Source organism: Pinus tabuliformis, chromosome 8, assembly GCF_031772625.1.
Source record: "Pinus tabuliformis cultivar Carrire ecotype Pingquan chromosome 8, CPIR1, whole genome shotgun sequence".
NCBI lineage: Eukaryota > Viridiplantae > Streptophyta > Pinopsida > Pinales > Pinaceae > Pinus > Pinus tabuliformis.
The window spans coordinates 1,833,964,702-1,834,036,790 of record NC_142294.1 but is presented as its reverse complement, the minus strand read 5'-3'; the positions used below and the strand labels follow the sequence as shown (position 1 = coordinate 1,834,036,790).

The 72,089-nt window shown below is 38.3% G+C and overlaps 1 protein-coding gene across 1 annotated transcript; it reads right to left on the bottom strand.

Annotated features, from left to right (window-relative positions):
* Positions 1-30,174: 30,174 nt before the first annotated feature.
* Positions 30,175-69,710, bottom strand: LOC149243603 (defective in cullin neddylation protein (DUF298)). Its single transcript, XM_089374575.1, has 9 exons — positions 69,407-69,710; positions 67,695-67,782; positions 42,880-42,954; positions 42,755-42,791; positions 42,505-42,588; positions 42,266-42,326; positions 42,032-42,138; positions 30,570-30,635; positions 30,175-30,427 (listed from the first exon to the last, which is right to left on the bottom strand). The coding sequence occupies exons 1-9, from the start codon at positions 69,468-69,470 to the stop codon at positions 30,332-30,334; spliced, it is 678 nt and encodes a 225-aa protein (XP_089230701.1). The 5' UTR covers positions 69,471-69,710; the 3' UTR covers positions 30,175-30,331.
* Positions 69,711-72,089: the final 2,379 nt, after the last annotated feature.

The window sequence follows — 72,089 nt, the reverse complement described above, 5'->3', positions numbered from 1 at the left end:
TATAGCGCCTACCCAAGGGCGACGCATCTACTTCCAGCAGCTACTCTGGAAGTGCCACGCCCTTTAAGATACAAGTTAACTTTGACATTCCCATATTTGAGGGTTAGATAGATGCGTACGTCGTAGATGAATGGTTAAATCTGCTAGAAAGATATTTTTATGTTCATGATTTTTTCAGTCGAGAAAAAATTACTTTTTCTCTTCTCAAAGTTGCCCCCCACATCAAGGGCTAGTGGAAAACCTAATGTGAGGAGAAAGATGAAAGTACACCCTCACTATTTTCGGTCGCACCCACTTGGGATTCGTTCTGGGATGCCATCAATGAATAGTACTACCCTGTCGAGAGCTATGAGGATAAATACATAAAGTGGATCACACTGTGATAGGGAAGGGACCAAGATGTGTTGGAGTTTACCAATGTTTTTCATACCCTTCGCATGAAGTTGGGAATCAAGGATTCTGAGAAACATTTGGTACTCAAGTATTGTGGCTACCTACACAAGTACATCTAGGATGAGATGGAGTTCCTAGACATCTCCTCTCTCGACACGGCGTACTGATACATTGTCAAGATCGAGCATAAGCTTAAACATAAAAATTGAGACTTTGGATCTACGAATCCGAAGCAAGGGAAATGCACCCCTAAACCACACAGCAAAGGGCGAGTCCAAGGGGGGGAGAACTAGGAGAACCCATAGAAGCAGCAAAAAAATTATAACACCACGAACACAAAGAAGGACACAGGATAGTGGTGTGAGTTCCATAAGAGCTCCACTCACAACACAAGTGAGTGTCGGGCCAAGTAGTCACTGGTGTCCGAGCTGAAGGCTTCTGAGTCTGACGCACATTCCGACTCTGATTCAGAACTTGGCAAGGGGAATGACAAAGGGAAGAAGATCATTGACACGGAGTCCAATGCCACTGTGGCCACTACCAAGATCTAGAAGATTCATCTCGAAGATCCAAAAGAGGGGGGGTGCCTATTCTACTCACAGATGTGGGTGAAGGGTTATCCGCTGCAGTTCATTGTCGACAGTGGGAGCCAAAAGAACCTCATTCAGCAAAGGTCGTGAAGCAGCTAGGCCTAACGACTACAGCAAATCCGCAGTCGTATACCATCAGGTGGCTTCACCAAGGACGAGATCTTTGCGTCAACCAACAGTGTCGCTTTCCTATAGCATCAAGCCCTTCATGGATGAGGTATTGTGTGATGTTTCTCCTCTTAAAGTTTGTGATGTATTATTAGGACAACCATACTTATGGAAGGGGAATGTTGTATATGAGTCTAAACCTCACTCTGTTATTATTTCTTTGGGTACTAATTTATAAAGGATACTGAAGGTAGCCCCACCTACCACCATCTCTTTGATCTCTGCTAAGTAATGCAGTAAGGTCATCTCCCATACTGGGAAATTTTCTTTCTTTCGGATTTTCTCTCAAAGTAAAGGGAAGGTCATAGCCACATCCATGGCCCCCAGGAAGGGTTCCTCCAAGCAGCAGAAGCAGGTGGATACGGTCATGGAAGAATACAGGGACATCTTCTCCTCACCCACAGGGGCACCCTTGCATTGTCATGTCAAGCATTCAATTGATCTGACTCCCAGAGAACCTCTACCCAACGGACCGATACATCACCGCTCTATTCTGGAAAATGAAGAGATCAAGTTCCTCACCTTGTGGGAGCCTAATTTTACTTGTACAAAAGAAGGATGGGACATGGAGGCTCTGCATTGATTATCGAGCACTAAACAAAATCACTGTTAGGAACAAGTATCCAATCCCATAGATTGATGACCTGTTGGACCAACTCAAGGGAGCCAAGTATTTCAACAAGATCAATCTGAAGTCTGGTTATCATCGGGTTCCAATAGAACCCACAAATGTATGGAAGACCGCCTTTAATTCCAAGGAAGGCCTCTTTGAATGGTTGGTTATGCCCTTCAGGTTGAAAAATGTCCCTGCTACTTTTATGAGGCTAATAGATGACATCTTACGGCCCTTCACCAACTCGTTCGTGGTGGTTTATCTGGACGACATCCTCATCTTCAACAAGAGTTGATAAGAACACTAGCAACACATTCGGCGGGTCCTTCAAACCCTTCGGCAGCACAAACCGTGTGCCAACTTGGATAAATGCACCTTTGGCATGAGCCAGGTCCAATACTTGGGTTACATAATAAATGAATGTGGCATGCATATGGACCCGACCAAGATCCAATTCATTTGGGATTGGCCAGCCCTAACCACTCTAACGGAGCTTCGCAACTTTTTGGGCCTTGCAAATTTCTATCAGAGGTTCGTGTTGGGATTCTCCCATATCACTTGGCCTTTGAGTCAGATTACTAAGGGCAGGGCGAAAGAAAATTTTCGTGGTCCAAGTCCCAATAGAATGTGTTCGCTGAGTTGACGCACCGCCTCTACTCTGCACCGATACTCACACTGCCAGACCTACAGTAGCCATTTGAAATCGAGACAGACGCCTCAGAATATGCTATTGGTGCAGTCCTCACCCAACACGGGCATCCAGTGGCCTATCATAGTGAGACACTTTCTGATACAATTCGAAAGTACCCCACCTATGATAAAGAGATGTATTCCATCATGCAGGCTTGCCGACAATGGAAGCACTACATTCTGGGGAAGGACACAGTCATCCACGCTGATCACCAGCCTCTTCAATTTATACAGACATAAGGGAAGTTACAGAACGATCGCCATCAGAAGTGGTCTACATATATGCAACAATTCCATTTGAACATTAAATACAAAAAAGGGTAGCACCAATCATGTTGCAGACTACCTAAGTCGGCCCCAAGTTGCAACACTGACTATTGTTCTCAACTCTTGTGGTCACGATACCTCTAGATGGTTGCAACTATACAAAAATGATCCATGGTTTACCTCGACATACCAGATGCTAGTAGATGGCAAGCAAGTTCCTGATTTCCACCTCCAGGACGCATTATTATGCTACCTAGGCCACCTTTGTGTTCCTTCAAGCGAGCATGCCAAGATGATTTGGGAGGAGCACTACAATCGGATCACAGGACACTTTGGTGTGGAGAAAATTGTGGTTTCACTACAAAAGTACTTTTATTGGCCCAAACTCCGACTGGATGTTGGGAAATATATCAGATCCTGCACTGCCTACGCCATCGCCAAGCCAACCATCAAGAAACAAGACTTGTACACTCCTCAGCCTACTCCCATCTAGTTGTGGGAATCCATCTCCATGGACTATATGTCTGGCCTCCCTTCTACCAAGCATGGTAATGAGAAGGTGTTGACTTCATGTTCTACTATTGGGGCTAGTGGTTTGTCAATGGTATATGTATGATTGGAACTTTCACTTTAATAAAAACTTAGAGCCGACACATTTTCATGCATATGTTGTGAATATAGTAGGACTATTCTTGTTATGTTTGCAATGTATGTTATTTCATGTATGATTATGCTTATGAACTATTTCGTTCGCATTGGTACAAATCTTGTTGAATGTGTGTTGTTGTATTTTTCCATCACAGTTAACTTGTGAATTATTTTGCAGACTAGCTTGTGATGTCTTTATGCTATCCAGGTGGATATTCGTGTCCACCCTCCTATTCCACTTGGACCCCCAACACTGTCTCTTTTCGTTTTTCAGTTTCCTTAATTGTAGCACAATTTACTATTTTTTGTAGTTTTTCGGGTCCTGAACTTCTGGAGCCGTTTTGAGGCCCTAAACGACATTTTTAGGGAAAACGAAGAGACCAAAACTATCTCAAATGGGGAGTCATGTTTTTTTTCGGCCTACTCTTCAATATTTTTGAAACGATGTATTATGCTAGCCAAATGGAGATCGTATTCCAAACTTACGACTCCGGGAAACTGATGTACCAATTTACCCAAACAGGGCCCACAGTTTTGGTGCTTCATTTCCTAGGGTTAGGTTTCTAGATGTTTAGGGTTTTCCATTGTTTTTCAATAATAAATATGCCTTGGAGCCTCATTGTAACACATTTCAGAGGCATGTAGCCACCACATCTCTTCTCAAAGATAAGCTACCATCGCCCGAGCCAGTCTTATTTCCATTTCATTTGTAAGCATATTTCAATATTTGATATTAATGAAATGAAGTGTTATTTCTGCTGCATATTTGTATTTATGGTTATATCTGTAATTTTTTGCATTCATGTTTAAATTTGGATCATTATGCTCCTTTGTTCCTTTGACATTGTGTATTATTATAGACTTCTAAGGGACTCACTCACTTTCCCTTTGTGTGTTATAACTTTCTTGCATTACACTTGACTTTCCACAGTCACACAGTGGTTCCCACGAAAGTCACCATACACTACTCTATGTGTTATTGCATCCAAGGCGCATCATTAAAATCCACTGCATCGACAATCGAGTCGTATTTCAGATGGGACTCCTACACCAAACGGTGCGAGGTATAATTGGGACTTCATATCAGCGTGATCCACTAAATGTTGGCGGGTACAGCATTGTCACCATTTAAGGTGTTAGAAGGAGGGTCAGATGACAAGTTGAGCCCTTGAAGTCTGTTTGAACTTTTCGTATCTTTAATGGCTTCTTCCCAAATCTTAAGCCCGACATGTTTTTCCAAAACCGCAAATATGGAAGTGCTTGTGGAAATAATCAATGACTTGTCAAATTTGAAATTCAATGACGAGGGTGGAACAACCATTCTTGAGCACACCGCTTGTTTTTTTTCACAAAACATAATATTCACTATGAGGATACTGTGTGCAAGTTGTTTGTCCTCACGTTTGAAGCACGTGTAAAGAAATGGTGTTACATATTTCCTGTCACTTCCATTCACTCTCTTGAACATCTTGTCAAGGAGATTTACCACATCTTTGACAGGTATGATTATAAATATGTTTTAAAGAAAATCATGCGATTGTGAAAAGCCCTTGACGAATCTCTTAACGATTTTCACGATCGTTTCATTCATTTTCATTTTGAATTTTTTGAAGATGATATTGATTGGAATTTGATGAAAGAGAAAAAAAAATTGAATTTGATGATATTGATTGGATAGATTATAAATCCATTACATAGTTCTCCTCCTTAAATTTCTAACAATTCGAATTTCTTATTCATATTTTGATGAATCCACAAGAATATGAGTCTTTCAAAAGTCTCCCAACATACCTCAGTTAAGCCGCTCTTAATTTTGTGATGAACAAAGTTGTTGTTCCAAGTGACTCTTCATATTCTCCTCATCAAACATCTCCATTTCCGCAGGTTGAGGTGGGAGAACTTGAGAACTCATCTGTTGATTTACCACCATCTTCTCCCCCCCCACGTATTCAAGATTTCAGCACAAGTTTGGACTGCGAATCTGATGTTTGTGATGATGTTTTATCTCCTCACCCTCCATCCATTGATTCGTTTGGTCTTCCTGATTATGAGTTGTTTGGTTCACCTCTTCCAATTGTTTCTGTTGATGTTCATGAGGATCAAGTTCAAGATGGAGTTAGTGTTGAGAAGAAAACCTGCAATATCATTTACGATGACTATGTGTGGGAGTATATTTCTGAACAAGAATTTGTGATGAAGGTTTATTTTTCTCCTTCTGCACCTCTCCCTCATTATCCTAACATATTCCGCGATTCTATCATTCTTGTTGAATTTTCAAAAGAATCAGTTTCTGATGATGTCATTTTTAATCACGATCAAAACTCGTGGAATGTCATTTTTACATCCTAATGCAGAGAGGAAAATATTTCTCTTCTTGATCTCTCTAATCCATCATCTGATCATTGTGAAGAATTAGACGGTGAAATTTCTTGTTTCCAATCTTCCCCTCTTTACGATTCATGAGATCATGAGGATGCCTCTATTTTTTATCTTGAACTTTTTGATCATGGATGTCATGATCTTTTCATTGATTCAACTGGTCACAACTCTGATTTTTCCATTGTTGATATTTCTAAGCCACCAGTGTTTTATTATCTACCTTCTAATGTTTTAAAACTTCCGCAATTTTTCAAGGCACTTCAACCCGAACTAATGGTTATGTCCGATTCTCACAGTCTTGAGACCGATTCTAGTCCTGATCAGAATAGCATTGTATCTTTCAAGGCTCCTCAACACTCCTCCGCACAAATTGAAAATCAGTTTTTATCTCAATTTTCGCATCCCCCATCTGTTTTTCATGATCCCATCGCTCAATCATTGGAGGAATCATATATGGCGAGCTATATTGCGAAACGCAAGTTTTCTTCTTTCTTTATGTTCGCCCAGTTTGGAAGTTCAAAAGATTGTTTTTGTATGTCATTTTTAATCGCGATCAAAACTCATGGAATGTCATTTTTACATCCCAATGCCGAGAGGAAAATATTTCTCTTCTTGATCTCTCTAATCCATCATCTGATCATTATGAAGAATTAGAGGGTGAAATTTCTTGTTTCCAATCTTCCCCCCTTTACAACTCATCAGATCATGAGGATGCCTCTATTTTTTATCTTGAACTTTTTTATCATGGATTTCATGATATTTTCATTGATTCAACTAGTCACGACTCTGATTTTTCAATTGTTGATCTTTCTAAGCCACCAATTTTTTATTATCTACCTTATGAGGTTTTGGAACTTCTACGATTTGTCAAGGCACTTCAAACCGAACTGATGGTTATGTCAGGTTCTCACAGTCTTGAGACCAGTTCCAATCTTGATCAAAATAGCATTGTATCTTTCAAGTCTCCTCATCACTCCTCTGCACAAATTGAAAATCAGTTTGTATCTCAATTTTCGCATCCCCCATCTGTTTTGCACGATCCCATCGCTCAATCATTGGAGGTTTCATACATGGCGAGCTCTATTGCGGAACACAATTTTTCTTCTTTATTTATGCTTGCCTAGTTTAGAAGTTCAAAAGATTGTTCTTGTATGTCATATTGTTGAAGTATGTTCAAACACCATAATGTTTCCACAAAGTGTTTTAGATGTGCTTTTATTTTGTATTTATCTGTGTGCAGTTTTAAACTTTGAATTCTATGGTATGTATCGCTTTATCTTTCTTGTTTGTTATTATTTTTTAATATATTTTTTGACATACATTCCCTCGCCTATATAGGTCAGTCGATGTGTTGGTGGTTACACTAGAAGTTTCATTTCACATACACCTGACCTATTCTCGGTTAGTTAGGAGTAGGGGTAGTTTGTTTGTTTGTTTTCTTTGTTTCGTTTTGGCTTTGATTTACCTTCCGCCCTGCTCTTTTTGTTTCTATCCAGTTGTAGATAGCTTCCGCATAAGACTGTGTTTGGTTTTCGAAGCAAGCATGGTGAAGTTTAAGAGGAAGTTGTGCTACTGGCAATGCTTGGTTATTTGTTTATTCCCTCTCTTTGTGTGAATCTTGAATTTTTCTATCGATGATACCCTGATGAAAAAAAAAATTATTTTTTAGAGAAAACCATAGTGGAATCACAATGCTTAAATCTATAACTAACAGCACCTACTCTAATCGATTTTATAATTTTCGGTTCCTTGTCAACTATGTCGAGTAGAGTAAAGAGGGGAGGAAACTTTAACAAGTATGTTAGAGGTGTATAAATATCTCTCTAAAGGGATAACCTCTTTTGCTCTTAATAAGTCGAGATCCCTCTTCTGCCTCATTAAATCAATAAGTACCTATGCACAGTTCAATGAACAAAATGAAAAACAATATAATATAAGGCAAAAGAAGATAAAGGCTTCATGTGCAGAGAGGTGAAGCAAGCAACTCCGTCGGGGTACTCTCCAAGCTCACTGACAGCGAAGCAATGTTTGTGTCCCTGAAGTGACTCCATCAGGGTATTGTTGAGGCTTGTTGGTAACGAAGCAACACTAGAGATGAAAACTAAGTCTCTAACGATCTATTTACTTGTATATTTACATACCCTCGCCCCCCTGCCCGCCCTACCCCCGATCCCCAATCGAAACAATTTAGTTTAACTTGGCTTGGTTAAGTGTACCACCGATGAAGAGAATGGTATGGTTAAGTGTGCCACCGATGAAGAGAATGGTATGGTTAAGTGTGCCACTAATGTACTGATCCCCGTTTGATATCTTTCAAACACAAGCTAAATCTTGAAAAAATGCGCAATCTTGGAAAGCAGAGTAGCCTTGCCCCCAGAAATTGCGCAATTCTTCTTGGCAAACCAACCTTGAGCATGAACACTGCACAATTCCGGATGGCAACCCAGCCTTCATGATGGAAATTGCACAAAGCATCTCATTAGCTCAGAAATTGCACAATGCATTGAGTCAAGAAGTTTCCCAGTCCTCGGGAATTGCGCAATCCTTCTTGGAAAAATGCATGCAAGTTTCCCAAAAAAAAAACATCCTTAAAAAATAAGGAGTCGTTAATTAGTTCCTGAAGGTGACACACTTACTATTTTTGGAACTTTCCTCCAAGTGTCATTTTTTCCTTGATTTTAGGAATGCATCATAAACCCTAATCGGTTTAGATCTATATAATAGATGCCCCTAGAGCTCATTTGCACATTCAATGTTGGATCTCTTTTCTAGGTGAGTATTTCTTTTGTAGTCTTTTGTCATTTTTTCCATTGTTGTTTTTGTCGTTTGGCTTCTGTGAGTTTTGTTTTGTTTATTTCTTTTCATGGTTGTTGGCATTTTAATGTATATTAGCTTGTACAAGTGATGGGTCGGTCCATCATTCACCTTTTAAAAGTGTTGCATTAGTTTTCTTATTTTTGCCGTTAGTGGTCGTCGTTCGGCAACTCTCCATGCATGTTTATTTTTCCTTTTTCATGTTGATATTCCACACTTGTTTTGCATTGATCTATCCATACTTAGTCAGGTCTGCGATTCAACTTGCACCAACATTCATATTTGCTTGTTTCCCACACTCTTACTGGGCAGATCTGCTCATTCCTTGGTCAGTGTTTTCCTTCTCTAGATGGGCATTGCGCAAGTCCAAGACTCAAGCTCTCAGCTTGGCCTCTGAGATAAAGTGATTGCGCTATGCGAAGTACCTACTCATCCAACTACGCATTGCGCAGTTCCAGGGCTCAAGCCCATCCTTTGGCCACTTACACTGCGCAATGAGCAGTCTCCACCTAAGTCTGCTCAAGCAGAACTTCGCATTGTGCAGTCTCTAACCTCAGGCTACACCACTAGCTACTAAGAATGTGCAATGTGCAGTTCAAGCAGCCAGTCTCCCTCCACCTCAAGAATTGTGCAATTTTCCCACTCAAACCATTGGTTGTTGCTATGATCATGCTTTGTAAGTTGATTTGATGAAGCTAATTTGTCTCTGCCATGAGTGCATGTTCCTCCTAGAGGTATTGCAGTTGTTGAGCACTTCTCTTCATCAGTGATTGACATCATGGCACCAAAGAGATCTGCTTCAAAGGATACCACAAACATCAGCACCGGGGAGACAGTTGAGAGTACGCCAATGAACATGCCAATTTACACAGATACTCAATTGTTTATAGAAAAGTAATCAAATATCACATGGTATAAAGTGAATGAAGCATTCTCAACAAGAAACTTCAAAGTGGACCTTGAAGACCGACAAGTGTATGTCAATGTCCAAAAGTCAAAGTTACATAGGGTTGCATGCAGGTATATAGCTTTCCCATGTATAGATGTTGTCAGTTGGATAGCTTCTCATACAGATCCAAAGACTATGACTCTGAACAATGTCAATGGGCAAAGGCTTACTTCTTTTCTAGCAGCAGACTACCATCTCATGTACCATTTGCTTGAGCCAGAATCGCTCATGGATTCTTACTTTTATGTTGCCACCAGCGACTTGACCACCAAGGGTATTGTTAAATGTTGGGTGAAAGAGCCAACAAAGTTTCGTCAAACACCCACCAATACCTACAAGACAAAATCTCTCAGGGGGGCCTATCAGCTCTTGATGATTCTATGTTGCAGAATCTACAAACAACAGAGCACCGAGAGCTTTCCTGAAGGGCAAGCATTTTTGCTTAACTAGGTTGTGAACGAAGGTAAACCATTCAACTTGTCAAATTTGTTGCCTTGACAATTGAACATCCATGTAGCCAACGCTATGAATCCTCCCGAGGGTGGGAAAGCTAGATTTTACCTGTTTGCATATCTATTGGACACCAAGAGACCCTATCGTGCACATTCATTGCACGCTGCTTTCAGAGTGCAGCCATAGAGTAATGAAAAAGTTGACTGATCACTTCCTCATTCTATTTTACAAGTTGATATTTGAGGAAGATCTACCTTGCATGTCACGAAACAGTGTCGACAATAGCAGATTGGTTTGCCTTACGTATAGCACGTTCCTTAGGGTTTTCGACAAACAGAAGCCACATTCCTATGCAAAACGAATTGTACGAGATCAAGAATCTGAAATTCAGATATCGAAGGAAAGTAAATAGAAAATTTTGCATTCGGTACTCTGGAATTCAATTCGTACAATCCCAAGAATGTTTGTAGAGACCACTGTGTGAGGATTCATTTCTAATGGCTAAGCGAGACTTTTCACTGCCCGGAGGAGGAACCATGGAAGAATTGTTACAATGCCTCCAAGTCCCGCAAGCTGATCAGTTTTTCACAAACTTCACAAGTTATTCCGTAGAAATAAATCACTCCAGAGGCAGTACCAACGGAAGGGTGCAGCCCAATGCATGAAAAGGGAAAGAGGAAAGTTATGCACAATCCAGGGGGAGAGTGAAGGCACAAGATGAAAACAGATCCAATCATACTTAAAGCCATCAAAGCGGCAGAGAAGAAGATGAAACAATGGATGCAGGAAGCAGAACAGAAGCAGAGGGAAGAACAAGAGCAGAAGATATTGGACGAAGAAAGGTAGAAGCAGGAAGAAAAAGAAAGGCAAAGAGTAGAAGAAGAAGAAGTCGCGTGAAGACAAACTGAAGAACAAGAACATAACCGATAGCTAGAGGAGGAGAGAAAATAGATGCAGGACAAAGAGCTTGCTCAAGATATTGAGGAGTTGATCAAGATCCAAGACAAAGCCGCAGAATCAAGTTGTCGACCTGATGCCAAGTACACAACAGGTCGCCATTCAATCTCCCCATCCTCCAGCAGATCAAGGTCCAAGCGAGGAAGAGGAAATTGTTCCTCTTGATGACGGTTTGGTTATGGACACGTACAATATGACTTATGATGAGCTTCAAAAAAATATTGTACGAGCAAGGAAGAAACATTTCTAGGATGACCTCGAATCTCCTGCATTGATTAGAGAAAGGGTGATTTTGACAGACACCAAAAGAAATCTAGGAGCCATTGTCGCAGCCAAATTTGTCTTCACGGGTGTTATAAAGTCAAACACGGATTATTTGATGGTTGAGAACAAACAATTGGAAAAAAACTTACAAGTTATTATGCAAGAGGTTGAATAGCTACGAGCAGAGTTACAAAACACAGCTCCCACACAGGTCTATCTAGAAGAATTGAAGGCAACGATACTCGACGAAGTATCGACACTAGGAGAGACCATGCAGAGTCTTTATGAGGAGCTTGTTACTGTGCATAAGGTAGTTGTCCACTTGCATGGGTTGCAGCAGAAGTGTAAATATCATGTCAAAACTCTCAAGGTTGTGCAATCAGCTATTGTTGTCGTGCATGAATGGTCAATGCAATACAAAGGGGCACCACTTGAATTGGGAAAGTAAACGAGGCAAGAGGCAGAGTCAAAGAAGGCAAAAGTTCATATGTTCATCCAGAATAAAAAACAACTTGCCTCGTTCATTACCAACACTCAAGCCTCATATGCACAATTGCACAATAGCATAGAATTCTTGATGAAATCACACATGATCCCATCAGTGGGATCACTCACAGAGACCAAGCGCAAAACTCAGGTCAGGTAGGAGATTAAAGAATACTTGAAACATGTGAGACAGATAGCCATCAAGGAAGATCTTGAACTAAACAGACAGAATATGCAGAAGTACATTGGTGGCCCTGTCCAAATCAACACAATGTTGCTCCTGCTCAAGAAGGAAACACAAACCGGTTCCAAATCAATGTACCTAGATGCCATGGAGGCTAGAGTCTACTTCCAGCCTGACACCATCGCACAATTTGGAGTGGCACCATTACGTAACCAAGAAACATCAAGTGGAAGTTGTTGAGCCAAAGTTTCCCCAAACTTGGGGTTAATTGTTTAGTCTTATTAGGTTGTCTAGTTGGTTCGTAGAAGTGTATTATGATATTCTTTTGTAATTAATTTGTAAGTGGAATTCCAAGTGTCAATATTGGAATGTGAAGAGTCATGATGAAATGAATGTAAAGAGTTATTTTGTATAGAATTTGAAGTGTCATGAAGGAAGTCCAAGAGTTGCAAGGGAAATGAATGGTCACTCTTTCTATTATAAATAGACCGTCATACCTCATGTAAAGGGCTTTCAAGGGAGCCAATCTTTTGGCTAGGCTTAGGCTTAGAATTGAAGGTTGAGAGTTTGTGAGAGTCTTGGCTTCTCCGTAGCATAGAGGAAGTATCTTTATTTGGAGGAGCAGGTGTTGACTTCACATTCCACTATTGGGGCTAGTGGTCCATGTATATGTATGATTGGAACTTTCACTTTAATAAAAGCTCAAAGACGACACATTTTTATGCATATGTTGTGAATATAGTAAGTCTATTCTTGTTATGTTTTCAGTGTATGTTATTTAACTTACTCTTATGCTTATGAACTATTTCAATTGCATTGGTATGAATCTTGTTGAATGTGTGTTGTTGTATTTTTCCATCGCAGTTAACTTGTGAACTATTTTGCACGCCGGCTTGTGATGTCTTTATGCTCGTGTGTTCTGTTGTACCTCTGAAATAGTAGGTCAGCTACCAATGCCAGAGCATCTAAAATAATTGTTTTGGGGTTTTTGGTTTTAGTTTTGAAAGAGCAATGAATGAAGACAGATGTATAATTGAAATACTTAATCCTTTGGCTTATATTAATATCTCAGCAAAGGGCTGCTATAAAGCTTTACACAGTGATATAGATCAAAATAGTGGTGAGAAGAAGACAGAAAATAATATGATTATCACAGTTTCCAGACTGTAAAACAGAACAATCATAAGTTGGAAAACCTTCTAAACTACATTCCAAAGGTTCAAGGCAGTATACTTAAGCTCACACAAGATGTTGATGATTTATTTATTAGAGGGGATTGGCTAAATAGGCAGTTCATTAATCCATTCTCTTAATAGATGATCACTTCAGAAGCTTATAGGAATAAAATGAGACACAATTCTTCCTACCTAGATATATCTATAAGTCATAAGCATATGAAGAAAAACATAATGATTGATAACTGGAAAAACTTACATGATAACACAAACTGTGTAAAACCAAATTCAGAATCTTCTGCTTTGTATAAAGGTTCCAGAAACACTGAGTACATCAAGTGTCTAGAAAAGCTTCCTTCAAAGGTGGCTTCTAGGTTCAAAGTAGAATTAACAGTCAAGACTTAACAAGCAATGAACAATGAATCTTGAACTTCGAACCCATAATAACTCGAGAAGAGAGTTATTTATACAATAATGAAACTAAGGAAATATCCTAAAACTGATTAAGATCTATTCTAGGAAAGGAAAGATCTTCATACAAGAAGATAAGGGCAGCTATTGAACTGCTTCTTATTGTCCCTTTTATTCAATTTGTGTTGGGTTTGTTGTTTGATATTTTTCCCCTTTAAGCTGTTTCATTGTTTGAATCCTTTGCGCTTGGTTGATTTCTTCATTTGATCTTTCATCTGATATTCTTTAAACTTTGTGAATATCCTTTAACCCTACTTAGTAACCTTTACTATGTTCTTTTTTACCTTTACTGTGCATTTCAAGTTTTTGTTGTGTCTTTCAACAGTAAATCCTTTTAGATTTTTATGTCACATGGTAAAATAATTTGATATGATCTTCATATTTGTCTTCAAACTGTATGCAGGCTTTTTCTTTGTAAGTATGGTACAGGAGTCTTTACCTGCAAAACATAGAAACTGTTAAGAAAGACATAGGTGATAGAGAAGGTCCTCAATGGCTTTATAGAGGTTGAAGGGATATTGGAAGGAGTCCAGAGTGTATCAAAAGGTAAAACAATGGCTTAATTTTTTGCAGAGGCTTATGGAGGGTTCACTGTGAAAACAGGCGAAACAAAGGCGAAATGGTGATTTTTGCGTTTAACAGAGGAACAGCTTTCTTTTTGAAATATGGGGCGAAGTAAACAGTGGCTATTTTGTCGTTATGCGGGAGGCGGTTTTGGTTTTCATCGCACCAGTTTATGGAGCGCGGGCGGTTTTGGGAGGGGTCACCCAAAATGATATGAGCCTAACGCGTAGCAAGGGGAGTTCAATGGAATACCACTTTTGGGTGAGTAAAGCTCATACAGAGATCCAACCCAAAATTGTTGAGGGCCGTTAGATTTGAATGCCTTAGATCGGACCGTGATGGAGTAAAAGAGCAGTACGAAGGGGCCAAATGATTAAATATGGCAGTAGGGGCTTAATTATGAGTTAAAAACTGAGATTTATCGGTTAAAATGGAGGTTTAGTTATTTCTTCGTTTAAATCATAAAAACGATTTAACAAATGAATCCTTCGCAAAACACGATAATGTGGATTTGAAAAAATATGAATTGGAGCGGATAAATGATATTGGGTCCGGTTTTCCTATCGCATATCGCAACCGGCGATTAGTGAAGGAAGTCCCATTGCAAAGGAATGCGATTGGGGTCAGACACGATATGGAATTAAAACATGAAATATATTTGTGTCGGGTTCAGGTTCCCATCGCAACGGCGGAGGGTTATTGTTATCGGGACTTGCGATGAGGGCGAATGCAAAGTGGGTATGAAATATGATATATATATATATATATATGTGTGTGTGTGTGTGTGTGTGAGTGTGTTGGGTTCGTCGCGCATCGCATATCGCAATGCGAAGGGTATATGTTACAGTTGGGACTTGCGATATGGCAGTGGATTTTAATATCTATTATGTCGGGTCTGGGCCCATCGCAATTAGAGATCGCAACTGCGGATGGTGCATTCATATGAAAGGCTTGCGAAGCGATATTATTATGAAATACATAGTTTTTATAATAAAGCTAAGGGTTTCAAGGTATTTTAATAAAAGGAGTTAATATATATAGGAAAGGGAACCTTTAAGAGTTTAATACTTTAAGTTAATGTTAGTATAAAATATGAGTGGAAAAGGGGAAATACACGTGAAAAGGGGAATTATAGGCATAAAAGGGAAATACACTAAGTATCATGCTTTTCACGGGTTATTCACTTTTCGCATATATACATCAATACTTAGGCTAAACAACTTTTGTGGGTTTTTTGGGTAAAAGGGGATTTTACATGGGTTTTTCATTTTTCCTAGGCAAAAAGGATTTTGACCTTAGGAAAAGGGGCTTTTTATGGAAAATGAATGGATATGAATGTATGAAGGTGGGAAGGGGAAATTAGTGAATATAGGGATGAATGGAGATGAATGAGAAGTTAATTAATTTATCTTGTAGACCTTCATTTGCTTTGTGTAATTGCATCATGGACATAGAAACATATGGTAAAACAAGATAAATGTACACTTTGCCCATTCAGTGATCATACTTCTGTAACCATATCTCTACTTACCCTTTGCTTATCCTATCATTTTTTTCTTCACTTAATGGGTGCATTTAAGTTAGCAAACCCTTTTCCTTTCTGTTTATTTTACAAAAGCAAACTATATAATTCTAACCTTATAACATCCAAAAGCTCGGATTAAACTGATGAGCACCTTATTATTCTCTACCTAACTACTGATCTGTCAAGATTAAACAGTTTGGCCAGATCTTTATTCTCTAACTATAACATCAAATTTAGAGTATGAAGCAGTCAAGATTAAACAGTTTGACTATCATCTGTTGTGGCATTTAAAGCAAGCTGCACACAACCATTATTTTGCAGAAAAATAGTAGTGGCATTTAGACTTGCTCACTTTCAGAGTTTATTTGTTTTCTTTCCTTTCTAACCTAACATTTTCTTTTTGTCTTTCTTTTTTAAGACATCTAACCTAACATTTTCTTTGATATGGACATCATCATCAAGATATATATAATTTTTTAAAACATTTTATTCACTATTATTATGTCCACATCCTAACTTAACATTTTTTCAAATTTTTTATCTTATCAAAACCAAAAAATGTTACAACATTGGCTCCAACTAGGCACTGCTTTCTCCTGTAGAATGCAGAGAACCTGCAAATCCATGTGCCTTTTCCTCGAGCTATGGAGTCCTTGTTGTAAGAAAATCACACTGACATTTTGAAAGGTAAAGAAAACTAGAGTATTTACAATGAAAACTATTTCAACTTCTTAGTACTAAATGTAATGTTTGAGAAACCTTCCATTTACTGGATAAGTGGAATATAGCCCCTCAAGATTCTGCAGCACAAAAGTGTTGTTACCCTTGACTTCAACGATTGCTAAAGGTCCAAACCATAAATTATCAAATTTTCCATGCTTTCCTTTCTCTTCTCTCCTGGAATCCCATCTTAGAACTAGATCACCTTCCTTAAATTCCCTTTCCCTGGCTCTTCGGTCAAACAGGGTCTTCATCTTATTCTGATATTTATTCAATTTGTATTGAACTTCATCTCTGTTTTCATTAAGTTCAGTAATCTGATTTATTCTTCTTGAAAAATCATCAAGTTCATTTGTTGAATCCTGCAGGAATTTTAAAATAGGGAATGCCAAATTGGTAGGGAAAATTGCATCTTTCCCATAGACTAACTGAAATGGAGATTTGCCAGTTGATCTCTTTGGAGTAATTATGTTTGCCCATACTACATAAATCAGATGTGAATCCTAGCGCTTCTTATGATCAGCTAGAGTTTTTTTTATTACCTTTACCAGACTTTTGTTTGATGACTCTGCAAGGCCATTACCTTGAGGGTAGTATGGAGTTGAATGATGTAATAGAATCTGATATTTCTGGCAAAAGTCAATCATTTTAACACTAGCAAAATTTGTTGCATTATCAGTGACAATTTGAGTTGGGCAACCAAATCTAGATAAGATATTCTCCTCAATAAACTTAATTACTACTGAATCAGTAGCATTTCTGACTGGAATTTCTTCCACCCATTTAGTAAAGTAGTCTGTTGTAGTGAGGATCCATCTATGCTGATTACTTGAAGTGGGGTGAATCTCTCCAACAAAATCTAATCCCCATTGAGAAAAAGGTGTTGAAACTATTGATGGAACAAGTGGAAGAGCTGCTAATTTTTGTTTACCAGCAAACATTTGACAAGGAACACAACCTCTGACCTTTGCCCCTACTTGTAAGAACAATGTGGGCCAATAAAATCCTCCCCTCAGAATCTTGTATGATGTTTCTCTCCAAGCATAATGTCCCCCACAAAATCTTGTATGAAACTGATCAATGATTCCTTCAGTTTTTGATTCTGTTAAACATAATAACAAAATATTCAGTGGATCTTTCCAGTATAAATTTGCATTTATAATGCAGTACTTGACTGATTTTAACTTAAGGGTTTTACACTGGGTTTTGGAGAATGATGCTAGACACTCAAAATGGATCAAGAAAATTACAATATCTTGATCCCAGTTTGACAACAAGAATTTTTCGTCAATGTGTATAGGATTGATATGCTCTGAAGGTAGAGGTTCTTGTGGATTCTCCCCTTCTGGATGAAAGGAAGGTTCTTGTGGATTCTTCCATTTAGGATGAAGGGAAGGTTCTTGTGGATTCTCCCTTTCTGCAAGGACAGAAGGTTCTTGTGTATTCTTCCCTTGTATTTCTAAAATAGAATACTTTGCAGTTGGATTCAACTAGAAGCTTGGCTAATCCTTGACCCTTCACTAGCTTGGTAGTCTTGATAGTTAGATCAAACTCCAGAATTTGAGTGATCCATCTACCTCTTTTCCCATCAGTGTCTGGTTGGGTTAGAACAATTTTCACAGCACTATTAGGGACATAAACAGTAATAGGTGAATGTAATACATACATCCTGAATGATTTCAGAACTTGAATGAGGGCATAAGCTTGCTTCTCAATGATGTCATACTTAAGCTCAGCATTTCTCATAACCTTGCTGAAAAAAGCTATGTGTTGGTCATGGGAATCTTCATTTTTCTGTAATAGAACAGCAGCAAGGGTTGTTTCAGAGGCAAAAGAGAAAATACTAAATGGCTTAGTATAATGAGGGCTGGCTAAGGTGGGAGCTTCAGAGATAGCCCTTTTTATTTGTTCAAATGCATGCCTAGAAGTGGGAGTCCATTTGACTTCATTGTCCTTTCAGAGCATGTTAGTTATATCCTTTACAATCTCTGCATAATTTGGAATAAACCTCCTTAAAAAACTAATCTTGCCTAGAAAAGCTTGAATCTCCTTCTTGTTTCTAGGTAAGGTCAATGTTTCAATGGCAGATACTCATTTGGGATCAATTATTACTCCCTCCTTTGAAATTATATGGCCCAACAGTTTTCCTTTTTTGACAGCAAACAAGGACTTCTTAGGGTTCAATGATATTCCAAATTTTCTACACCTATCAGAAACCTTCATCAAGTGCTTTAGATGTTTCTGATCAGATTTAGAAAAAATAGTTATGTCATTAAGATAAATAACCACAAATTTATTTACCTGACCCACAAAAGTTATGTCCATAGCTCTCTTAAATGTTGCACCAGCATTGGTTAAGCCAAATGGCATCCTAGCGTACATGAATGTATCCTAGAGTGTAGTAAAGGTTGTGTTTTCTCTGTCTGCGGTATCAACATTCACTTGATTGTAACCTGAAAAACCATCAAGCATAGAAAGTCTTTGTGCTCCTGAAACCATTTGAAGTAACTGATCCATTTTGGGCAAAGGATAATTATCTTTTAATGATGCCTTGTTTAGGTTTCTAAAATCCACATAGAGTCTTATTTCTCCATTTTTCTTTCTAACAAAAACTAGATTTGCAACCCAATTAGAATATCTAAGAGGGAGGATGATCTGAGCATCTAGCATTTTCTTAATCTCCCTTTCTACAGTTGGTAGAAGGGCTAGATTTATCCTTCCAAGTCTCTGTTGATAGGGTTTTGCTTCTAGCTTCAGAGGAATCTTATGTTGTATTAATGAAGTATCATAGGTCTTTAGATCAGCACAAGTCCAAGCAAAAACATCCTTGTAATTTTGCAATAACTTAAGATATTGAGCTTTGATCTCAAAAGCTAGAGATGCACATATTTTGATGTTTTTGATATCTTCATTAGTTCCAATGTTAATATCTTCTATGTCATCTTCTGAAGAAATGGACTGAGGGTTTCGAATGACATCATTTTGATCAAACAATTTTTCTAAAGGAATGAGTCCTTTTGGAATAAAATTATTAGATAATTGAATAATGTCATGATTTGCAATTTGGGTTTTAAAATCTGAAGTATCATTTCCATCTGCATTTTCATTTATTTCAGTTCTATCTTCATCAATTTGTAGAAATGAAAAATCATCTATTACCTACATAAATGGTTTCAATTATTCATCATCTTCGAATATTTGTCAATGTTTCAGATTATCTGGGATAGATGGCCTATATTTGACTTGTATCTGATAGAGTACATTAGTATGATCAGGGATTTTAAAAGAGCTAGCAGAAATAGCTAAGGCATCTGCATGAATATTCTGATCTTTGGGAATATGAGTCAAATTAAAAGCATCAAAGAAGTTTTCAACTGAATCCCATACTTCATTTCGGTAGGACCTAAGTCTAGGGTGCTTGGTCTGGCAAGCATTTCTTACTTGCTTAACAATAAGTTCTGAATCGATAAAAACACTTAAGTTTTAAGCTTTTAAGCTTTTAGCTAATTACAATCCTAAAAGAAAAGCTTCATATTCAACCACATTATTTGTAACTTCGAAGTCTAATTTACATGATTGTGTTATATTTTCTTTTTCAGGTGAAATTAAAACTACTTCAACTCCTGCCCCATCTTTTGTGCAAGAGTCATCAAAGAACAGTTTCCAAATATCAGTTTGGTTTGGTTCTGGACTTTCAACCACCTCTTCAATTTTGGCTTGAGTTTTATGTTGTTTTAAAGTGAGTTGAAAACAACCAAAGTCTTGATCTATTGCATAAATTGGATGGTTCCTTGGCTGGTCAGTGTTACAAACAGTATGTACAAATCTTACCTCTCTATACAATCTTAATTGCTCTCCTCCATAAACAGGAATAGTAGCATATGACATATCCATCCGTAGAGTTCCCCCTAATTTGACACAGCAAGACCTAGAAAGGAGCATTCCAAACTTGGGAGGGATATTTGTGACAACAATGTCAAGTACTACACTTTTCACTGGAATTTGGGCAAGGGTAACCACTAGATACTTGATCAATCCTAAATAGAGAACCCTTTTAGAATCAAAGGTGTAGAGGTCATGGTAGGATTTAGTTATGTCAAGTTTCAAATGGACCATGATAGATTTTGGCATAAGGTTGTGTGATGCTCTTGAATCAAGCATATAATTATACAACATGGAATCATTTGTTTTAAGAGTTACATAGAAAGGAGGTACTATCTCATCTATCATGTCTGAACTAGGGCCAAAAAATATTGCTGGTTTTTCATCTTGCAGACTTATGACATCACCTTCAGCATCAACCGAGGTATTTCATATCCATTTTGTGACTTGGCTTTTGTAACCAAGGTTTTTAGAAAGTTCTAACAGTGGAATTTGGATCTTAACCCTCTCTAATTCTTTTTCAACACTGAAGGTAGTCAAAAAAAAATTACCAATTTGGGTAATATCAATTAACTGATCTAAGCGCTGAATAAGAGTTGTTTGAGCTTCAGCAATTTTGGTACGTGGTTCAATCACTGGAGTTTCCTTTGGAGGTCTCCCAGGACCAGGTCTAGGCCTAAAATCATACCTCTTGTTTAACTCTACAATTAGAAATTCAGATAAATCATGATATTTAGAGACTTGTGAAGCTTCCTACTCTTCTTGAATCTAATTCTGTTGTGAGAGAGGAATGATGGCTGTTTGATTGGAAGAAGAATCCATACTATTAATATCTTCAGTGATTGTCATAGTATTATCATCAGGTTGTTGGTCATCTATCAATAGAGGAGTAGGAACCTGTTGATCATTGCTAGGTCTCTGAAGAATTTGTAGTGGTGGATTTCTTTTATACTGACCTTGATTTTGGTTTTGGGATCTAGCAACTATTTGTTGTATTGTCCTAGGTTGGGTCTCAATCTTTGAAATCCTATTTGATAGGTTTCTAAGAAGAGATATTATTTCATCTATTTTTGAGTCTTCTGACTTAGTCTTAGAGGAACTAGAGGCTCCTCGAACAAATTTGAGTTTTCTTTGGGCCTTTTCTTCCTTAAGTTTTAAAGAAGTTGAAGCTGCCCTATTTGCTTCTACTTTTATAGTTTTTGTTTGCATATTTTCAAGAGTTCTTGAAGTTCTCTCTCGTAGCATAATAGCAAAGTCATCATCAAAAGCTTTAGAAAATCTAGACTCAGCCGCTGCTACAGGAGGCTTACAATCAACAGGCATTTTTTGATAGAGTTTATTGAATCTTTTGATCAAATATGACACTGGTTCACCGAAATTCCTTTTAAGCTCTTCAAATTCTGTGAGGAAGTAAAAATGATCCTTTTTCACACCCCATTGATTTTTAAATATGGTTGTAAGCTCTTCCCAATTTCTAATGGTAGCTGCTGGTAACTGCTTAAACCAAATCCTCACGTTTTCTTCAAGTGATTGTTCAAACAATCTCATATAAACATTTTCTTGTTCAATATTCATGTTGTCTACAAAGTCTAGGAAAGCTTGAAGATGGTCCTTAGCTGAGGGACCAGTTTCTTCATTGTACTTGGGCAGGTATTTTAAGTATCCGCTGGTAATGCATCAAAGTTATTAGGTAAGATAAGGCAGCATATCTAGCCTGTACAATAGGTCGAAAAGCCATGACAGCGGGTGGTGTATGAGGTGCTTGAGGTATATGAGGTGCTTGAGGTGTATGAAGTTGTCCAGGTGGAGTATGAGGTGTTTGTGTGGATGTAGAAGATGAAGAAGAAATAGAGGAAGAAGATGGTGATTCAAAGGTTGCTGAACTAGTTGGAGGTAAAGAAGGAGATCTCCTGAAAGGCTTCAAAGGAGTCCTAAGAACTAACTTTGGGACCTGTAAAGGAATACCTTCTTTTGTTTCAAAGAGAGGATTGGAATATATAGAAAATGTCTCCTCAGATTGTTTAGAAGAAGAAGCTTTAGGTCGGTCAAAAATAGAAGGAAAATGATAGGTGGTAGGCGATATGAAATCTGCGGCTTTATATTCTGGTAGATTAACACCCAAATCAGATTCAGTTTTAGGTGATCTTGGTAGTAGTGTAGGTATTGGATAAGATTCTAATGAATGAATAAGGTAGGCTGACTTAAAATCAACTCCTTTATCTAGAAGTTCAGCAACCCTAGGTGATAAATGGGAGTAATCAAGATCAGCGGGGATATTACTATAGGGGTCAAATGATTCTAATTCTTCAGACTGTAAGACTAAAGAGGAAGAAGAAGATGATTGGTGTCCCCTTTTAGAACTGGCTTTTCTCATAAGCCTTTCAGAATCTGACAGAGGTTTAACTATGTCAGCCTCTAAACGAGATCTGGTATGTTTATAAGGTGCCAGCTTGGAAGTGTGGAGTTGCCTAGGTGAATGATTTTAACCTTTCTAAACCCTTCAATCACCTTTAAAGGATAAGAATGAATGAATATCGTTGTCCCAAGGAAAATTTACATGAAATTCGAATCCCCAGCAACAGCGCCAGTCTGATGTTGTACCTCTGAGATAGTAGTAGGCCAGCTACCAATGCCAGAGCATCTAAAATAATTGTTTTGAGGTTTTTGGTTTTAGTTTTGGAAGACCAATGAATGAAGACATATGTAGAATTGAAATACTTAATCCTTTGGGTTATAGATCAAAATAGATCAAAATAGTGGTGAGAATAAGACAAAAAATAATATGATTATCATAGTTTCCAGACTATAAAACAGAACAATCATAAGTTGGAAAACCTTCTAAACTACGTTCCAAAGGTTCAAGGCAGTATAATTAAGCTTACACAAGATGATGATGATTTATTGATTAGAGGAGATTAGCTAAACAGACAGTTCATTAATCCATTCTCTTAATAGATGATCACTTCAGAAACTTATAGGAATAAATTGAGACACAATTCTTCCTACCTAGATATCTCTATAAGTCATAAGCATATGAAGAAAAACATAATGATTGATAACTGGAAAAACTTACAGGATAACACAAACTGTGTAAAACCAAATTCATAATCCTCTGCTTTGTATTAAAGTTCCAGAAAGACTTTGTACATCAAGTGTCTAGAAAAGCTTCCTTCAAAGGTGGCTTCCAGGTTCAAAGTAGAATTAACAATCAAGACTTAACAAGCAATGAACAATGAATCTTGAACTTCAAACCCATAATAACTCGAGAATAGAGTTATTTATATAATAATGAAATTAAAGAAATATTCTAAAACTGATTAAGATCTATTCTAGGAAAGGAAAGATCTTCATACAAGAAGATAAGGGCAGCTATTGAACCGCTTCTTGTTATCCCTTTTATTCAAGTTGTGTTGGCTTTGTTGTTTGATATTTTGCCCCTTTAAGCTACTTGACTGTTTGAATCCTTTACGCTTGGTTGATTTCTTCATTCGATCTTTCATCTAATATTCTTTAAACTTTGTAAATATCCTTTAACCCTGCTTAGTAACCTTTACCGTGTTCCTTTTTACCTTGACTGTGCATTTCAAGTTTTTACTGTGTTTTTCAACAGTAAATCCTTTTAGATTTTATGTCACATGGTAAAATAATTTGATATGATCTTCATATTTGTTTTCAAACTGTACGCAGGCTTTTTCTTTGTAACCCTGGAACAAGAGTCTTTACCTGCAAAACATAGAAACTGTTAAGACATAGGTGACAGAGAAGGTCCTCAATGGTTTTATAGAGGTTGAAGGGATATTGGAAGGAGTCCAGAATGTATCGAAAGGTAAAACAATGGCTTAATTGGTCGCAAAGGCTTATGGAGGGTTCACTGTGAAAATAGGCGAAATGGTGATTTTTGCGTTTGACGGAAAAACAACGTTCTTTTTGAAATATGGGGCAAAGTGAACAGTTCCTATTTTGTTGTTATGCGGGGGGTAGTTTTGGTTTTCATCGCACCGCTTTATGGAGCACGGGCAGTTTTGGGAGGGGTCACCCGAAATGATATGAGCTTGACACATAGCAAGGGGAGTTCAATGGAATACCACTTTTCGGGCGGGTAAAGCTTGTACAGAGAGCCAACCTGAAATTACCGAGGACCGTTGGATTTGAATGCCTTAGATCGGACGGTGATTAAGTGAAAGAGCAGTACGGAGGGGCCAAACGATTAAATATGGCGATAGGGGCTTAATTATGAGTTAAACACTGAGATTTAACAGTTATAATGGAGGTTTAATTATTTCTTCGTTTAAATCATAAAAACGATTTAACAAAGAAATCCTTCACAAAACACGATAACGCAAATTTGAAAAAATATGAATTAGGGCGGATAAATGATATCGGGTCCCGTTTTCCTATCGCATATCACAATCGAGGTTTAGCGGAGGAAGGTCCATCGCAAAGGAATGCGATTGGGGCCAAACACGATATGGAAATAAAACATGAAATATATTTGTGTCAGGTCCGGGTTCCCATCACAATCGAGGATCGCAACGGTGGAGGGTTATTGTTATCGGGACTTGCGATGAGGGCGGATGCTAAGTGGGTATGATATATATATATATATATATATATATATATATATATATATATATATGCATCGGGTGCGTTGCGCATCGCATATCGCAATGCGGAGGGTATATGTTACAGCTGGGACTTGCAATAAGGGGCGGATGCGATATGGTAATGGATTTTAATATATATTGCGTCAGGTCCGGGCCCATCACAATCGGAGATCGCAACGGCGGAGAGTGCATTCATATGAAAGGCTTGCGAAGCGATATTATTATGAAATACATAGTTTTTATAGTAAAACTAAGGGTTTCGGGGTATTTTAATAAAAGGGGTTAATATATACGGAAAAGTGAACCTTTAAGGGTTTAATACGTTAAGTTAATGTTAATATAAAATATGAGCGGAAAATGGGAAATACACGCGAAAAGGGGAAATATAGGGGGAGAAGGGAATTATAGGCAGAAAAGGGAAATACACTAAGTATTATGCTTTTCACGAGGTATTCACTTTTCGCATATATACATCAATACTTATGCTAAACAACTTTTGTGGATTTTTTAGGTAAAAGGGGATTTTACAAGGGTTTTTCACTTTTTCTAGGCAAAAAAAGTTTTGACCTTAGGAAAAAGAGTTTTTTTTATGGAAAATGAATGGATATGAATGTATGAAGGTGGAAGGGGAAATTAGTGAATATAGAGATGAATGGAGATGAATGAGAAGTTAATTAATTTATCTTGTAGACCTTCATTTGTTTTGTGTAATTACATCATGGACATAGAAACATATGGTAAAACATGATAAATGTACACTTTGCCAATCAGTCATCATACTTCTGCAACCATATCTCTACTTACCCTTTGCTTATCCTATCATTTTTTTCTTCACTTAATGGGTGCATTTAAGCTAGCAAACCCTTTTCTTTTATGTTTATTTTACAAAAACAAACTATCTAATTCTAACCTTATAACATCCAAGGGCTCAAATTACACTGATGAGCACCTTCTTATTTTCTACCTAACCACTGCTCTGCCAAGATTAAACAGTTTGGCCAAATCTTTATTCTCTAACTATAACATCAAATTTAAAGTATGAAACAGTCAAGATTAAACAGTTTGACTGTCATGGGTTGTGGCATTGAAACACACAACCATTATTTTGCAGAAAAATAGTAGTGGCATTTAGACTTGCTCACTTTCAGAGTTTAATTGTTTTATTTTCTTTCTAACCTAACATTTTCTTTTTTTCTTTATTTTTTAGAACATCCAATCTAACATTTTCTTTGATGTAGACATCATCATCAAGATATATATATATATATATATATATATATATATATAACATTTTATTCACTATTATTATGTCCATATCCTAACTTAACATTTTTTCAAAATTTCTATCTTATCAAAACCAAAAAAAGTTACATGTTCATTTCAAGTTGCGTAGTATTACAGGCTTCTAAGGGACTCACTCATTTTCCCTTCATGTGTTAGAACCTTCATGCATTACACTTTACTTTACGCAAAGTCACACACTTGTTCCCACTGAAGTCACCATACACCAATTTATGTGTTGTTGCAGCCAAGGCACATCATTAAACCCACTACATCAACAAGCAGTCATATTCCGAATGGAACTCCTACACCAAACGGTGTGGAGGTCTAATTGGGATTTCATATTGGGGAGATCCCCTGAATATTGGTGATTCCAACACTGTCAACACAATAGAAAATCGTTCAAGAACTTACACCCAACTTAGATTATAGAACATACCAAGGTCATTTTTCGTGCAAAATAAAAACCATTTCTAAATTTCCAACAAGAACTCGATCACACATTTAACATTTAAACAAGGAAATTTAATTTTACTAAAAATGTAAAAAGGGAAGAAAAAAAATAAAAATTTGTATCTTCATACAAACTCATCAATGCATGTTATTTAACTTAATAATTGAATAAACTCATATCAATGCATGTTATTTAACTTACTCTTATGCTTATGAATTATTTCAATTGCATAGATATGAATCTTGTTGAATGCATATTGATATATTTTTCCATCATGGTTAACTTGTGAACTATTTTGCATGCTAGCTTGTGATGCCTTTATGCTCGTGTGTTCCTTTCAAGTTGCATACTATTACAGGCTTCTAAGGGACTCACTCATGTTCCCTTCATGTTTTAGAACCTTCATGCATTACACTTTACTTTCTGCAGAGTCAAGAGTCACACACTTGTTCCCACCAAAGTCACCATACACCACTCTATATGTTGTTGCAGCGAAGGCACATCATTAAACCCATTGTATCGGCAACTGAGTCATACTCTGAATGGAACTCCTACACCAAACGGTGTGAAGTCTAATTGGGAGACTTCATATCAGGGAGATCCCCTTAATATTGGCGATTCCAGCACCGTCAACACAACGAAAACTCCACCAATTGAACTAACACCCAACCTATATTATATAACATACCAAGGTCATTTTTTTTTGTACAAAATAAAAACCATTTCTGAATTTCCAACAAGAACATGATCACACATTTAAAATTTAAACATAAACCTGAGGATCCATCAAGGAAAGGAATATTTGCAGCATGCAAATTTAATTTTACTAAAAATGGAAAAAGGGAAGAAAAAAATATAAAATTGTATCTTCATACAATTTATTTCGAAATAATTGAACAAACTCGTATCAATGCAAAGGAGGCACACAACCACAACCACAACCTTGTAATCTTCATACAACAAACATATAAAATTAAAAAACCTCAAAACAATCAGCCAACAAGTTAAACAGAAGCTCTAGTTTAACATTAGTTAATTTACAACTACAAAATAATTGAATAAACTAATATCAATGCAAAGGAGGCACGCAACCACAACCTTGTAATCTTCCGACAACAAACATATAAAATTAAAAAAACCTCAAAACAATCAACCAACATGTTAAACAGAAGCCCCAGTGTCATTTTAGTTAATTTACAACTACAAAACAATTGAATAAACTCATATCAATGCAAAGGAGGCACACAACCACAACCACAACCTTGTAATCTTCAGACAACAAACATATAAAATTAGAAAATCTCAAAACAATCAACCAACAAGTTAAATAGAGGCCCCAATGTTATTTTAGTTAATTTACAACTACGCAATATTTCTACATTGCTTACAGTGGACACTTGAGAATAAAGGATCTTGCACCAATCCACTGACAAAATAAATGGAAGCCCATTGTGATTTCCACATTTCAACATCTAGTGATAACATTATAGATCTGATGACAAGATAAATGGAACCCATTGTAATTTCCACATTTCAACATCTAGTGATAACATTATTATTATAAATCTGATAAAAGAGTTATTTTACTTATTTTAAAATCTCAAAACAATCAGCCAACAAGTTAAACAGAAGTCACAGCCAACAAGTTAAACAAAAGTCCCGATTTAATTTTAGTTAATTTACAACTACACCCGATTTAATTTTAGTTAATTTACAACTACATAATATTTCTACAATGCAAACAGAAGTCACAGCCAACAAGTTAAACAAAAGTCCCAGTTTAATTTTAGTTAATTACAACTACACAATATTTTTACAATGCAAACAGAAGTCATAGCCAACAAGTTAAACAAAAGTCCCAGTTTAATTTTAGTTAATTTACAACTACACAATATTTCTACATTGCTTGCATTGGACACTTTAGAATAAAAGAGCTTGCACCAATCCCATTGTAATCTCCACATTTCATCATCTAACAATAACATTATAAATTTGACAGAAGACTTATTTTACTTTAAATTAATTTTAAAACAATAACAAAATAATTTCAACTAAAAAAATTAATAAATTCAATTAAGGAATTAAGGAAGCGCTTTCTACACAAAACCAATTCTCATCCTCATATGAGAATGAGTATGAGTCTTATTTTTACTTGAAAATAAATAAATAAAAGATAAAACAAAATACAAAAACCAAACCGAGGTAACTTTTACTACTTCGTAATGAGGCAAGTAAGCTACAAACATAAACTTAATTACCGAAGTCGTAAAAAGCAACTAAGTAGAAACCGATAACAGTAGAATTGGCAACATCCACAACGGCCTGCAATAATCCCAGAAGAGGAGTAAGCTATTACGTTTGACTTGTTCCTATTCCCTCGTCCTTGTAACTTCAAATGATTCAGGCTTCGTTATATCTTTAGTATAAAACTTATTGTAGTTCCCAAATCTTCTCACCTAAGTAGGATTTTTAACTTCAAATGATTTAGGCTTCGTTATATCTTTAGTATAAAACTTATTGTAGTTCCCAAATCCTCTCGCCTATGTCCTATGTAGGATTTTAGATTGTTAGTGATTTGTATATTGCAGTTGCTCTTACAACATGAAAGATATTGTTGTATGATATTGCAAGCCGCAATGCCAAAAGAAAAACTAGTAGAGGCCTAGATATCGTAAGATATTGTGGCCAAGGCCAAAGGCACTTACCAAAGAGCATTATTCAAAGCAAAACATGCTTGCAATGTATGTTTAAATAATCTTCGTAAAGTAACCCGTTATTATCTCCATGGAGTATCCCGTGTTAATAATCATGATAAATCCCCAAATGCACAACTAACCTTAGTTATTTCAAATAACATGGCTCATCGAACAATTGATCTTAGTTATTCAAAATAACATGTTTTTAAATAGATCCACGTCAAATCTTGTTTTTGTGACATGTTTGTGTTATGAATCAATTGTTGATGCGCTCTATATGATATATTCATGAGCTTTTATGAGTTACTCGACCTATAGCCTTTACCCTGAAGAGTCTGAAATTTATATTGTATACTATTCTCAATATATATACTTGAGAAACAAAAAAATTAGATTACTTATAATCTCTCAAATTTGGATGAAACAAAATGTGCTAAGAAGATTTCTGCCCAGGTATATGACTTAAACAAAAAGATAGATTACTTATAATTTCAATCAAATTTGTCCAACAAAATGCATATAAAGTGATCCTCTTTTTAAAACCAGTTAAATTTACCTTTAATGACCTTGTGGATGACTCCCCAAGTTTGAGCCACATATAATTTGAAATTTATAAGCACTTCTATCCATAGTTTGCCTCTTGCAATTGTAATCAGGATCATTTCGACAATCACATGGTAAGTAGCCCTTACAATGTTGATCTAAGTAATCTTTTGTCTTCACTGTTCTTTTATGAAAGTTATTTGGTGGTATGTAAGATTTACAACGCAAGCCCCTCGTATCAAATGTTTTTAAAGGTTAGTTACAAGGGTCGAACGCAACAACGCGACCATTATTATTATCTGATCGTCCCAACCAATTCTGAAATTCAGGTAACTTTATAAACAACGAAATTGAATTAAGGGCACCCAACCTCAACCAAACAAAAGATAAATAAACCAACCACAGACAAAAAAATCCAAAATGATTTTATTGCCCTTGGAAGCAATTTCCGTAGATATACAAATCCAAAACGATTTTATTTCCCTCATAAGCAATTTGTACAGTTTAAAGTTCAGAAGTAACAACAATAGATGCATTCTATTATCAAGAGCGAGACGTGCTTCAACTTTGGCTTTCTCGCACCCACTCAACATAATGGTCCAAAATCAAGGGCCAGGCAAGTGTTGAATCGTAATTCTCGAAGTCTGGGTAATGGATCTGTAATGAAATGACTTAAGATGTTAGGTGCAAATCAATTTCTCTAAAAGTGCAAATTGACAGTCAGTTCGGATTTAACAAAAGGAAATATCAAAAAATAATGAAGGCTTTTGCATTCAGAAAGGTGTTATAAATCATATACCTCGTCACAAAATCGTAGAAAACACGACCATTGATCAAGATTAATTGCTTTGTACTCCTTTTGATTCTGCGCTCAATAAGGAAAATAAAGGTACATAAACAAAACAGACTACAGACAAGCGCGCAAAATCCAAATAAACTTCAAAATATCAAAACAAGAGTACGTGACATCAAATGCTTCAATTTGGGGGTGAGGCGGGACATCAGAGTATCTGGCATATAAAATCTCAAACAATAACAATACATCATTGTGTAATCTAAATTATTAAATAGTAAAATAGTACTACATTCAAATTTGTAAATGATAGAAACATGATTTAAATTCAGATTCAGTAATGAAATACATTGATTCATAAACCACAACAAAACAAAAATAGTAAAACAAAAATATTTAAGTCTGAAATAGTACATTGAATTATTCATCCGAGGTCATCAGCATCTAGAATTGAGGCTCAAAAACCTGAGGTCATAAGAATCTAGAGTTGAGACTGAAAAAGCTGAGGTCATCAGTATCAAAAGGAGACTCAAGAGTCAAAAGTGAAAATAAACATTGGACAATGGACATTGAAAATAAAACGAGCAGAGAAAGTGAATAAAAGGTAAATAAAAGTAACAGTGAAGTAAGGTGTTGAATTTAGGCTTCTGTGATCCATTTCAAGTATTGAGAAGATTTTTCGGCGTAAATCACATCATAATTCATTTGTCGACGTGTTTCAAAGTAAGATTTTTTTATATATTGTTTTATTACCTTTTTTATTTTATTTTTCATTTTTTAAGCATTTATAAGCAAAAAAGCTTAAAAATGTGGAGGTGGGGGGATGCCCAGATGTCCATCTTACGTGGAGGAATGCTGAATAGCACCCCTTTTTGGGTAAACTACAATGACATGCAGACTAGTATCCTGGAGCTTGATTCGTTATTGTTATCAGATTCACAAGATATGCATTCCAAGCATAATCCACCATATTATATGCCAATTTAAGGATTTGTCATATTATATAGTAGATCTACAACATGAAAGAGCACAGATCTGCAACCTAGATCAAGAATTCAACAAGTAAACCCTAGGTTGTGCAAACAAAACAAAACAAAAACGAAGAGAATTTTCTTTTGGTCTAATTGCAGAAGAGTAAAAACCAACGTCTATGGGTTATCAGGTCACTTCACCTTCAAAGTGATATTAGAACTTGAAGGTAATTGACAACACCCGAACCCGGAGGATTGCCCTTCAAGCATTACACACAATGGATAAGGTTCCCTGGACATCCAACCTCAATGCAGTACTACCTTCTTTTGATGGTCAAAGGAGAAACAATAGAAACCTCACCTGGAATGTCTCTTCCATGGAATAAGATGCCCTACTTCAACCTTAGTTGCAACCATGTCCTCCAACAAACTTGTAACAAAGACCTAACATAGCCCTTAAAACATTACCATTGATCACAAATAAAAAGATGATTGCGCTCTAAATGTCTCAACCAAGCTCTTCATTATTCTCCGTGAATTGCAATGAAGAAGGCTCCCTCCTCATATAGAATCCTCAAGATACACAAAGAGGGGTTTTTACAAAACAATATTTCAAATGGCCATTAAAAGGGGCACACTACAAATCAACAATGCATGCAGTGTGCCTTTCCTCTAATTAAGCATTTATTCAACCATGTGTACAAGTAAATGTCCCAATAAATCTCAAGTTCTGAGTGATATCTTCAACAATATTGGTGAGTTGAGTTGAGGTGTCGAAGACAAGAAGTTGATGATGTGGCCACCTTCTTTACAATTGAGTTCATTTGGAATAATGGATATGAACCTCTCCATGAGTTGTTAGGTGGTGCAGACCTAACAAGACCACCCAACGCAACATAATAAGGGTCAATTGTTTTTATTTTCCTAAGCATAATATGGAAGACAATCATAAACCCTTATACATGTAACCAACTCTTGGGACAATATGTGTTTCCCAAGGAGCTAGACAAAGACATGCTATATGGTGAACAACTATGGTTAGGGTGGAAAGGCGTGACATGACCATCAAGGTCAATTGATGTGTTGGCCTTTTTCTTTCCTTTTTGTCCAACTTTTTAAAGCTAGGACTTATTTTTCAATAGCCTTTAAAAGGGAGTTTTAGGCATTGAGTTGTCATTCCTCTACTTCATTACCCCTTTTATTTATTTCATTGTGTTCAATTGATCGAACACATCCCTTTTATTTAGATATTCTTTAGGCAACCTATGGACAAGGGAGATAGCCTCATAATGAGGTGGCATTACCTCTAAAGATATACTAAATTTCAACTTACTCTCCTCTTTTTCAAACATGGGTTTTTCATTTCAAATAAGGCTCTCATATTCATTTTCAAATATACCTTTTAATAATGACCTTTGAGAAGCTAGGCATGAAGGTGACCAATTTATTTTTCATGAATGGAATAGAAGTTAAGGGGAAGTGGCGGAAAATGTTATGTATAGACTCTAGAGGATACGGAGTGCTACCTTAACTAGTTACCACGCTTCTATGAACAAATTGTCATACCATAATATGACAAGGCAAACAAATAAAATATAGGACCATGAGGTTTTATCAAATAATACTTCAATAGATCCTACTTCGATAAACATCATTGTCACAACCCACTCAAAGCCATAAAATCATCCAATCAATACATGTGTACATTAAATAATCATGGGAACATAATTGCATCTACCATTTGAGAGTTGAGGACGACTTTTGATACAACATTGTTGATCAAACATAGGTGTCTCGATGAGAAGATCAAGATTTTGGATGAGTGAAGATCAAGTGTCAACAAAGGGCTCCAAGGTCAATAACATACAACCCTGGGATGCCTCTTCAACAAGTTGCCCCTTGAGGGGTAACATTGTTGAGCCATTTTCATAGCAATTCGTGGGAAAATAATGAAGAGGTCATTTGAAATATTTTGACCACGTCAATCTTTTTCTTTGTGATTATTAGTATTGTTCCAAGAGTTAGATTAGGTCTTTCTTACAAGTTTGTTGAATAACAAAGCTACAACTAAGGTCAAAGAAGGTCATCTTGCTCCAAGGTAAATAACATTCAAGGTGAGGTTTCAACCTATTTATCCTTTAATCACTGAAAAAAGGACACTGCATTTAGGTTTGACATCCAAAGACTCTTCCCTCATACCTTGCAAATCCTTTGAGATCACCCTATTGCACTTGAATGTGATCCTAGTCAAGACCATCCCAAGGGAAATCCTCTAGTTGTCGACAACATTATCCTATCTTAATCTCTAATCACTCCAAAGTGGGTGAAGTGACCCCATAACACTCATACACAACAATTAAAAAAAATATCTTCATTTCTTTTGTTTTTGTTTGTGTTTGCAAAACATAGGCCTTACCTATTGAATTATAAAGTTAGGTTGAAATTCTATGTTCTTTCACGTCATATCATTGTAACTTTTATTAATACTAATCAATACTCTTGACAAATCCTTAAATTAGCGGTAATAAGATCTACAAAAGATACAACATGAAAGAATACATATCTAAAACCTAGATCAAGAGTTCAACAAATAAGCCCTAGGTTGTGCAAACAAAACAAAACAAAAAATGAAGAGAATTTCTTTTTTTGGTTTTTGGTTGGAGAACAGTAAGAGAACAATGCCCAAGGGTTATAAGGTCACTTCACCTACTTTAGAGTGATATTAGGATTTAAGTTATGGTAATGTTGACAACACCCTAAAGATTGGGCTTTGAGAATTGCCTTAAGTAGCTAGGGTTCTTAAGATCTAGTTAGGGGGATGGCCTTCACTAATATCACATCCAAGGGCAACAAGATGATCTCGAAGGGGTTGGAAAGCAAGAGGAATGAGTACCTAGACATCCGAGTCCATGCAGTGCTACCTCTCCTTCAATGGTCAAAAAATAAACAAGTGGAAACATCACTTTGAATGTCCTTCTGATGGAGCAAGATGCCCTTCTTCAAGCTTAGTTGCAGCTCTATCCTCCAATGAACTTGGAAGACCTAATCTAACCCTTGAAAAAATAATAATACTAACAAAGAAAGATGGATGTATTGAAAATGTCCCAAACAAGCTCTTCATTATTCACCCATGAATTGCAATGAAGGCGGCCTAGCAATATCACCCCCAATGGATGAACCAATTGAAAAGGCACCCCAAAGGTATATGTTGTTGACCCGCCTAAGCTCTTTACTCACACTTCATCATCACTCATCCACATGGCGTGTTCATGTTGTCATGCATACACCTATGCTAGATTAACCATGATGTGTCAAAAGTCTTCCTCGCCTCTCAAATGGAAAATCAATGTGTTTTCATGATTATTTAATGTATATATGTAGTGATCGGATGGCGTTATTTCTTTGAGTGGGTCATGACATTAGTGCTCACTGTAGTAGGACCTAACAACACTTCATTGTCTTATTTGTTTACCTCATAACAACAATTCAACATCTTAATATTTATTTGGTTGCCTCATCATATTGTGGTAGGGCACAATTTACTCAGAGAAGTGTGTCATCTCACATGGTCAAGTTGTACTACTTGGTGACTAGCTAAGATAGCATATCCTCCGTACATAACATTTTCCACCATATCCCCTTCACCTCCATCCCATTCATGGAAAAAGAAATTGACTCCATGCTTGGATTCTCAAACGTCGATATTAAAAGGTTTATTTTATCTCAAAAAGGAGGCATATGTGATTCATGATTAAAGCAAAACTCTTCCGAATAAATCACATCGTTGTTTTAGGATCGACATGTTTTGAACCCCTACTGAGGTTTATCATCAAGAAAGCATGCATATGAATGTCTGAATTAAAATGAAAATCCCATAGTTGTCTACTGAACATCTAAAGGGGCAATGAATGTATAAATAAAAAGGGTGTGTTCAATGAACTAAACACTCAACAAAATAAATAAAGGGTAATGAAAACCTCAAGAAGAAATTCTCCTTTTAGAAACAAAAGCTCCCTCTTAAGGGCTAAAAAAGAACTCCTAGGTCTAGAAAGTTAAACAAAAAGAAAAACCAACACATCAACTGACCTTTGGGGTCATGCCATGAAGGATCCTCCTTTCATCCCCATCTATAATTGTTCACCATATAACATGCCTTTGTCTAGCCCCCGGGAAACACACCTTGTCTTAAAAGTCAATTACATGTGAATATTTATGATTCTCTTTCATAGCATACTTAGCCAATAATTAAATTAACCGTTATTATGTGGTGTTCAAAGTGCTTTTTAGGTTTTGGGGAGGCAGGAGCAGGAAGGATTATCTTTCTTTCGGATGAAGAAAGGGAGATTCAATATGCTCAGGGATTAGGCACATCAACTAATAACCAAGCTGAATATTTGGCTTTGTGGCAAGGATTGGAGTTGGCTCTTTCAAAGGAAATTCGTCATCTAATGGTTTTTGGTGATTCGGTGATTGTAATCCAACAAGTGAGCAAATTCAAGCCCCCATTCTGCATTGAATAAGTCTCCAAATTGCACAATTTGAAATGATTCACTTATTTCATGTTAAAAGGCGTCTCAATAATAAAACCATTACCATGACATGTATAATCATAGCTCGAATGTTGAAGACAATATTTGAAATTCATGTTCAAATAAATGGACAGGATGCAATTTGCCCCCACTATCAGATCATATTTAATGTTCAAATAAATGGACGAGATGCAATTTGCCCCACTATTAGATCATATTTCAAATATTTGTTAATTTTTATATCATTCCTCATGTATTGGCAGTTGCTACCTCACGCTGAGGGATCATGCAATCACTTGGTCAGCATATGTAATACAACCTTTGTCAGTGCACAAATGGAGGGTGGTCTCCATGGTTAAGAAATTGATCAAACACACATAGATAGCATTTACTCATTCAAAGTACAACACACATGCTTGTGATCTCAATTTTCAATGGAGTTGGTTTCTAATTGTAGAGTTTCCATTATAGTGATGGACCTTATTGTCTAGCAATCACATGTGATCCAATTTGGCATTGAAGGTCGACAAGGAGTGAAAATTTAGGGAAGCTTGGACTACAAGATTAGAAGAAGAGGTAGAGCAGTCATATTGTCTCATGGTGGCCAATTAGTTTCACAGTTTACAAGGAAGAAAGAAGGCTTGGTAGGAGGAATTTCCAATGGAGAGACATTCCAGCAACAAATGACGATAACAACTTTCATTTAGCACAAATGACAGGGTCTATGGAGTTTATAATAACTCTGATTTCCACGTACAAGGAAATGATTTTAACAGTCTCAAGCCCATTTCGAGCTCTGGAATCAGAAATTCAGTACCATGCAAATAAAGCTAGATAGGCTACAGCTGGCAACAGAAATGTTGAAATTCATGATGGACAATCCGATCTCCATGTCAGATGTAAAGGAAATTGGGGTTTGCGGCAACAAGTCCAAGGAATTTATGATGCAGTGGGAGGTGGACTCCAAATTCTTAAGACACCACTGTCGTTGAAGTAATAGCAAGCTCATTTCCATCTCCTTCTTGGTCGGATTCAAAACCTCATGAAAAACAAGTTAATACTACTCCCGAGGAGAATGTAGAAGGCTAGTTTTACTTTGGTTAGTTTCCTCCATGTTATGTAAATACCTAGTAATATTAGTAGTTTTTTGGAAGTTGTATAAGGAAAGCCAGTTTAGACTAGTTGAAAGTAGTCAGGGTGTTAAAATTTTAAATGCCTCAACCTCTTGTGGAGCTTTTTGATCTCAGTAGGAGAAGTTTTGGTTAAAGATGTACAAGGTTCTAGCCTTCAAACAATTGATATTTTAATGCACATAGATAATCGTTTCTTTAAAAAAAAGTGCTTGTTAGGTTTTACTCCACCTAACTAACAAAAAGGTTCATATCCACCATATTCCAAATTAAGATTCAATTGCAAAGAAGACCACCACACCATAAACTACCTAACTTTGACACCCCCAACTCAACCCTCCAACATTGTTGAGGATGTCACACACAGCGCATTATTTGCCTTGGCAGTTACTTGTCCACATTGTTAGTTGAATCCCTAATTTGAGGAAAAGTGAACTTCATAGCCATATTGATTTATAATGTAATCCCTTTTATGGGTCATTTGAAAAAATGTTTTGTAAAAGCCCCTCCTTACATATTTTGAGGATGGTGTATTCATATAATGTTTCTCATGGCCTTGAGAAAGAAAATTTGAGTGCTCATGGTTTGAGTCAACACATTATAATTTATTGTAACAATGAAGAACTCCATTCTATATAAAAAGTAAGTCTTCATTACATTGCATGGAAGAATAATGAAAAGCTCAAATCAAACATTTTGAGCACATCCATCTTCTTTATGACCCTTAGTATCATTTCAAAGGCTTGTTGGAGGAAAAAACTACAATTAAGGTCCAAAGGGCATCTTGCTCCACTAGAAGGGCATTTCAAGGTGAGGTTTCCACTTGTTTCTCCTCTAACCATCAAAAGAAAAGCAATACTACATTGAGGTCATACATACATGGACTTTGCTCTTGATTCGCACCCCCTTTGAGATCATTGTGTTGCAATTAGATATATCCTAATCAATACCATTCCCTAACTAGATCCTAAGAACCCTAGCCACATCAGGCTACAATTGAAGGGAAATCCTTCAGTTGTCATTTGCATTACCCTATTTTAAACCCTAATATCACTTTGAAGCAAGAGAAGTGCGTTGTAACCCTCAAGCACTAATATTTTACTTTTGTTTAACCAAAAACCAAAAAAGAAAATGTTCTCTTCATTTCTTTTCTTCTTTGTTTTGTTTTATTTGCACCATCTAAGGCTCACCTATTGAATTCTTGACCTAGGTTGCAGAGTTGTGTTCTTTCATGTCATCATTTGCAAATCTTATTAATGTTAATCTATATTCTCATGACAAATCCTTAAATTAGCATATGCTATAGTGGATCATGCTTAAATTGCCTATCTCGTGGATCTAATCACAATAACAATCAAGCTTCAAGATACCATCCTGCATATATGTCATTAGAGCTTACTTGCATTTGAAATATGATATTGCTAAAGTTCCCTTTCACAGTCACATTGCAAGAGTTTGCACCCAATTTATGTTAGAGTCTGCTTTCAATACTTGTATATTAAACCATCTAAGAGTTGCATTGGACATCCATATTTAAGTTCAATTTGAACTATTCAATTATTCTTTGGTTGAAGCACATCATTTCTTTGAGTTTATTACTACTCGAGATAACATTTGCACCTTGAAAGCTAGTGAAAATGTTGATAATTTCACATTGGTAAATACAATGGCTTCAAGTTTTAAATCTTAATGCAAATAGATCACTTTTCATGGTGCGTGCACGTTCAAAGTATACATTGAAACCTAAATCACTTGCCTATCATGCAAAGGTGTCAAACTTCAAAGCATTGGTGAACTCAACAAACAAAGGTAAATTTTTCATGATATCATTTTCAAGATCTCTCAAATCTTAAACTAGTCATTGTGCTCAATTCACGTTTACCACGAGACTCAATTGATTATAAGCGTTAGCTTATTAACCTAAATTTTGTTCTTGTAATTGAATAATATAGTTGCTTACTAACTTTGTTGGTTGCAACATATTAACAAGATTTGTAATGAAAGCCAAACTAGCATTACTCTAGCTAGCCCAAACCAAGCACATATCACCATCATCTTCTCTTAGTATCTCTATCCACCGCTGAGAGGGTGGTAAATAGCTTACTTTCATCAAAGCAAGTCTTATGGCATTCCTATGTCTTCCCTGACAACTTGGACTAAGCTTTATCCATAGGGATGCCCCCCTAAAGCTTAAGATACCTTCATATAACCACCAAGGTGACATTGGGTGCCTTGGCTAACAATTGCCCCTAGACTCCCGCAAGTAAGACCAAGCCTTTCCTTCACCAAAGGTTAGAGTTGCAACACCACTCACCCAATAACCAATTTACCAACTCTTAACAAACAAAAAAAATTGACAATTATTTATCAGTGTTCCACAAGGACGCATCCCCCAGGGTTGGGTGCACGCACCCCACGCACCCAAGACAGGAGGGGACGTTTGCGGGTGTGTCTCCCCACGCAACCCTTTTAGGGAGTTGTGGGGAGAATTTGGAATCACAAATGTAAAGCAGCATCAAGCTGTATTACATTTTGTTGCTGTCCTCTCCTACAGTATTTTTGTTGCTGTCCTCTCCTACAGTAATTTTGTTGCTGTCCTCTCCTACAGTATTTTTCTTTTGGAAAACTCAGACCATTTCACATGATTCATGGGAAATCCAGGTCATTATTGTTAGAACAGGTTACATTTCAAGAACTTAAATTTTGGGCTTAACCGGTGACAAGGCACATAGAAAAGAATAATCAATCGCCAGCAGATTGAGATGTCAAAGGTGGCCCACAAAATTCAATATGCTGCCACCACTTTTTAACATTTCTATTGATAATATACAAGGATAATGATATGAGAGGATAATGACATGAGAGGAAGTACGAGACTCAATTATACCCACAATGGCTGCACTCAACAGAATAGCTCTCCACCTTAAGTACAGACATATGCAAAGAAAGAAAATGGAGACCACTAGCATGGCTATAAGACTAATCTCAACACCGCTGCTGCTGCAAGGATGTTTCGTGTTGCCCCCAAACCCAAGGAACCCACACACGGTTCAGAGGAGGGCAAGATGATTCTGCATGTATACAAGAGTCGTGATCTGCCTCCCAAAAACCAGGGGAAAGGAAGCAACTCAGCCCTGTGCAAGAGGCAAAAAAATCAGAAGCTGTACATATTGCTGAAGGTTTGCTGAACAGCACAAATTGTCATCTCTGCAGAAGTTACATGCCTTTAAAGAGAGTCTGTCACTAGAGGTGTCTCACTCACAGCCAGACAGTGGGCAGAGAGCTGGAAATGTTGGTGCCTGACACTGGCGTCTCCTGAAACCAGTTTACTTGGTACTTTCACTGTTGATATGTACTGTAATACCATGAAATTGATAGCCTATAGGATGGACAAGCAAGAAGACCAGGACAATCCTGTACTTGACAGCCTTCTTCAAATTTCACAAATGCTGGATGATAAATACAACTCCTTTCTGGACACCTTTCAATTCTCCACTGGGACTGGAAGTTGTGCAGATGATGGCCAAGCTCAAGAAGGATATCCAACAGAATATGAGGGCTCTAGAATTCGTTCTGGAAGCTACCCACAGCATCCAATTTCTCTGGCAGGGAAAGATGCCCAGTCATGGGTTCTCCAGGTTCATCTCCTACAGCTGCTGCTCATATATGCCGATGTCCATCAATCTTCTCAGATTTTACTGTGCAAGATCTACAGGCCTTATTATGGATCACTATAATTTCTCCTATAAAAACATAACTGCAGTAGCTATTACTATTTGCAAGGCCAGGGTTCCACTTGTCGATCTCGCTCAGACTAATTTTTTTACGAATATATGAATAGATAGAGGTCCAACACTTATTTACCAAAGAAACAGTCCTTAGGCAATTGGTTGATAATTCATTCACATTAATGGTTTATTCCAAATAAATGTATGAGGCATGTTGATTTTGGAGGAGGCATTGGAAGATCCATTTAATGGGCCAAAGTTGAAATAGGGACCCCTTACGGCATAAACATTTGGTGTAAAACGACTGCCAAAACAATGTTAACATAGCTTGCTTAACATTCTTAATATTGCCAGTCAATGGGTAGCTGTTTGACACAGATCAAGTCTAATGACATATTCAGTTGTTTAGTTGATGAGTTTGCTGTGAATTTTGATATATATCCATTCCAGACATATCTAAATGAGACCCTGTACAGATCCATGTTGTACACTTTCCAAATACAAATCCAGAAAGGATTTAAAATATGCCCATGAAGGACCTTGATCAGCTACATATCCTGGTGTATTGGAGGTGAAAAGGGTTCAACAAGATTGAATCACTTTGAATCAATAATCAGCCTTCCACAGCACAAGAAATACAATTTTCAGAGAAGAATAATGAGACCCTGCATTTGTACTATAACCATAATAATCTAATTCAAGGCCACACAGCTTAGCCAGGCAATTAATTGACATATGAGACCCCTTCATTTGTGGGGCAATGGACCCCCTCTGTGCAGCAATTTGACTAATTAATACCCAACTTCCATCTATATGCAGACCTCTAACCTCAAAGAAGAAAACACCTGATCTTGACCATTAGGCCTATATGAAACTCACATCAATTAAATGTTAGCACACATGTAAAAACATCACCAAAAACACCAACATCTACTTCTACCTAAAGGCATGTAAAAGGACTATCTCAAGGTTGATACTAATAACAATAAATGAAAGTAAGGAAATGGCAGGTCTCGAGGAAGACAGGCACTTCAAATTGATATATGCTTCTGTTTGAGGAAGCACAAAAAGCATTATAAGACACTACAAGCATGCATTAAAGCAGGATACCTTCAGATATTCAACCAAAGATTCAACTTGAACTTCATTACGCTTCCCCAAAACAAGCTCCAGCAATTGACAAACACTCTCAATGTCCAGACTTTTCTGTTTGTCCTCTGTAATAAAAATCAGGCATTAAAGGTCACTAAAACGTGCATGCATCAAACAAATCAAAGTAAAAAACTTTTAGAACTGCAAAGATTATTCAATTGAGATATTCAAAAAGGATGCAAAAAAGTATACCTGTCAGACAGTATCTGAATGAATAAGTGTAGAAATCCTGGAAGTTTTGGGGCCTCATGACCTTAAAACCATTCACACATTCATTAAAACGTCAGGACAACATGTTACAACATCAAAAAGAGTTCACAGTTATTAACATCTGCATGCATATATGACTCCCTTTGCAGATCTAACCATGGATTTGACCTTCTTAAAATAGGTTTGTAACAAATATTTTCATAAGAACAGCTCCCCTGCACCTCTTGCTCCAAAGCAGGTAGTGCCTTTCTCAGCTTATCAATTGTATCAACTTTTAATGCCTTTAAGCCCCTTCGCCACTCATCCTGCAGCATGGACAAGAATAAGTAGTGCAGTTAGACAAAACTTAGAATTTGTTTGAATTTCAGAAAATCATATCAAATAATAGGAAGGATAGAGTGCCGCCGAGAACTTCTAGCCTTGATAACAGCTTAGTGAAAAATTTCAACATTTCACATACAGCAAGCATACCAAAGTAAAATAACCCTGTTTTGCAGCTCGCATCTTCCTGAAAATTACAAGTTTTGCTGATCAGAATCCAGATACCAAATATGTCTGTAAAAAGGAACGAAAATTTTTAATCATGCTCAACTTACCAAGCAAGCATTAGAATTCTGACATTTGTTATATCAACTCCCAAGTCTGTACACAAACATTCCACTCCTTCAGGGCTGCTCAGGAACAAAGTGCCATTTCAAAATTAGTCATCATATCACTCAAGATTAAACCTATTGAGGACACACAGTCTGCTTGACGCAACCCTATGATGACCTCTTGACTTCATGAACTCCATAATCTTTAAAAAATATATCCTTCTCATCTTTCATTGAAAAATTAATCTAAAATGGTTAGTAGATACTTAAAACACATCAAAAAGTAAGTCACTCACTCAAACTTGACCTCGAAAGGCAAGATTCCTACAGTCGGTACGAACAATAAATTCTGTAAAGAATGTTTGACTTCAGACAGCAGAAAATTCTGTGCGTAAGATATAATCTCAAACATTCAACCATAATGATTCCCCTTTCACCCTTTTTGCCATCATCTAACATTCAACCATAATGATTCCCCTTTCACCCTTTTTGCCATCATCTCAAACACTGGAGATGCTTACCTATTTTGAAGAGTAACGTATAGTTTAACTCATGCTCTGTGGTGTAAATTCCAAGTAGGAGAAATTGATAACAGGAAAGAAGCTACTTCTTTCCCAATTCTTCAACCATCGATGATACATAGCCACTATGCCTCAGAGCAGAAAGAATTGACCTGGAAGGGAAACAGTTAACTGTGCAGCAGCACCCAAGCTTGAACATGGCCCCGGGCACACCTTTCATACATGGCAGGAAAGGTTCAAGACATAAAACCCAAATATTCCTCAATCAGATGGCAGTGCTAGCGTTTTCATGTTTTACTCTGTAAACATTTTAAACTGCTAGATATTTGAAAAAAAGTAAATATTTCCCACTGTTTACATAAGTTTCTCAAAATAACAACTGTATGCAATTCAGGGTATGAATTGTAATTCATCTTTACTTCAGTTGAGGGAAACTAGGTTTGGCAAAAGCCACAGTGATCAGCGATATAAAAGAGAGCAATATAAAAGAATAATTACAACAAAATAAAATAAAATAAAATAAAAGCCAAAGAAAGGGGCATGGGAATACAACTTTGGATAAGGAGACTCGTTGAGTTTGTTTTGAGAAGCTTGAGAAGACATAGGAAAAGGTTACAACAAAGGTGAACGTTACTACATTCATGAGTCCAGGTAAGCAATTATGGGCCAAAAGATTGTGAAATCCAAATAAGAGGCTGACTTAAGGTTTGAAATACCTTCAGCAGAACTGTGCTATAGAGATTGTTGGAAAATGAGTTCAAAGTTAGAACTGAGATATAGAGTAAGATTACTCTCATAATGAAGCACAAAACATCCTTTGAGTGTTAATTGAAAACACAGCTAAAAGATAAATAACAACAATTGAGTACTTAATAATAATATCACTGTTGTCAAAACCACACCAGACCAGTTTTGGCCAAAGATCTGTCTGGCCCAGAGTCACAGACAGGAGATAGCCAGCTTGATTGGTCAGTTGGACTGGTTTTGGCCAAAAAAACAGTCTGGACCAGAGTCACAGACCTGAAATGGCAGGTTGGTACCGAACTGGCCAGTTCCATAACACAAAATGGTCCAAAACCAGAGATACAACTGAAATGGCCAGTTTGATTGGCCGATCGAACCAGTTTTAAACCCCCTAGGCCCCTCTCAAACTTATTTAAATCTCCCCCCCCCCCCACCTAGTTCACTCACACTATTCATTTGAGCTTCTTGAATTTTTTGAGCTGAGTTTTCAGAGTGGGTTTTGGAGAGACATTTACATTTTTGCAGGGCTGTTGTCAGGAGGCTCTTGTGCAGATTTGGAGAGCTGGTTGAAGGGCTGAGTTGGAGAGAGTTTGGAAGGATTTGGCGCTGTTTCAAGAGTTTTCTTCTCAAAAACTTTGTGCTAGTTTTTAGCTGTTTTTGGAGGTGACTGAAGGGGTTTCTGAGCTGTTTTTAGGAGCTGTTTTCGCTGCTGTTTGGCACTGCTCTTGTTGTCAACTTCTGGAAAGCTTCTCCAAGTATGTCAAGGCACCTAATCTTCTTGTATTTTTCTCTTTAAATTTGTTGTTTTTCCCCTATAAGTTAAAAATTGCTAGGGCTTTGTATGTAGATTATTTTTTAGTATTTTTCTCTTAAAAATTGTTTTCCCCTAAAAAGTAAGAATTGATAGAGCTTTATATGCAGATTTTTATTCGTTGCTGTCGAGGTTGCAAGGCCTCTAAAAGCAACAATGACAAAGTCTCAGATGACCTAAGAAGTCATATGATGGGCTTGATTGAAACCTTCCAAGCAAAAAAGAGCAAAAACAATAAAGTTAAGGAGGACATAGGCAGCAGTACAACATATGATGTTTTCACAGACCCTAATCTTGAAGCATGTATGCCTAGTTTCGAAAAATTATCTAGCATCCCTATTAGAATTGGAGATAAGCATGTGTCTGCATCCAAACCTACTTCATCCAATTTAAAAAGGGCATGTACAAGGATTGACTCTTTATTTGTACCTCACTTGAACCCTGGTGCTCAACCACCACTAATGCCAAATGGAAGAAGATAGAGGAGTGTTAAAATTGGCAACTATGGCCAAACTCCATGTGGGTCATCTTATTAATGGCAGCTGATATTTTTCTTGGATCCCTCTCATCGAGAGGTGTAGGATTGATCTAAAGATCATCCGATTCCGATAAGTGTTCATGGAGATATGAATTTATTTGTGTTAAGGGACAATTCGTCAAGGTCGGCCAGCAACCAAATAAACCCCACTTGTGCTCAATGCAGCAATGATTAAGCTCTAAACGCAGCAGTGGATTAAGCCCTAAACGCAGCAATGGGTTAAGCCCTAAACGCAGCAATGGTTAAGGCCTAACCACAGTCATGGTTAAGGCCTAAATACAGTAAAAAGGAAAACGGTTCACGCTGCCCAAACCAGTCTTATGAGTCACAATATGGTGCCCTAGACGCTGTCAATTCACAGTCCATGAAGGGAACTCAATCCGCTGTTTAGGAGTGCTGTTAGAGTTCTGTTTAGGAGTGTTGTTAGAGGTTGTTTAGTAGCGCTGTTAGAGGCTGTTTAGGAGGGCTGTTAGAAGCAGTTAAGGAAGACTGTTAGAGGACTTGGTTGCTGTCCTAGAGAAGCTCTCTGCTGCCTGAATATTGGATGTTGTATGTGCAGCATAATGATATATATTACAACAAGCATGGATGAGTGTTTGTTGGATGCAGCATGGTGTTAGAGACAACATGTTTGGTTGCAACAATGATTAGTGCAGCATGATGAATGGCACAGCATATAGGTGACAGCAAAGATGGATGCAGCATAGTGCAGTGTGGTGCAACACAAGTATGGTGCAACATAATGGTACAGCATGGTGATGATGGGCATGTAGATATAGCAGCAGCACGATGCATTGCAGCAGCTTGTTGATGATGAGTACAACATGATGATGTGGTACTGCTCAGTAATGGGAAGCAGCATAGTGATGAAGAGCAGCGCAGTGATTGGGTGCAGGACAGTGACGGGTGCAGCACAGTGATGGGTGCTACATGGCGATGGAGTCACCTTGGAGGATCAGTTGAAGTGTATGCCTTCACTTGAGTTCAAATCAGCTGCCTCATGTGCCATCTTCTTAGAGAAGATCTCTGCTGAACTATTGAAGAACATATAAGAAGAATTGATCAAGGGTTTCCCCACATTGGGGTTTGTCCCTGGCTGGCGCCACATCTTGTGTCCTCTTGTCTTGGCTTGTCTTCTGCAATTTATGTTTATGTTCTATCTTCATTTTACTATCATGCTAAATGTGATTGCTAATCTGGAATTGATATTGAGCTAATATGAAAATTGAAGTAAATTTGCTATCAGCATAGAACACACCTAAAATTAACAAGGAGGCTACTTGGGAATGCATTGCTAGATGGCAGTACGATGCAAACATACATTTCAATGCTGTTAATTCTGCATATTATCAGCCTATGATTGATGCTATAACTGCATATGGTTTAGGCTTCAAAGCCCCTAATTTTCATGATATCAAGGGGTCAATTTTACAGAACAAAGTCCAAAGAATAGATGAGTACCTCACAAAATTCAAGCAATCATGGACCAAAACAGGGCACGCAATTATATCTGGTGGAAGATTGTTAAATTATGGTATGTTCTATGCTAAGTTGCACTGAAACGGATACGGGAACGGATACAGATATGGGGTTTGAAACGGATACGACAAATTTTCAAAATATGAGGATATGATACAGCAAGGAAACGGCATGCATATATATATATATATATATATATATATATATACATATATACATATATATATATACATACATACATACATACATACATACATACATATATATATATATATATATATATATATTTCATATTACCATTCATCTTTTAGAATCTAGAATCTATATCTAAAAATGCATAGTCATCGTCATGAATTCAACATAAACAAATCATCATCATCAATTCAGCATAAACATTGTCATCATCATTAGTGATTATTATAACATTCAACATATTATCATCATCATTAATAATGTAATCAAAAATGCAACAGCCCTTGTGCTTTCGGGTCCAACTCCTTCAAAGAACATGTCATGCATGGCAGATGATATCTATCTTCCTTGCCTAACAATTAAAAGGCCCATGGGATCATTGGGATATTCCACTAAGACCTATCTAAACATTTCAATCTTCTCAATGTCAACTTGGTCTCGTGACTATGCAAGCACAAGATTGGCTAGAGAAGATTTGTTATATTGGAGGGATTTATGAAATCAAGAGCAAAATCAATGACAATTAACAAAACCTTAACCAAGATGAAAATTAATCGCTCAAATAAATCTCTTTACGAAGACATCCATCAAACCCCTTTATTTGCATTTTTGAACATCTATCTTTTTCTTAGTAAGAATCTTCGATAAATATATAGAGTGTCGTTGTTTCTAAAGATTTAGAAAAGATTTTATGAGACTCTGTTTATAGTGAGTTTATTTGCAAATCTGATTTCTTCATTTTTATTATTTATTTATGGCTATACAAATTTTCACACTTTTTAACATGTTAAGGAATTCCAAATCTAAAGTTTCCGATTTTTTGAAACGGCACAAAAACGTTTTTACCGCGTTTCGGACAAGAATCGTATCCGTTTATGTACCGAAAACGGGGATCCACGTTTCCGGAAAATTCTTCAGGAGTTTCCTGTAACTTAGGTTCTATGCTTAGAGCAGTTTACTTATCTTTCTTCTTATTACCTACAAATTAGCAATCACATATACATAAAGTAAAGTACAGATAGAACATTAAATGATCGACAGAAAACAAGCCAAGACAAGAGACACAAGATGTGGCAGCTAGCTAGGGACAAACCCCAATGCGGTGAAACCCTTTGATCAAATCTTCTTTCATCTTCAATAGTTCAGCAGAGAGAAATAGTACAAAATCAGAATTCTGTAATTTTATATCAACAGCAGCAAACCCTAGATCAGCGAAGTCAAACTTGGTCAAACGAATGGAAATTAACCTCCAATATGTTTGGTCAATTTCTGGTCAGCTAACCCTCGAACAGCCTGACGAAACAGCTCTGAAAACACAGTCAAACTACAGTTGACTGAAGTCAACTTGCTGCCCCAAACTAGGGCAGTCAACACCAGTCAAACCAGATCTCAGATCACCTCGGTTTCAGTGCCAAAATCTGTGGCCTACCTAGGAGAGGCAACAACAACAAATCCGCACTCCTAGATGGTCAAAGAGATGACCTGCAGCCCCTGCATCCTTCTTCCTATGTCTGCCTTGCCCTACTGCGTCTTCTTTTCCAGCCACACGTGTGAGAGAGCGAGAGAGAGGCTCCCTTGATGCGCAGGAGAGAGAGAAGATGAGTGATTGAATGAGTTCCAAATGACTCAACCTCTCTTCTATTTATATGAAACGCTGGGCATGTGTGCCACACACTTAGCTGCTGGCCGACCTTGACAATTTGTCATGTAATTAGAAATAAATTCATATCTCCATAAATACTTGTCGGAATCAGATGATCTTTAAATCAATCCAACCCACCTCAATGAGAGGAATCTAGGAAAAATATCAGCAGACATAAATAAGGTGACCCACATGGAGTTTGGCCCTAATTGCCAATTTTAACACTCCCTCTCAACTAGGGAGAACTCCATCTGCAATCCGTCTAACCGTCGCTACTATCCATCCATCAAATGCACTGCCCTGCACAGCTTGACCCCTGTTTTGCTCTGCTCTGCTCGAACTATGAAGAAGAAGAAATGATCGAGGATGTATCATACCATCCTTCACTAGCCCGACGTCAGTCTCAGAGTGTGTACCACTCTCACTAATACCACAAGAGAACTAATCATCCTGTTCCATAGGAGAACTAATCATCCTGTTCCACAATCGCCATGGGGTGTCGCAGGGGAAGGTTGAACCTTTTACCCTATACATAGTGCACCACCAGGGGATGGTGAGTCACCCTGTGGTGACATGTCGCTCCAAGAAGTACCCCGCGCCCCCTGGAGCTCCCAGAGCTCAATACATCATACTCGACCCTCATAAGACGGTCTTTGAACGACACAAAGTCGTTCTCGAAAAGTCAAGAATTTGACCTTTCCCAGGGGTTTTGTCAAAATGTCAGCGACCTGTTCATCTATACCGATATGTTGGAGCCTTATTGCTCCGCACTGCACCATATCTCGAATATAGTGGTACCTAATATCGATATGCTTGGAGCAATCATGAAATACGAGATTCTCTGATAAACAAATCCCGCTCTGGTTGTCACACAGGATCACGGTGGTATCCAATGTAAATCCAAACAGCTCACTGAAGAGCTTTCGCAACCAGACTGCCTCGCAAGAGGCCATACTAGCAGCAATGTACTCTGCCTTGGCGGTGCTCAAAGCCACGAACTTCTGCTTCCTGCTCATCCAGGATATCGAGGCAGATCCCAAAGATAAACAATACCCTGAAGTGCTCTTTCGGTCCACCACACTGCATGCCCAATCAGCATCAGTATATCCAAGTAGTCTCACATCTCCGACAGTGTATCTCAACCCATAAGTGATCGTGCCACAAATATCTCAACAGATTCTTGGCACCAATCCAATGTGTGTGGTGAGGCTCAACCATATGTTGACTCAATGTGTTGACTGCAAAGCATATATCCGGACGAGAGTTCACCAAGAACATCAATGCTCCAATGAATTGACGATACTCGGTAGCATTTTGTAAAACAGGTCTAGCAGCACTACCGCTTAACTTCTTGAAGTCAAGCTCCATCAGAGTAGTTACGGGCATGCAATCCACCATGCCGAATCTCTCCAATATTTTCACCATGTATTTTCCTTGAAATAGGAAAATCTCCCCTGGTTTTTGCCAGACTTCCAGTCCTAGGAAATAGTGCATAAGTCCTAGGTCTTTCATCTCGAACTCAGAAGCAACTCCCTCTTACATTTATGAATGAGAGGGTCTGCACCTGTTAGAAAGAGGTCGCCAACATATAGCACCAGTATGAGAGGCTTGTCATCTACAACCTTAAAGTAAAGGTTAAGGTCGGCTTCACTCCTAGTGAATCCCAACTTCATCAAGTAGCTATCGATCCTCTCATACCACGCTCGGGGTGCTTGCTTTAGCCCATAGAGGGCCTTCTTCAACCTGCACACATGAGATTCTCAATCATAAATCTCAAATCCTTCGAGTTGCTCCACATAGACCTCCTCCTTAATCGAACCATGTAAGAACGCAGTCTTGACATCCATCTAATGTAGGTTCCATCCTTGCGAAGCAGCAAGGGCTATGATCGAGCGGATGGTTGTATATCAGGCCACAAGTGCAAATATCTCGTCATAGTCTATACCTTCCTTCTGAGAGAAGCCACGAGCGACAAAACAAGCCTTATACTTTTCCGCACTTCCATCAACTGCATGCTTTATCTTATAAAGCCATTTTGAAGTGACAATTGCTTTGTCCTAGGGTCTAGGGACCACATCCCAAACATCATTTTTCATGATGGACTCATATTCCTCGATCATAGCATCCTTCCATAATTGATGCTTGACAACATCTATGAATGACGAAGGCTCATTTTGGATGATCGTGCTCATGATGGTCAGGTATCCCTGATACCTATTCGGCTTCTTACCTTCACAGAAGGTTCCTCTGGGTGCAATGTGTCCTTCAGCATCAAGTGTCCCCCTAAGCCATGAAGGCCTCTTCCTAGAAGAGGAAGGCTCTTGCGGAGGAGGATTAATAAGATCCATAGGTTCTTCTACATCGGGCATCGTCTCATCTTCCCTTTCCTTTGGTTCCCTGATGTCAGCTTCTCTAGATCCTCTTAGAGTAGGAAGATTGTCTACTTTGCTAAGAGCCATATCTTCATCAAAGGTGACATCATGGCTAATCTCGACTTCCCTTTGACCAGCCACATAGATTCTATAACCCTTAGTATTTTCGCTATAGCCCACGAAGATTCCTTTCTTTGCAGATGCACCCAATTTATTCCTTTTCTCCTTCAGCACATGAAAATATGCAAGGCTTCCAAAAATTCTAAAATGAGATACGTTAGGTTTCTTACCAATGAACATCTCTTTGGGAGTCTTGGAACCCAATGCTTGATTAGTGCATCGGTTTTGTACATATACGGCAGTATTTGTAGCTTCGGCCCATAGAAACTTCGAAAGTCTTCAATCATGGAGCACAGCACGAACAACTTCCATAATTATACGATTCTTCCTTTCCGCCACACCATTTTGCTCAGGAGTATATGGTGTAGTAGTCTCCCTCTTAATGCCAGCCTCTTTGCAAAAGTCATGAAACTCATTGGATTCATATCCAGTCCCATTATCAGTCCTTCAGATCTTGATCTTCTTTTCAGTCTAATTCTTGATCAAGACTCTGAAGCGCCAAAACCGGGGGAACACTTCATCCTTCTTTTTCAAGAAGTATATCCAAGTCTTGCGAGAATAATCATCTATAAAAGTGAGGTAATATAAATATCCTCCCAAGGAGTTCACAGACATCATACCAGATACGTCTGAGTGAACCAATTGTAATATACCGAAGGTCTTGCTTTGGCTCGAGGGGAATGGTCCCCTTTTGAGCTTTCCTTCGGCACAACCTGGACATACGCCTTCTTGCTCTAATCTAAACTCGGGCATCCCGGTCACCATTTTTCTCACATCAGGTAGAGCTTTATAATGAAGGTGAGCAAACCGTTGATGCCATAGTTCAGACTAAAGAGACGTGTCACAAGACATGACACCCAGTGGACTTCCTCCGACCTGATATACTGAATCAACTCAAAACCCAAGAGTGAAAGCATCTTTAAAGTTCTTTTTCCATACACGTACCTTGCCATCGCTGAAGGCCACCTTGTAGCCTTTGTCTTCCATTTGCCAAAATGGACACCAGATTCTTTTTGAGATTAGGTACATAATACATCTTGTAAATGAATTGTATTCCCCTGATTCAATTGAAGAGTAACATTCCCTACGCCTTTTACGGGATATTTTGAATTGTCCCCAAGAACAATTTCCAGGTTGGTCTCCTTCTCTACCAGATTAGAGAGAGCTTCTTTGTAACCAGTGAAGTGCCTTGAGGCACCACTATCAATAAGCCAATTTCCCAACGAGTCTGGAAGAGCTATAGTAGGGAGAGTCGCTGGTAGATAATATTCATCTTGCTTATTGTTAATAGTGTTAGATTCATACCTGGAGTTTCTTGCCTTCTTGAAGGGTTGTCCTCTTCCTTGATTTCCGACATTTCTTTTGCCTTTGTCATTTGACCTTCCATTCCTTTGGTTGCTTTGAGAGCGATTTTGATCATCGTCCCGGTGTGAGTCCCTTTTATCAAGGCACTCCCTTGCATAGTGGCCCGTTTTATTGCAATTGTAACATCGTCCTTTTCTTTTTTTAGCATGAGAAGAAAAAGCAGAGGGATGGCCTTTAAGTACAAGCATTTCTTGCTCTTCCATCCTTGTTTCCTTTTGAATGCATCTAGCCATCAATTCCTCAAATCCAGGAATTACGTTATTGTTGAGAAGAGTAGTCCTGAATATATACCATTCAGATGGCAGTCCTCCAAGAGTTGTGAGTGTCATTTCCCTATTAGGAATTACTTGCCCAATAGATAGGAGATTGTTCTTGATCTCGGTGATCCTTAAGAAATATGCTTGCATACTCTCATCTTTGCCCTTCTTAATTTCCTTCAGCTTATTTCTAAGGAACAAAACTTGATTTGCATCATTAACTTTAAATAAACTCACCAGTCTATCGTAGATTTCCTTGGAGGTGATCAGCTCGGAAACATAGGCCACCCGGCGCTTGTCGATAGAGTCCCAGATGATCTTCCTTGCTTTGACTTCTCCCTTGGTCCATTTGTTCCTAGCTACAGTGGATGCATTTGATGAAGGCTCAACAATTCTGCCTCTCAAATGGTCCAACACTTCCTGCTCTTCTAATATTAGATCGAGAGACATCTTCCATCTGTGATAGACAGACTTCTCACGGAGTTTGTCTTCAGCAGGGAAGTGTGTTAAGGAGCCCATGACTTCTTTAAGATAGACTTGCCAACCTCCTCTTTGGTGATTGTTCTTGCTCTTGCTCTTGCTCTTGCTCGGCCTTTGTCTTCACCTCAGCGCTGATACCATGTTAAATTATGGTATGTTTTATGCTTAGGGCAGTTTACTTATTTTTCTTCTTATTACCCACAGATTAGCAATCACATATACATAAAGTAAAGTGCAGATAAAACATTAAATGATCGACAAAAAACAAGCCAAGACAAGAGACACAAGATGTGGCGGCTAGCCAGGGACAAACCCCAATGCGGGAAACCCTTTGATCAAATCTTCTTTTATCTTCAATAGTTCAGCAGAGAGAAATAGTACAAAATCAGAATTCTCTAATTTTATATCAGCAGCAGCAAACTCTAAATCAGCAATGTCAAACTTGGTCAAATGAGTGGAAATTGACCTCCAATATGTTTGGTCAATTTCTGGTCAGCTAACCCTCGATCACCTTGAAGAAACAGCGCTGAAAACGCAGTCAAATTGCAGTTGACTGAAGTCAACTTGCTGCCCTAAACTAGGGCAGTCAAAACCGGTCAAACTAGAGGTCAAATCACCTTGGTTTTCATGCCAAAATCTGCAGCCTGCCTAGGAGAGGCAGCGACACCAAATCCGCACTCCTAGATGGTCAACGCTTGGTCAACATTGGTCAAAGAGATGACCTACAGCCCCTACGTCCTTCTTCTTGCGTCTGCCTTGCCCTACTGCATCTTCTTTTCCAACCACACGTGTGAGAGAAAGAGGCTCCTTTGATGCATGAGAGAGAGAGGATGAGTGATTGAATGAGTTTCAAATGACTCAACCTCTCTTCTATTTATATGAAACACTAGGCATGTGTGCCACACACTTAGCTGCTAGCCGACCTTGACAATTCGTCAAGTAATTAGAAATAAATTCATATCTCCATAAATACTTGTTGGAATCGGATGATCTTTAGATCAATCCTACACCTCTCGATGAGAGAAATCTAGGAAAAATATGAGCAACCATAAATAAGGTGACCCACATGGAGTTTGGCCCTAATTGCCAATTTTAACAAAGGTCCTGCACCATTTTAAATTTCTTAATTGCTTGCCCAAAAGGTAGCGTGTTTCTAAAATCTGTAGATGCATCTTAGCACGTAAAGGATGCACAATTATTATTTCCTCCTTTGGATGAAGCAATTGTGGAAGTAGGGGTAGAGAATGTTGTACATGTGATTAGAAACAATGCCTCCAACTATGTTGCAGGTGGAAGGATTTAGAGGAAAAATACCCCATCATTTAGTGGACTCCATAGATAACCCCATTGTTTGGGCCTCATGCTTGAGGATATTGGCAAAATTGAGAGGGTGAAGAAGTGTGTGGAAGAAGCAAAATCCATCACTAGGTACATCTACAACCGCTCATGGGTTTTGATCCTTATGAGGAAGCACACTAAAGATAGAGAGGTTGTTCAGTCAACCATTAAAAGATTTGCAACAAACCTTCTTTCATTGCAATCCGTTGTTCAGCAAAAAGGCAACTTGCAAAAGATGTTTTCTTATGTTGAATGCAATGCATCTCAAGGGATCAAAAATGCTAAAGGGAAAGAGGTGGTTGACAAAGTGCTTGAAAAAAAAATTGGGGGGAAAAGCAAAAGAGATATTGTTATTTAGCGAGCCTCTTTTAAGAGTATTGTGGGAGGTGGATACTGATAAACCCACCATGTATTTTGTTTATGAGGCCATGGATCATGCTAAAGAGGCAACAAAGGCAACATATGGGGATAAAGGGCAAAAGTATATTCCTCCATGGATGATCATCAATGAAAGATGGAACAAACAACTCCACAAACCTTTACACACAGCTAAATATTACCTAAACCCAAGGTTTGTGATTTTAATTTTTCAGAGTAGCCCTATTATTCATTAGAATTTAAAATAGTTTTTCCAAACATTTAAAATCAATCAATCAATGTTTTGTCTTTTGAACTTTGAATATACCATTACAATAAAAAAGAACTGAAGCAGATGGGCAAGTAAAATAGGGGTTGCATAAATGCATTGAGTGCATGGTCTCGAATCCCAAGGCCCTACAAGATACATAGCAAGCTCCTCAATTTCAATGAGTATTGTTACCTTTACCATGTCCAAGTTTCAAAGTCATTTGCTAATACTTATTTTCCTTCAACTCTTATTGTGGCCTATTTGTGGCAACACTTTGGTAGCCAATGCCCTATTTTGCAATAATTTGCAATTAAGATATTGGGCCAAGCATGCGATGCTTCAAGGTGTGAATAGAATTAGAACATTTTTTAGCATATACACACCAAAAAGAACCGTTAGGAGCAAAATATGGTTGAATGACATGGTTGAGGCATAACCAATTACTAAATAAGACACCTTAATCAAACATCATAATTTTCAATGACTTTGATCCTTCATCAAAGTGAGTTGTGAAGAGCCAAGAACTAACACTTGTCAATGAAGTCCTTTCTTGGTTGTACTTGAACATACCTCCACCTTCAGGGCCAAGGGAATCAAGCTAAAATCCCATTATAGACTCAATCTATTAATGCTAAGTATGAATATGAGAAGGAGGGTGATGATGATTTTGATGATAGCCATTAGTACTAGCATTACAATAGTTTAGTACTATGCTTATTTTTGGACTCTAAAGGCCATTTAGAGTGTTTCTTCATGTATTTTGGTTCAAAGATCCCGCTACTTATGGGAAAAGCGCTAGTAGGACACTTTGCGAGGGTTGCTTCCTTAAAGGTTTGGTTCAAGCAGAATTGGGTAACAACCATTTCATATATGTCAACTTATCAAATTCTCCCAAAGGGCTAGTTTTGCACAATTCTGAACCAAGCCGAAGACATCGCGAAGATAATATCCAAAGACTAGATATGGGACAAATCTAGACTATTTCTACAAAAATGGAGAGTCAACTTTAATTCATCCACAAAAACACACCCAAAAGTTTGGGCCATCCTGTTAAGCCCTCCATTATCTTTCTAAAACTCAGATCTAATGAAGGCAATTGGAAATAAATTGGGGCATTAATATCTATATCGAGTAGTCTGTCAAAACAATACCGCAAATGCGCATGGTTGATGGTCAAAGCGGATCTTAGGAAAGGTTTGGTTGTAGAAGTTGATGTGTCTTTGGGGGGAAAGAAGAGGACAAAACCAATCGATTACTCGAGAATCCCTTTTAGGTGTTTCATTTGCAAAGTCAGACATCTTGCCAACCTCTTTGAACACAAGGCTTCATAAGCTTGCTTCTACAAAGCCTGAGCTGGTTGAATCGCACAACTACGATTGGATGGAGTGCTTTTCCAAAAGACCAAAGGTCAAGAGCAAACATCAACTGGCACAACCACTAATGACCTTCCTATTGCATCTTCCATTCTACTTAATCCTTATTCTTATGATTTGGAAAATACAAAGTCTCTAACTGGCACTCCTCCTCCTAGACTTTGTTAAATTTGGACAACTAGGTCCAAACTCCATGTTCTGATGCTCAGATTAAGAGGCTAATATTTTTGTTGGATTCCTCTTTCTGAGAGGTGTAAAATCCATATAAAAATAGTCTTAATCCGATGAGCAGAACTTATATTTTGAATTTATTATTCTTAATAAATTATATGTGCAAAGGTCAGCCAGTTTTGTAATGTAGGCTCACATGCCCAACAGATGTGTCACACACCCTCATTGATGGATATATATATACAGGAAAAGTTGGAGAGAATTTGATCACAACACAACTCACATCTTCCTCTCTCATCCTAAAAAGTACGAGCTACCTGGAGGACAAATTTCAGCCACACGTGGGAAGGACGAAGAGGATTTTTCTGTTGCTAGGGTTTCTGCTGCTAGGGTTTCGCAGAAATTTGACCAGCGTTGACTTTGGTCAACGCTTGGTCCAAACAAGCTGAAAACTTGTGGGAGGTTCGATTTTTGAAGGCCATACTACCTGGCACAAAAATCGAGGTCAAAGGGTTGACTGTTTTGCTGCTGCGTTGACTTTTAGCTTGCTGCCCCTGCGTTGACTTTTCAGGACAGCGTTGACTTTTGTAGAACTGACTTGGGTTGACTCATCTACTGGTTGGAGGGTTGTTGTGACACATGCTGGGCTGGCTGACCAAAGGAGACTTTGCTGGTTGAAGCATCGTGTTGACCGCCGAAACAAACACATACATTTTTCTTGTTTCTGATTTGTCTTCTGTAAGATCTGCTTATATGTTCTATCTGCATTTTGCTTATCTACTTGTATGATTGCTGTGAGAAAAGTGAAATTGCTCTTAGCATAGAACATCTACAAAACTTTACATGGTATCAGAGCTGAGGTGAAGACAAACTCTATCTATAGCAATCATCATCGAAGGAAATGGATTCCTCTAAGCTTGAATTCAGGGAGAATGACAAGCTGACTGGAAGTGATGACTTCCATGCCTGGAAGATGTTATTAGATCTCAAATTAGAAGATCATGATCTCCTAGATCATGTGACAGGGAAGATTCAAGAACCTCCATCAAATGCCTCTGCTGCTGTTAAACACAAGTATAAGAAGGGAGAAATCAGAGCAAAACTGCTGATCAGGGAATCCATAAATAAGAGTCTGGTTGCCTACATATCTGAACTAGGCACATCCAAGGAGATGTATGACAAACTGATACTTATGTTCCGAGTAAACAATGTGAACAACCAAGTGCTATTCCTCAAGAACAAGTTGAAGAATATGAAGAAGGGCCGAGACGAGTCTATTCAAACTTTCTTTATGAAGTTGACCGAAACCAGGAACAATCTGCTAGCTATTGGGGAGACAATAGCTGATCGTGAGATGGTTCTCACCGCACTTGGAGGACTTCCATATGAATGGCAAGTATTCACAACTACCATTCTCAACAATAATACCATCCCTAACTTTGATGAGCTTCTGTCTAGATGTATGCAAGAAGAAACAAGGATGAAGGAATTTGATAATGAAAGAAATGTTGCCTATGTTGCTCATTCCCGAAAGAAGAACTCTGGTGGTTCCAAGGACAAAGGAAGGACTAAGACTCAAAAGAAGAAGGGTAAATGTTTCACCTACCATAGGACTGGACACTATGCTAGAGAATGCCCCTTCCAGAAGAATTCTCCCGATAGTGACGACAACAACAACAACCGAAGGAATGGGAATCAAAGAAATGACAAATCCAAAGGAAAGAGGAAGGCTCACTTTGAAGGAAACCATCCACCTTCTAAAAGGACCAGAAATACCAGGTATGAGGAGTCTAATGTTGTTGATAAAAGAAATGAGTATATTCTAATATCTGCTCTCTCAGCTGCATCTCCGCCCGACACTATGGACGTCTGGCTAATCGATAGTGGTGCCTCAAGACACATCACCGGATTCAAGGAAGCACTTTCTGACATGGTTGAAAGGGATACTAATCTAGAAATTGCCCTTGGGGATAATGCCACTTATCCTGTGAAAGGGACCGGGACTGTGACCCTCCACTTGTCTCAAGGACAAGTCCTCCATCTACAAGATGTACTCTATGTACCCAAATTGAAGAAGAACCTTGTGTCTGTATCTGCCATGGAAGACAAAGGATTCAATGTAACTTTCTCTGATGGAAAGGTACTCATGTGGAAGAAGAGCTTCAAGGAAGCTATCTCAATTGGTTTTAGAGTTGGTACACTCTACCAGGTTGGAGGGAGTCCGTTGGGAGCTATGACTTGTGATACTATCCGTCAAACCGAACTATGGCACCGAAGATTTGGACACCTTCATTACAAGGCTCTTCCCAAAGCAAGGAAGGTGGTGACAGGGATGCCTGATTTTGGAAATAATCATAAAGGTGTATGTAAGGGCTGTGCTGAAGGAAAACATACAAGGGGACCTTTCCCCTCAAGTGTCACAAAGACATCTGAGATATTGCAACTGGTCCATTCTGATCTTTCCGGTATGTTGCCTGTAACATCCCTGGGGGGATGTTCTTACTATATGACATTTACTGATGACTTCTCTCGCAAAACCTGGATATACTTCTTGAAGAAGAAGGATGAGGCTTTCATGTGGTTCCATACCTTCAAAGCCTTGGTGGAAAATATGACCGGAAAGAAGATCAAGATTTTGAGGACTGACAATGGCACTGAATATGAGTCAAATGAGTTCAAAGACTTCTGCAGAGAAGCTGGCATTAAGAGGGAGACTACCACTACATATACTCCTGAGCAGAATGGTGTTGCTGAACGCAAGAATAGGACTATTGTGGAAGCTGCCCGTGCCATGCTATGTGACCAAGGTCTTCCAAAGTTTCTGTGGGGAGAAGCTGCAAATACTGCTGTGTACATTCAAAACCGATGCCCTCATTCCGCTTTGGACTCCAAAACTCCCGAAGAGGTTTTCTCTGGTAAGAAACCTGATGTCTCACATTTTAGAATTTTTGGATGTCCTGTCTATTTTCATGTGCGAAAAGAAAAGAGAAGTAAGCTGGATGCTACTGGGAAGAAAGGAATGTTTGTGGGCTACAGTGAGACTTCTAAGGCATATAGAGTCTATGTACCTGGTCAAAGGGAAGTAGAGATAAGCCATGATGTCACTTTTGACGAAGATGCTTCCCTGAAGAAAGTAGTAGATCTTCCTAGATCTGAAGAAAACCATGAAGAAAGACCTGGAAATCTGGAAGAACCCCAGGATGAGACTATGCCTGATGTTGAAGAGCCAATGGACCCTATTGATCCTTCCCCTTCTCTAGGAAAGAGGCCATCATGGCTCAGGGACACCCTCGAAGATGCTGAGGGTCATGCTGCCCCAAGGGGAACATTCCGAGAAAGCAAGAAGCCGTGTAGATACCAAGGGTATCTAGCTGCCATGAGTACTATTATACAATCTGAACCTGGATCTTTTGAAGAAGCCATCAAGCATCAAGTCTGGAAGGATGCTATGCATGAAGAATATGAGGCTATTATGAAGAATGATGTCTGGGATGTGGTCCCGAGACCGAAGGACAAATCTGTTGTCACCGCTAAATGGCTCTACAAGATTAAACATGGATCTGATGGGAGTGCTGAAAAGTTTAAGGCAAGATTTGTTGCCCGTGGCTTCTCTCAAAAGGAAGGAATTGACTATGACGATATATTTGCACCTGTGGCTCGATATACCACCATCCGATCCATCATAGCCCTTGCTGCTACGCAAGGATGGAGTCTTCATCAGATGGATGTCAAGACTGCTTTTCTGCATGGTGCAATAAAGGAAGAGGTGTATGTAGAACAACCTCTGGGATTTGAAGTTCAAGATCGAGACACTTATGTCTGCAGGTTGAAGAAAGCCCTCTATGGGTTAAAGCAAGCACCCAGAGCTTGGTATGAGAGGATGGATAGTTACTTGATGAAGTTGGGCTTCACTCGAAGCAATGCTGATCCAAACCTTTACTTTAAGGTTGAGGAAGGAAAGCCTCTCATTCTAGTGCTGTATGTGGACGACCTCTTCCTGACAGGTGATGACCCTCTCATTCATCAATGTAAGAGGGAGCTTGCTGCTGAGTTCGAGATGAAAGACCTAGGACTGATGCACTATTTCCTGGGCCTGGAGGTCTGGCAGAGACCTGGAGAGATTTTCCTTTCTCAAGGAAAGTATATTGTGAAGCTTCTGGAAAGATTTGGGATGGTGGACTGTAAGTCCGTGTCGACACCAATGGAACTCAACTTTAAGAAGTTGAGTGGCAGCGCTGCAGGGCCTATCTTGGCCAATCCTACTGAGTATCGTCAACTCATAGGAGCTTTGATGTTCTTAGTGAACACCCGTCCGGACATATGTTTTGCAGTGAATACTTTGAGTCAACAGATGGTTGAGCCTCATCATTTTCACTGGGTTGGTGCCAAGAATCTTTTGAGATATCTTCGGGGCACGATAAACCATGGGCTGAGATACACTGCCGGGAGTGTGATACTCCGGGGATATACTGATGCCGATTGGGCTAGCAGTGTGGTGGATCGTAAGAGCACATCTGAATGCTGTTTCAATCTTGGTTCTGCTTCGATCTCATGGATGAGCAGGAAGCAGAAGTCGGTGGCTTTGAGCACCGCGGAGGCCAAATACATTGCTGCTAGTATGGCCTGTTGTGAAGCAGTTTGGTTGAGGAAGCTCTTTAGTGAGTTGTTCCAACATGTGCTAGATACCACTGTAATACTCTGTGATAATCAGAGTGGGATTCGTATGACTAAGAATCTTGTGTTCCACGACCGATCCAAGCATATTGATATCAGGTACCACTTTATTCGGGATATGGTACAGCGAGGCGCCGTAAGGCTCGATCATATAGGAACTGATGAGCAGGTCGCGGATATTCTCACTAAGCCCCTGGGGAAGGTCAAGTTCCTAACCTTCCGTGAGAGTCTTGGTGTCGTGGAAAGACCCTATGATGTGGGTCCTGTTGGACGATGAGCTCTGGGAGCTCTAGGGGGCTTTGGGGATAGCTTCTCGGAGCTATAAGCACTCATAATGCTTCTGCCCCACCCTTGTGATTATTGAGCTGGTTCGCCACTCATTTAATCTGTGCCCCGTATGCATCCTACCCATTGAGTTCAGCGCTCATGGGAAGTACCTCTCATTTGGCCAATGAGGTGTGGAAAAGCTAGAGACTATTAGCAAAGACTGATGGACGCATCAGAGATTGCCGTACTCTCTATCTAGGATGGCATGGTCCAACCACTTGATCTGGGATCAAGATTTGTGAGGTCTGGGACCTCTGGACTGATTATGTCAGTCGGGGAATGATGTCTTTGTGACTGACCCACTTCTGTTCTGAAATAAAGAAGCCAGCAAAGCAAGTTTCGGCGGGATGACTCACGATGTTAATTGCACTAATAGATGGAGTTCTCCCTAGTTGAGAGGGAGTGTTAAATTTGGACAACTAGGTCCAAACTCCATGTTCTGATGCTCAGATTAAGAGGCTAATATTTTTGTTGGATTCCTCTTTCTGAGAGGTGTAAAATCCATATAAAAATAGTCTTAATCCGATGAGCAGAACTTATATTTTGAATTTATTATTCTTAATAAATTATATGTGCAAAGGTCAGCCAGTTTTGTAATGTAGGCTCACATGCCCAACAAATGTGTCACACACCCTCATTGATGGATATATATATACAGGAAAAGTTGGAGAGAATTTGATCACAACACAACTCACATCTTCCTCTCTCATCCTAAAAAGTACGAGCTACCTGGAGGACGAATTTCAGCCACACGTGGGAAGGACGAAGAGGATTTTTCTGCTGCTAGGGTTTCGCAGAAATTTGACCAGCGTTGACTTTGGTCAACGCTTGGTCCAAACAAGCTGAAAACTTGTGGGAGGTTCGATTTTTGAAGGCCATACTACCTGGCACAAAAATCGAGGTCAAAGGGTTGACCGTTTTGCTGCTGCGTTGACTTTTAGCTTGCTGCCCCTGCGTTGACTTTTCAGGACAGCGTTGACTTTTGTAGAACTGACTTGGGTTGACTCATCTACTGGTTGGAGGGTTGTTGTGACACATGCTGGGCTGGCTGACCAAAGGAGACTTTGCTGGTTGAAGCATCCTGTTGACCGCCGAAACAAACACATACATTTTTCTTGTTTCTGATTTGTCTTCTGTAAGATCTGCTTATATGTTCTATCTGCATTTTGCTTATCTACTTGTATGATTGCTGTGAGAAAAGTGAAATTGCTCTTAGCATAGAACATCTACAAAACTTTACAGACTTGTCCTTAATGATGCTCTTGACATTCAAGGATAGGATTTTCACTTTGAACCCTCAAATGAGGCTTTTTTGGCTCTTAAAATTACAAAATCCTAATATCATTTTATTTTAGGAGACGATGGTTTTGGGCGATAAGGCCAAGCAGGTCATTAAACCATTAGTTCAAGGGATGGTCCTTCAATGCTTTGGATGTTGAAGGAATTTCAAGTGGTCTATTAAAAACTTGGACCTGTACTCCGCGTTGTCCACTTCCTCTTCAAGAAATGCCATCTTAACTGATCTTGAAGTTAAAGAATTTGGCGAGTGATTAATATTTATGGACCCTATTCTGAGAGGAAGCCCTTTTAGGAGGTAATTGGAAATTCAAGTTGGCTTGATTTCCCCTGAATAATTGCGGGCAGAGATATGAATTTTATTTAGTCTATTTCAAAAGTCTAGGTTTCTCATCCAAAGGCCTTCAACAAGGATGCATATTGTCCCCTTTAATATTTTTGCCCATCACAAAAATCCTAAGCAAATTGGTTAAAGATGCAATATCGAATGGCAATTTACCTAGTGTTAATATTTCCAAACATATTCTTATATCCCATGTCTTGTTTATTGACAACATTCTCCTTTTCCTTTCAAGAACAATAAGGAACATTTCTTCTCTTGGTCACATACTAGAAAGATGCATGCTCATGACTGATATGCAAATCAATGAGGAGAAATCTACAGTGTTGTATTAGAACAATCAACACGACAATGAAAAATACACTGACAACAAACCTCCATTTTCAACAAAAAGATTTGTAGGACAATTTGAAAGATTTGGGAACTATCCAAAATTGAATACATAACTTTGCTAACTCGCCATGGATAGTTAAGAAAGCCGAGGCTAGAATCAGCGTTTGGGTCAATCGCCTTTCAAGAGGAGGAAGATTAATTCTCATCAAACCTGTTATAAAGAGCATACCAATTTTCTGGTCGACTATAGTAAAGATCCCAAAAGGTATACTAAAAAAGATCAAGAAGCTCAACTATAGATATTTATGGGCTATAAATCGGTCCTCAGAGGGGGTGGAGCTCATAAAGTGGACTCAAATTGCAAGGACCAAGCTACAAGGCAAATGGGGGTTGAAGAACCCTGTTCCTTTTGGCAATGCACTGGCTACAAAGAAAGTTTGTTCTAGATCTTGGACTGGTTAGCGCTTCAACAAAGGAATGGACAAATTATGTAGCATTACTTTCTTCTTCAATGATTAGATTATCAAAAGATGATTACGATCAATTAGTGTGGGCAAAAAATCAATCTGCGTGAATCTTCTCTACCAAAATTGGTTACCAAGTTTAGTTTGAAAACATCAATGGAGGTAAATTGAAGTGGTGGTGGTCTTTTGTCTGGAAACAACACAATCCTTTAAAGTGCAAATTGGCATTATGGCAGCGGGGAGGGGTTGGGCCAGGTTGATGCCCTCTCTGTTGTGCTAGTGAAGAAACCATGGACCATATATTCAAACAATGTCTATTTTAAGAAAATATTGGAAAATATCAACAAACTCAAAAATCAATAAGAATATTGTCCCATACAATTATGATGCTCAATTTCAAGCAATGTTCTACCAAGTTTACAAAACAAGGGGCACAAGAACAAGGAGGGACACAGGGGGGACATGCAGGAGCACCGCCAAATTTTAGCCTCAAAGGTTTGTACCATCTATTCAAACAATGTCTATTTTCAAGGCAATATTGGAAAATATCAACAAACTCAAAAATCTATAGGAATATTGTGCCATACAATTCAGATGCTCAATTTCAAGCAATGTTTTACCAAGTTTACAAAGCAAGGGGCACGGGAACAAGGAGGCACACTAGGGGGACATGCAGGAGCACCCCCAAATTTTAGCCTCAAAGGTTAGCTCAATTGGTCATGTCCACATCGTTAAAGCACCTTTGTTATTGAGAGGTCACAAGTTCAATTCTCACACTATTTGGGCTCGGATTTTGTGGTTGAGCTACCAAGAAGTGATCCCTTCGAGTGGATTTTCCTGGTACAAATATTCTGTGGACATAGCAATCCCTACTCTTCGGGGTTCAAGAACCACATCAAAAACAAAATAAAAATAATATATATATAATTCGAATAGGTGATGGGGTTTATACCAGTGTTCCACGGGGACTCCCCCCCCAGGGGTCTAGTTTCCTAGCTCCCCCGCGCTCTGGGGACTTAGGGACGAGAAGGGGTCGTTTCCCCACGCTCCGAAAAAATAGGGTACGCAAGGGGGCGTGCCGGGGGGTCATTTCCTTGTGCTAAGGGGTCGTTTCCGAAAGGGGGTCATGAGGGGTCGTGGGGGGTCGAAGGGGGGGTCGAGGGGCCCGATTTTTTTAAATAAACTTTTGTTTATAATTAAAATTTAACATTAGTTTTAATATTTTAGGGTTTCAATTTGTTTTTTTATAAATTTAATTCATTATTCGCCCTGGCAACTCACTCCATTCGCAAGACATTCCTAGTTCCTCTGCAGCAGAGAGGATGGTCCACATGTAGCTTCATCCACTCTATCAAGAGGAACAATCTTACCTCTAAAAGAGCGCAGAAGTTAGTTGATGTGCACAGTGCCCTACCTCTTGAGCATAGGAATACACTTGAGTATTTGAAGGGACCAACAACACGATGGGATGTTGATCCAGAGGATGATGCACAGGTAGATATGGAGGAGAGACTTGATGAGAGACAGATGGGGTTGGTTGGTGTGCCACTTAGCATGTTTGAGAATGCTAGTGATTCAGATTCAGATGGTTATATGGTTGATCCTTATTTATTCATGCACCAGCTGGATGCAGAGACTAGCGGGGCATTACCTTGAGGCTTGAGCAAAATTATGCTCGTTTATCTTTGATATGTTGACGTTCTTATGTAATTCTGACTCTATAAAATTTTGACTCTTGATGTATCAGACTTGACTTTAGTCTTTTATAATTCTATAAAATTTTGACTCTTGATGTATGATGTATCAGACTTGACTGTTATAATTTTATGTCAATATTCACGGTTCAGTATTCAATGTTCATAGTAGGAAGTGGAACATCAATATGGTTTAAACTTTAATCATAATGTATGCATGTACGATTATCAATTAGAATTTTATATTTATATGATATTAGATAATGATATTCATATCAATGATCATGCTTTGCAGCAATTCAAACCCAATTGTCATAGTGGACTCAATTTATAAATTATATTTTATAATTATAAGTTTTTAAGACCCTGATGTCCCCCCACGTTTCCTAAAAATTGGTGGGGAGCTTTTGCATAGGCCGCTCCCGCGTATCCTTGCTCCCTCACCCCCTCGTCCCGAAACCTTGGTGGAACATTGGTTTATACAGACAGATGGAGCACTAGATTTTTGCTGCTGGTGTAATGGATGTTAGTCAAAATTTTCAAGAACATTAACCATCATAGACTGAAAGTCATATTTTCACTACTACACCTAAATGTGCATTCAAGCTAAATAATTTTCACAAATCTGCTAAATCAATATTATAACACCCTGCATTACATTAATTCTCTCAAAATAAAACTAGGTCACTGTGCCTAGGATATGAAACAATTATTTTGGTACTCTTTGAGCCTTTAGGTTATATTATACTCTAGAAACTTGAGTTAGTTAAACAATTACAGAAGTATTGTGATTGTCTTAAATGCCTTTATGTGATGAACACAAAAAGCTAGTAGAACTAAAATCAATGTCTGCATTTTGAAGATGAATTTGAATCCAAAATTTTGATGATTGCCTTAAAATGCCTTCTCATGATGAACAAGAAAAGCAGTGAAAACTAAAATCAATGGCTGCATTGTTAAAATGGTTTTGAATCCAAAAATGCTTTATGACCCATTGTTTAAATTTAGTTTACTACAAATAAAAGTTATGGAGTGGTGGCCAATGACAGGTCACCCTCAACTTTTGGCATGCTAATTGGGAGCAGCCTCCCAATCAAACACGAAAAGACATCTTCACGGTGTTGTCCTGCTTAGCAGGAATGCATGCAACATATACATGGGCGGTTCCTAATGGTTCCTAAAAAATATTGCCTCTGGCCAATAGTAGGCTATTGACATTCTGTGGCATTTGGTAATTAGGATATCTTCTTTTTGAAATATCTTAATATAAAATAATGCAAGAAAACCAACTGTGGGAACTTGAGGCTCTCTTTGATATCACTCTCTGGCTCTGGCTCTGGCTCTGGCTAATCAGAAGATAATGAATGTAGACTACAGATGGAAGCTGGGAAAATGAGATTGCCAAACTGAAAGGGCTCTCACTCTTTTCTCGGAATAGACATTCATGGTAGGGCTCTGTAAGATAGGATAAAAGGCCTGATGAAATATATTTGCCAGTCCTAGCAATTGCAAACCAAAATCTAAATTCATTAAATTGACATTTGAGAGAGCTAGCAACTGCATAAAGCAATAATCAGTTGAAACAATAATCAATAATAATTTAAGAAAATCACATAATGTATTTACTATTAAGTTTTAACAAATATTATAATCACTAACCCTATTATGCCTTCTGCATCCTTGTCCGCATATTGCCCAAACAAGATATCTATACGTTCCAACTCTTTTGCAGCTACTCTGCTGGCCGCTGTTCAATATACATACAGAATAAGCAAGGACCAGATAATCAAAATCCAAACCAACTGAATTGCACCATGTAACATCTAAAAGATACAACTAAACAAATATACAGCTCAAATATCAAAATCTATCATGCATGTGATAATCTAATATGCAAAATCATTTGTAAGGCTTAAGCCAAACCACTGTGTAAGGATCCGGTAAAGGGTAAGGATCTGGGTACCTGCAATTCAAAAATGTCAAACTTCCAAGAAAATTGAAATCCAGCAAAGAATAGCCACCAGAAAATGGCATTCTCTAGTTTCCTACTTGCATCAATGTTATATGCTCTATGAATGAAGACCAGTGGTGGAACTACGTCCATAAAAGAACCGAACTCATGCTAGCACAAAATGAAGTTTAGCTTTCAAGGTTGTACAAAAAAAGCATAACGATTAAAGTGCCTGGACACGTGGAACGGGGGATGTAATAGCTACCTGTGATGATCACTAAGCTAAGCCTGCATTAGTTTTCATTTGCTTGTATTTTTAATTCCCCCGTTAAATTATTTATCGATGGTTCAAAACATTTTATACAGGACACCAACGAAAACTAAACACAAAGTTATTATATGATTTGTCAATGAATACCATTGGTGGAAATACGTCCAATACCCGACCCTAGCCCAGCCGCGGGATATAAAAAGACCACTCCTGCAACAAACAAAGGGTAGCCACAGTCGAAAAGAGAAATAGATGTTGATTGAATGATGAGAATGATTGCCTGTCACCCACCGGGTAGTCTAGGGGAGGAAGGACGTAATTGTGGCCAGCTCCAATTACTGAGACTTTTGGTAGGAGAGGTGCCCCCCTTGACATGGCATCTTAGCTAAAAGTGAGATTGATGCTTCACAGGTTGCTGAAACCACCGAAGCTGACAACTGATATTTCTTCCTGTGTAATAATGAGGCACTATGTGTTCGTGTAATATAGGGGATGAGAATTTTCTCTTTAATGTGTCAATTGGTTTTATTTATGATTGCTATTGTTCCCACACAAGTGCAATTTATTTTCACAAATAAAATGATGATTTCAATTCTCATCAAATAAAATGATGAGAAATGATGAGCTCATATAAGATAAGATACCCTTCCCAACGGGCTAAAATGATGATTTCAATTCTAGTCAAATAAGATGATGAGAGAATATACCCTTCTCGACCAGCTAAAGGGTAAGGTGCTTTGTTACATGGAAAAGTTATATATATTCACAAAAGCCGCCCCTATGTGTACATAATTTATTTTAGCCATTAGGTTTAGTGTGAGTCCAATCAAATTCAACCCTCGAAGTCCGCACTTCCTTAAGATTTTCAAGCTATAGCATGTTAAACTGTCTGAGGGTTTCATCCTGTAGAAGCACAGACGAATTAATCCTCACAAAAATTCACATTTCCATATTATTTTCAGCACCCCGAACCATGAAACGTCCAATCAAAACCCTCACACCGAATTCCCTCGGGTTTCGGTTCGATACAAAATAGAATTCATCTGATCAAACCCTCACAGCGAATTAATTTGGGGTTTCGGTTCTGTGCAAGATTAAACCCAAAATACGCCATGAAAGCATGCATGCCAGAACGGAAAAGAAAAATACCGGAAGTGAGATTCGCCGCTGCGGCAGCATTTGCTCCCGTTTTCCTTGTAGATGAGCGGCGCATCCTTAAATATATATCCTTTACAATACACAGACTGAAATCCAGAAATTTCCACAGTAACCAAGCCTCTGCAATCCTTGAAACCCTTAAATCCCTTGTTACCGATCCCGTAAAAGCCTTCTCCGTCAAATGCGACTCATGCAAAACCGTCAAATGTGTCTCAAGCAAAACACCGCCCCGTTGCAATATGACGCTAAAATCCCATTACAGAAGTTCCAATATCATCTTGAATTTATTCGGAGTGCTCTTCGCATTATATATAGGTGTGGTGGGTTTGCTTTTCTCGAAATAAGTGAACTGAACTGCACACACATTTTTTCATTTTTATTATTATTATTTTCCTTTTTCCTTTTTTGTATTCTAGGTTAATGTATAGTGTAAAGTTATACCACCGGTTTTTTTAAGTATTCTAGGTTAATGTATAGTGTAAAGTTATACCACCGGTTTTTTTAAGTAAGAAATTTAATGGTTAAATTGAATGTTGATTTTAAATTAATTAGTTGAGTTATATAAATTAAAGGATTTTGTTGGTATTAATTTATAATAAACATCAAAATACTTATTTTAAGATATATTTTTAAAATTTAAAATTATAAAATATTAATTAAATTATAATTTATATTTATATTATTATTATTATTAATTATAAAAATAATTAATATATGATTATGTATATTTAATTTTTATCTATTATAATATTTTTAATATGAATTCATACTATATATCTAAACCAGAGTTATGTGGTCGTAATGTCACTATTCTTTTTTTTTTCACAAAATTGGTTGCTTGCTTATATTCAAAAGAAAAAAGGAGGGAGACGGATCTCCAGTTTTACAAAATGATGTTGGAATATGATGATCCAACAGCAGATGCAGTTGTTGATTGAGTCAGCATTACAACTTGTTTCTGTCGCTGTGAAGAAGCGAAATGCTGTATAAACTCTGACAAACTGTAATAAAATATAACAGGTTTTGCACTTCATTTTTAATTTTTGCAGATGTGTCGAGTTTGCCGCCCATTGAGGTTATGATCTTCTCGCAAGCCACCATACATGAAAACTAGATCACCCATAGCTGCAGAAGCATGACGACAGCGCCTTGTGAGTTCGAGCGATGCTTCCTAACCAGCAGCATCTACACTGTATCTTCCTGTCCGAGGACTAATAATCACTGACTTCCTGTTGCACCAGACTCCAGCTGCTGAATCCAGAACTAATAGGCAAGCAGTGCAAATATCTTTTATGTCCAAGGGTTTAGAATGGAAAGTGCGTAAAAAAATTATGCCACTTGTGCAGGCAAAATGGACTAGACAAGGACACATCAGAACCTCCTGTAAAGCGGACTCGGAGGAATACAAGATTGCCAGAGGACTAAATTTGGGAGAGAGACACTCTGTCTGGGGGAGCTGAGATGCTGTATTCGTAAAGCCATGTCCAATATGCGCCTGAGACCGATAGGCTGGAGATAGGAAGAGGTCAACAGGAGTAGGAAAACAATTGATTGAGCGCGAAATGTTGGAACCGCTGAGATCGCAGAGCTTTGAGGGATTTGAAAGGGCGGTCCAGAGAGAGTTCGAGTTTGGTGTTGAAGAGGTTAAATCTGTGGTGGCCAATGCCATTGGATAGGAGGCAGAGATTTGGTTCTTCGCAGAGAGGCAGGGCAGAGAGCTTCGGAAACCACGAACAGTGATCTGTTGTGGGGTGGATCTACAAATGGGATAGAGCCTGATCATGGCAAGAAAAAGTAATGGTCAGTGTCATTGCACCGAAGGTTGCCAACAGGGTGTGAGCAGGCTTTATTTGCCAATTTATCTGCAGTTTTGTTAAGAGATCGAAGGACGTGGTAATAAAGATTGCCTTTCATTTGCTGGTCCAGAGTATGGCATCGCTCGATGATTTGCTGCAGACTCAGATTTTGGGCTTTTCTGTTGCTTATCATCAGACCAATGATAATGGCAGAGTCTCCAATAATAATAGCCTTGGATATACCAAGTTTCTGAAGCTGGAGCAGACCTTGAAGGAGGGCGAAAGCTTCAGCCCTGTTGTTTGAAGCATGGCCCAGACCCCATTCATATTCAGTTAACACATCTCCATTACCGTTGCATATAAGACCTCCAGCCCCAGCCATTCCTGGGTTGGATTTGGAGGCTCCATCGAAAAAAAGATAATGAGTATTGTTGTTCCTGAGCCACCGAGCAAATTCTTCATCTTTCATCTTGATTTTCCAGCTGCATCTAGGCCTGTCTCTGCTATTGGGATCACGTCTTTTTCTTTCTATGCTACTTCTGTCCAGAATATGCCCTATGTAATTCCTTTCTTCGACTGTTAGGTCCAGCACCTTCAGATTCCCATGACATTTTGTGGATAGAGTTTCCAAGTTGAGATTCCAAGCTTTGTTGTAGAGCTTTCTAACATTAGTTTCTGTGCCTTTGAAGATCATTATGTTTCTTGCTAGCCAAATGTTCCAGAGAAGTGTACAGGGCAGGGCATTCCAGACCCTTCGAGCTGTATTGTTTGCTTTTCTTCCCCACGGGTAGCTCTTTTTCCATATGTGCAACACTTCAAATATACTAGTGCCAGGCACCCAGGGGGGATTGTGACTCCGAAAGGCTTCCTTCCAGCAG

Coding starts and splice junctions, on each gene's coding strand:
- LOC149243603 (XM_089374575.1), bottom strand. CDS start 69,470: ATGCGCCGCTCATCTACAAGGAAAACGGGAGCAAATGCTGCCGCAGCG. Junction 67,783..69,406: donor AGCGGCGAATCTCACTTCCG/GTATTTTTCTTT, acceptor TATATTGAACAG/CGGCCAGCAGAGTAGCTGCA. Junction 42,955..67,694: donor GATGCAGAAGGCATAATAGG/GTTAGTGATTAT, acceptor GTTCCTGAGCAG/CCCTGAAGGAGTGGAATGTT.